Source organism: Lathyrus oleraceus, chromosome 7 (assembly GCF_024323335.1).
Source record: "Lathyrus oleraceus cultivar Zhongwan6 chromosome 7, CAAS_Psat_ZW6_1.0, whole genome shotgun sequence".
Taxonomy (NCBI): Eukaryota; Viridiplantae; Streptophyta; class Magnoliopsida; order Fabales; family Fabaceae; genus Lathyrus; species Lathyrus oleraceus.
In genome coordinates this window covers 97056701-97128789 of record NC_066585.1, presented here as the reverse complement: position 1 = coordinate 97128789, position 72089 = coordinate 97056701, and the positions used below count along the sequence as shown (strand labels likewise).

Below are 72089 nucleotides of genomic sequence, written 5' to 3'. Positions count from 1 at the left end.
AGAACGCTTGAAATCTCCTTGAGCAGTGTGCTTACTGTTGGGATTAGACATTCATTAATGAGCTGTAATCATTTTTCCCCCAAACGTGCTATTTGGTTTTTGTGCTAACGCTGGTATGTGTGTCGTTTTGCATGTGTTTTTACCCTTAGTATATAAACACTTTCTCTCACTTTTCACACTTATCACTCTCACTCACTCTTAAACCCTAAACCCTCTCTCGAAGTTTTCTCTGCAACCTTCTCAGTTCTTCATCTTCTTCATCAATCTTCGTCATGAATCCTCAAGAGCAAGCAGTTTTTAACTTCTCCCAACAAATGGAAGCTGCTTCTAACCCCCAAACCTCAAACACTCAAACACCCATGGTTGTAGACGTTACCACAACCCCAGTTTACAAAGAACCTCACATTTTGGAACGTGAACAACACATTCATCTTTCAACTCCCTTTGAAGGTTTGGATGTACTGTGTGAATCGCTTGTGGATTTTGAGAATTTGAAAAGAAATGGCGTTGATTTAACTGAAGATCTTCGCAAGCAAGGTTGGGAAACCTACTTCAACAGATTGTATGGTCCAATCTATCCTCTTCTGGTGAAAGAATTCTGGAGATGTGCAGATGCTGATGATGAGTTCATCGTTTCTTTTGTTCTGGGAGTGAAGATCATTATCACAGAAGCGTCTATTGCTTCTTTGCTGAATATGGAAAAAGCTGGAGGTAAAAGGATTTACAACATTCCTCCAAGGTCCAAGCGCATCACAGAAGTCATTAACCCACAATCTTCAAAGCAAATGTTGAAGGAAACCCATCTAAGAACAAGGAGCTTCATCAGAACCTCCGAGTTTGGCTGAAGATTATTCTGGGAACAATCCATCATCGTCCAGCCTCCAACTCTTCAGATTATATAAATGCTGATCAGAAATGCATCCTCTACTGTATTCAGAAGGGTATTCCAATCAACCTCCCTGTTCTCCTCTTCAGATATCTGAGGGATTCAGTCAGAGAAACAGGAATAATATGAAGCCCAGATCCTACATTCCTCTGGGTAGATTGCTCTCTGACATCTTCATTGAGCATGGGCTGGTAGATGCTCTGGAGAAGACCAGATGTATGGATGATCTGGCAATTGACGTTGGAAAGCCTCTGAATGCCAAAAATCTGAGGAGTATGGGAATCATCAAAGACATCAGAGTCAAGCCCACTATGAATGTGACCTGGGAAGCTCTGAAGGATCAGAGGAAGATGCCTCATGGCCTTGAAAGGTTCTTCAAGAATGAACCCAGAGATGCCATTGCTATCTACCTTCAGGATCGTCTGGATGAAGGCATTGATATCTCTGATTTCCGCCTTGAAGACTGTCTGGACTCTGTAGAAGATCTGGTCAGATACAAAAGAGGCCTTTCTGAGAAGAAGATAGCTGAGGAAGCAAGGAAGGCAAAGAAAGCCAGACTTGGAGAAACCTCTGGCACCAAAGCTTCAGCACCTCTGAATGTCTCTTCTGGTAAGTCCCTTCCTCCTGTCTCTTCTGAATCTGTAATGGCTTCCTCCACCCTCTCTCCTCTCAACCAATTTTTACAACCTCAGAAATACCACCTTCAATCACCAGAACCTCTCAACCTCCACCTGTTCTAAAAATTGCTCGAAATTTCACAACAACCTCTGACCCTAATCAATTATACCACCACAGCTCCTCCTCATCCTCTGAATATGAATCACCCCCTTACCTTTCCCCTTCTTCTGACCAAGAGTTCTCTGATCATGAGTCCTCTGATCAAGAACACTCTGACCCAAACTCCCCAACAATAGCTGAAATTTATGCTAAAAATTTCGCCCCACAAACTCAAACACAACTGAAGTAACCTCTCCCCTCCGAACTTCTCTTCCACAACAAACAACCACCATCTCCTCTGAAAATCAAACCTCACTTCCACCACAAACAACCACCACACCCTCTGAAACCCAACCACCTGTGATTCAACCATCTGAACCTTATATCACTCCACCACTTATTCCCGCTGTACCTGGACCAGACTCTGACCCTTTAGACCTAAATCCATTATATGCTTCTTCTCCTAGTCTTCAACCAGACGCAGATTCTGAACTTCAAGCAGAATCTGAACCTCAACCATCTGAACCTAACAAACTGAACCTCAACCTCTAAATCTCAGCCCTCAAAACTCTCCACCTCATTCACCTGAACCTGAACCTAAAATTATCATACCTACCCTTGAGGAGGCCATTATACAGGTTGCAGAATCCTCAGTCCAGAAGATCAAGTCTCTGGCTAAAAATTCTGAAGTCAGTGATGATCCTAAATCTGTTAGGACACACTGGAACAGAGTTATTAGTTGGATGACCTCTGAGTCTTATAGGCTGAAGAGTATCTCTGAACAAGTCAGAAATGGCTACATCAGAGACTCTGAGGAAAGACTCCAAGAGAGACTGGCTAGAGAAGCTGAGGCCAGAAGGTTAGAGGAAGAGAGACTGGCTAGAGAAGCTGAGGCCAAGAGATTAGAAGAAGAAAGATTGGCTAGGGAAGCTGAAGAAGAAGCTAAGAGATTGGAAGAAGAACGCCTGGCAAAGGAAGCAGAACTTCTGAGAATTCAGGAAGCTGAAGCCAAGGCTAAGGCAGATGCAGAAGCCCAAGCTGCTGCTGAAGCTGAAGCTCAGCAGGCTCTGATTCAGGGGGAGTCTTCCTCTGCGATCCCTCTGATTCTTAACACTCTGAAGGAGATCAAGCAAGATCAGAAAGAGATCAAGCAAGATCAGAGTGAGCTCCGGCAAGGATGGACAAGCAAGACGCTCTGAATGAAAACCTCCAGAATATGTTTGCTATGCTACTACAGAGACTTCCTCCTCCTCCAAACCCTTAGGCACTTAGGATTTCTTTTGTTTGCCTAGTGTTTTTGCTTCTGTCTTTTCTTTTTTTTAGCTCTGATATTTCTGTTGAATCTGATGTTTTGACTGCTGCTTGCCTTTGTGCTTTTGTTTAATGAAGTGTTTTTCTCTCTATTATTCTTTTTATGTTTTATGCCTTTTTGATTATGCCAAAAAGGGGGAGAAATTATTAAATAGCTCTGATGAAAACTATGTCTAAAACCTTAAGCATTCTGCAACAATTATAGAATTAGTTCTGATATAAATAGCTTTGATTAAATAATAGCTCTGATTAAATAATTCTAACATTAAATTAAGAAATTGCAGAAAGTTTTCAGAAATCTTATTGCTTGGAAAGCTCTGGTAAGAACTTCTGAACTCCCTAGTACTAACTCAGGGGGAGCTTTTGTTTATCTGATCTAATATTTTTCATGTTTCATCTGATAATTTTATTTGTTTTGTCATCATCAAAAAGGGGGAGATTGTAAGAACAAAAAGTGTTCTACAACAGACTCCATGATTTTGATGATAACAAAGGATGAAACCAAAAGTGGTACCCTAACGAAAAGTTTCTAAGTGTGCAGGGTTCTAAAGAAAGAAGAAACAAATCTGATGATGTCATCAGATGCAAAACAAGATCAGATGCAAAATCTCAAGTATCAGAAGCATCTAAAGAGGAATCTCATTCAAGAAGCTCTGACTCTGGACAAAACTGCAAGTATCAGAAGCATCTGAACATGAAGTAAAGTCTAGAAGCTCTGACTCTGAACAAATGCCTTCTGTAAATTCTGAAGTTATCAGCGCCATCTGAACATTCAAGAAATAACATCAGAAGCAAGTTTCTCCAGATACACAAAGACTCTAATCAGAATTGTTAATCATGATGAAGTAACGTTTAAGCCAAGTTAAAGTTCTGCAAATGGATTTCCTCAATTAGAAAGAGACGTTAATCTCCACTTCCAAGAGAGAAGATACTAATTGTGGTAAGTAGTCACTTCTAAGTGAAAAAGTCTACTGCAGAAGCTATTAATGGAATGGCGTAACTACATCTCAATATCCAACAGATTCAACGCCACTTCAACTCTACTTCAACTCCTATAAATAGAGAAGAAATCTCATTCAGTAAAAAACAACGACACGAAGAAATCACTAGCCAAAACTATACTGAAATCATATCACGCTCAAGAAAAACATCTTTGTTCTTCAAAGATTTTCACTAAGCTTTTGCTTATCAAGTGAAAAATTGTTCTTAAGTTTGTAATATTTGCTTTCTTAGAAGCACTCTAGATTACACATCTTGTATCTTATTTTTATTTGATTTCCTCAAGTGACTCTTTGTAGTCTGTAGACTTGAGAGGACTAAGAGATTTTCTTCTCTCTTAGGGGTTGTTTGTAATCTTTCAAGATTAGTGGATTAAGTCCTTGTTGAAGGCGAAATCACCTTGGCCGGGTGGACTGGAGTAGCTTTGTGTTATAAGCGAACCAGTATAAAATCATTGTGTGATTTCATTTTGCAAAAGCGCTTATTTTTCAAACAATTCAAACCCCCCCTTTCTTGTTTTTCTCACCTTCAATTCCTAGGTGAGTAATTAGACTTTTGATCATATGCATCTAAACATGCACTCAAAACCTGTTTGACCTTTTAAACACGGCCAACTAAGAGATAAATATATCTTCTGCGACCAATGCAGTCTTTGGCACCAATGTTTTAAAAATTGAGAGTTTAAGTAAAATCAGACATAATTTGAAAAAACAAAACACGAAGATCGTAGCACGAATCATAAGATCGAATAATAGAGAAAAATATTTATATAAATATATACAAATACATCAACCAAAACTCTAAATCGAAACATTAATCTAATCATAAATTAATAAAATGATAATGAATTAAAGACTTAATTTATTTGATATATATGTTTGTTATAATGTGTGCTTAAATACCTAAGGCACAAATGTTATTAATATTTTTATTATTATTAACCAATAGTCACAAAATTGATGCGTTTTAAAATTGTATGTAATATTGGGTTTGGTGAGTGATAAGTGTACAATTCTGAATACAAATCAATTACTTTTTCCCGCTTTTATCTTTCTAAGTCTTACGTATCTTCTTCCTTTCTTTCCCGATTGTTACTCCTATTTCTCATTCTATGTCTATGTTAGCTTATGTTCATCTTTTCCTTTTTTCTATTATTACAATTATTTACATCTTCTTCTTTTTTTCATTTTAAAACCACGGTTTAAAAAAAGGCTAAGGTTCAAAAACATAAAATTGTGATTTTCCAAACAAAACAAAAAAACACTTGACCGAGTTAATCGAATCTTGGACCGATTTAGCCCAACGAGTTCATACGGTGTCACCCAGTATGGTTCCGTAGATATTAGAGCATAGAAGAAGGGTTTTAAAATATAAGATCGTCTGATCCTACGTCCTGACTCACAATTTCACATACATTATTTGACGTTGCTCTCCTCATTCAAATTGACAAAATAATTTGTCCTCTTACAGAGAAATGCATTTGACTCCTCATCATCTCCAAACCTCAAAAACTTCCTTATCTTCAATTTCGGTGGATTGAAATTCCTTCTCTTAGAGATACCACATATGAATTCTCAATTACACAAAAATTTGATACACAATAAAAGGTAATAAGATAGATTAAGGAGGTTGCGATCACATATAAAAGGGATGTGATCATTACTCATTCAAATATCGAAAAAGGAAAGAGAGGAAGAAGCAACAAGAGAATTTGGTTTTGATAAAGGTGAAAATACAAGAAAGCGGAGAGTGCAACACAAAATTCTACTAAAAATGAGGTTATGCATTAAAAATTAGATCAACAACCTTCAAGGGATAACCATAAATTACCCTTGGTGTAGACCTAAGAGGACATCTTGGCACCTCATAGATCTTAAAACATAATACAAATATAACATGAATTAAAAATAAGATGAAAGGGCATATATATTGTATAGATTAATCTATGAATAACGCCACAATCGTATCAAATATAGAAAATAAATACTAATGTACAAACCTAACCCCTAATAAAAGAAAACTAAGATACATATGACAGTGGTAGATAGATAAAAGGTAAAGATTCATATGATAATCCTAAGTTGGTTTCGTGGCGAGATCGTCACTTTATAACAATTGCTTCTTCTTGTCACTCACAGAGATTTTTATTGAAGTATAAACTAACACATACTATGTAAAAATTAATATCTCAAATGAACTACCAATCTCCTTTGTTTATATATTTTCTTAATATGGTTTCATTTGTTAGGCGAGCTATAAATTCGTCCAACGAATTCTGTTTTGGCTTGCTTAGCTCCAAATCTTCTCAACCACATATGTTTTTGTGCCTTGAATTCTCTAACCGATCTATAATTTGGCCCAACGAACTTTCCCAGCTCTTGACCCATTTAGTTCTATCTCTGATTCGTTAATCGGGCTCAAATTCGCACATCAAATTCTACTTGTTTTTCAACCTTTATGTTTCATTTTCTTGGATCGAGCCATAATTCTTCCAAATTTGGTCTGACTTTGACTTTTAGACCTTGTATTGCTCAATAGTTGTTTTTTTTATATTTTCATTTCATCCTAAAAGGTATAAAATAGGATCAATTCATACTATCAAGATACTTATTAATTTACCATAAATTTGGGGTTTCTATTGTTACTTCTTATTTAAATAAGCTAATAAATGTGTGAATTTGATAGTAATAAACGAATGAAAATCTCCGATCATACTACCTCCATTGAGACATGAAAGGGAAAGATTCTCACCGTCAGGATGCTCCTCTTCAACCCACATAGAATAAACCTCCATCAAAATGCCCCTACTTCTTGTCTCTTAAGCTCGTCTCTTATTGATCTAAGAGGTTGCATCCTCTGTTTAGTATAGGAGTTTTAGGCGGTGGCGTGTTGTTTATTCCTTCATTTGAAGGTTCTAAGATTAGAGGGGGGTTGAGGATTATCTGGGATGTCATGGTTTGATCGATTTGGAATTCTCTTAATGAAATAGTTTTTTTCTAGATCATCGGTGACACCAAAAAACGGGGAAGACATATATCATTTTAGTTTGGAAATGATATCTTATTAGGTCTATGGAAAACTCATGTGCCTTCTCGACCTGACTTTAAAACCCTATCATATTTCCGAGTTAATAGCGATATGAGTGGTCCCCTTTCCCGATAATTAAGATTGTTGTTGTTGTTTGTATTTTATTGGACTTATTATTGTGTTTTTATTAATTTTTATTCCAGATTAGTACTACTTGTACGTTTTATCAAGTTGTACTTTGACCGGTAATACCTTCCGATTAATATATATTCTATTTACCTTTTTAGAAAAACAAGATACAAAGTAAGTTTAACCCAACGAACAGGTGAACTCTAATAAAAATAAAATAAAAATTCATCAACCTCCATCACAGTACCAAACATACTACCAATACATCGTAAAGAATTCATACCACCACAAGCAAAAGCAAAAGGCTAATCACTAGTGAGGTTTAAAAAGACAGAATTCATAGAACTTTTAGCCATATGATTAGTCTCAGGTTTTTGGTGAGACATATATATGTTAGACAACAAATTATAGATTACATTATAACGACATTTGCCTTTAAAAAAAATATATTATGACATTTTTTAGCGGATATATGTTTAGCCTAATACGTCTCACATCACATAAAATATACTAGACCGTGATCGAAAATTCAAGTTCTAGCTTTTAATAAAACACTACTCTTTGGTTTCTCGCCTTAAAAGAGCTCATCCAATTAATTATTATCTGATACAACATGAAACTACTTATTACAAAGTTACAAATTAAATACAAAATATCCACAGATATCGAACTATCTGAGATAAAAATGAAACTATTGATTACATAGTTATAAATCAAATACAAAACATTCACAAATTACATATATCTGAAGAAAAAAATATATAATATTAAGAAAACAATTGAATCAAATAAGATGATCCAACAATTTTTTTTAATCAGAGAAACACAGTAGAGAGAGATGTAGGAAGTGAGATGAATCTCATAATTCCTTGACTATGATTTCCCCGATTAAAAAAATTCAATGGATCAAAGATGATATTGATACCCTAAATCGTTGGAACAAGATGAATATTTTTGATAGAAGGTGGAGATGCATGTATTAATGTACAATTCTTTCATAAGAGAAATTTTGTAATTGATGTAGTTACATTTTCTTTATTTGATGATGCAATTGCAACTATATAACAGCACGTGGTTTTAAGATTAGAGGAATATGTTGGTGATATTTGGAAGTGGATTCTCTAATGAGAGTGCGCGTTGAGCCTTAGAGTGTCATTCAATAAATTTTAATTTTTTTATAAATCAGACAGTCCAGATAATACAATTTATTCGCCAATGAACTTTAAAAAAAAATAATTTAACAAAGGCGATGTTACAACAACCTAGAATTTCTTCGCTACGTACAAAGTGAAATTGAATTACAACAAAAACACATCCCAAACAAATGAAACTAGATCACATGAGATTGAAAAGGAACAACATTATAAGAAAGGAAAAACAAAGTGAGAAATATAAGAAAGAAGACATATAGTTCTATCGTCGACACTCCACAACTGCGCTAACATCTTAGCTCAATCAACCCCAAACCAAGCATTATTTACGTTATTTCCGATAATCTTACGCGTATCTTAAACCTTCCTTCATTTATTTATCGGCCGTTTGCCATCATGATGGTGGGTAGCCTTCTACGGTTCGACCTACGGTGGTGTACTAGAGAGAGGGATGGTCATTGGAACATACAACTACATATACGTTTTTTTAATTTTTATGATTAAAACGGCTATACGACATAAACCGGAACTCTAAATTTATCAAACGGTGTAATACTTCTACAAAAGATGTCAGATGTAATTCTTCATGTAAGGCTCATGGCGTTTTTCTATTTTTGGGCAAGATCAGGGTCTCGTTTCTTCAACTCATTCGTACAAGCATGCATGATTTTAAATTGTGGGTCGGTTGCGGATGTAGTTGTGGTTCTTATGGTAATCGTGATGCAAATTGCAGTTGAGGTAATGTAAATTTATTATTTATAAACATAAAATATTGTACTTTATTAATAATAATAATAATAATAATAATAATAATAATAATAATAATAATAAAAATAAAATAATAAAACTATTCATATTTATCTATGCAGAAAAGAATTTTTTAATGGTATGAGGCATACCCTTTTTAACTAAATAGACTTATAAAAAAGTCTAAGCCTTTTCTATTAAAAATAATATGGTATGTCCTAGGCGTGTATAGGCTAAGTTGTATGTTCCTGTTAGTTGTTCTGACCTACTCCCACCCCTACATATTTTGACTGGTTGTGGCAAATCTCTCCTCCCTGACATCCTAAATCTTATATATCGAGTTGTGCATTTGGATCTAATAGATAGAGTGAAGCAGCGATTGATTCTCTAAAGATGGTAGATTCTTTAAATTAGGTGGCTTCTCTTTTAAAGTGGCTTGTGGGCTCACTAATGTACTCATTGGACATGTAATGTGAGCAACAACAATAGCTCAGGGACTATGATCAACCTCAAAAGTCTAGATGAACAAAAAGTTCTTGTAGACTCTCTTTGTATTAATAATTTAAATTAGTTCATATGTGAGTATTTAGATTTGGTTCAAAAATAATTTCATTATATGTAAGTTTCAATTTTTATTACTTTTCCAGGTTTTATTTCTCTATTGTTACTTTGATTATGCTTTATTTAATAATCTTTATTTCTCTCCTGTTACTTTGATTATGCTTTATTTAATAATTTGCTTTTTATTTACTACTTTTAATATGTCAACGTAAATTTGTTGAGTATCAAATGTGAGGATCGTCATACCAATGTGACACCGTAAAATGCATGCACAATAATTTTATAACAAGAAAAAAATGTAGGTCTCAAAATTATGTTTTAAAGTTGAAATTTACTACGAAATTAGAAATATCACGATACGGTTTCAATTTGAAACAGTGAAAACATTATGTGACTAAAGAAAAATCAGATTTTAATTTTTAAATACAGCAAAAGTACTTTTTAAATTAGTTAAGAAACCTCTCATTTTCAAAAAGGGATTTTAAACTAGTAAGTTTTATCACGTGAAAGCAGATGTTTATGGGTTTAAAATTTGATAACAAACACGCGAAAGTGGACGATACCTTTAAATTATTTTTTCTACTAAAAATATTTTTCTCATCAAAATAAAGTGTTGCAATTTATACGAGTTACAACGGTAGATGGAAACCACTTTTTGGTCTCTCATTATTAAAATTGAATTAAATTGCATATTTTTAATTACGTGCAAACAAACTTATTATGTCGCCTTAGATAAACAAAGTAATAATAGATAGAGATACTTGGTGATTGGAATTTGTGGGATTCTACAATCTTTTATGCTAAACCGATAAAATTGGGCACTTCAGGCCTAACAATAAACAAATCTTCCTCTAAGGTCCACAAAACGGTGTTTCACACACACTTGGGGCAGTATGAATTATTGGCTATGTCTTCTGGGCTTTGTAACTCGCCTTCGACATTTCGGACCATTATGAACCTTATTTTTTAGTCGTATATGTGTTGTTTCTTGATCTTCTTTTATTATGACATCCTAATGCGGATGCAGACACTAGCTCAACCACGATATTGTTTCCGCATCACATGATGTGGTTTTCAATTTAAAATTATTAGTTATTTAGACTCCTATAATTAGGGGGAGAATAGTCATGGTCGAAGTAGACTTTGTCAGGCCTAAGCTTTGTCTATCCAAAAAACAAAGTCTAAGTCGAGCTTGTAGTTCGTCATAAACTTATATTTAGACCTTATTCTAGCCTTTTTGAAGTCCGGTTAGTCTACTTAAAAGTATATTTTATTTAGATATATGTAAATAAATAATTCAAATCATGTTTAAACAGACTAACTGAAGGTGAGAAAAACAAGAAAGGGGGGTTTGAATTATTTTGGAAAATAAGCTCTTTTTCAGAATAAGACCACACAAGGAATTTATACTGGTTCGCTTATAACACAAAGCTACTCCAGTCCACCCGACCAAGGTGATTTCGCCTTCAACAAGGACTTAATCCACTATTCTTGAAAGATAGTTTACAACCAACGTCTAAGAGAAGGATCTCTTAGTCCTCTCAAGTATACAGACTGCGCAGAGTCACTTGAGGAAATAAAACAATAGATAAAAGGACAATATAATCTAGAGTGCTTCTAGGATAAGCAAAATATTACAACAGTAAGATCAAAAGAATGTTTCACGTTCTAAGCAAAAGCTTCGTGAAAGATTGAGAGAGAGAGAGAGTAAAACGTTTATGTGCGTTGGTGTATCTCTCAATGTTGTTTGTTGTCCTTTATATAGGGGTGAAAGAACCGTTTGAAATTGATGGCATATGATTTGTCTTGAATAGGAATTAATGCCATAACTTCTGTTGTTTCTTGCCAAAACAACTTTGTCTCCCTGAATAACTTCTTTCCAATAATAGTTTCTTTTCCATTTGAGATTGAAGTTGTCGTTACTCTTTCTGAATTAGGAAACCCATTATCAGAGTCTACGTGACTCTGGGAATCTTGGAATCTTGCTATGTTGATTCGGAGCTTCTGATGATGTCTTCAGATGACGCTGAGAGCTTCTGGACTTGATATACCGTTGTTCAGAGTCAGAACTTCTAGAGCGTACTTCTTGTTCAGATGCCTCTGATGTTTTGCTGTTTTTGCTCAGAGTTAGAACTTCTTGAGCGTGTTTCTACTTCAGATGCTTCTGATCTTCTGGTAATTTGTATCTGATATGCTTCTGTATCTGATGACGTAATCAGATTCCTTTCTTTTTGTTTAGAGTCCTGCACACTTAGAAACTTTTCGTTAGGGTGCCATTTTTGGTTTCATCCTTTTGTTATCATCAAAATCTTGGAATCTGTTGTAGAATAATTTTTGTTCTTACAATCTCCCCCTTTTTGATGATGACAAAACAAACTCAAATAGCAGATGAAACATAAAAGATATCATATCAGATAGAAGTGAGCTCCCCCTGAGATAGGTTAGGGAGTTCAGAAGTTCTTACCAGAGCTTCCAAGCAATGAAGTTTCGATACCTTCTGCAATTTCTTAAGTCCAGTGTTAGATGAATTTATTTTTAAGACATAGTATGTTGTAGAGTGCTTAAGGTATTAGGCAATATTTCATCAGAGCTATATTTGATTTCAAGAAAAACATTAGATTCAGATAAGAGAGCAACAGAGACAATGGCAAGAAAAACAAGTAGACATCAGAAACAAGGAAAACAAAGCAACAAACAAAAGATCCTAAGTGCCTAAGGGTTGGGAGGAGGAGGCATTCTCTGAAGCAGTTGAGCCAGCATGTTCTGAATGTTGTCGTTGACGGTGTCCTGTTTGTCCATTCTGGTTCTGAGTTCCTTCTGGTCTTTCTAAAGTTCTTCAAGTGTCTTGAGAACCATAGGAATGACAGAGGAGGACTCCCCCTGAGTCAAGGCATTCTGTTCTTCAGCAGCTCTGGCTTCAGCTTCTGCAGCTGCCTTTGCTTCAGCTTCAGCAGCAGCAGCGTCTGCTAGAGCTTTGGCCTCAACTTCCTTGACCCTTTGGATTTCTGCTTGTCGAGCTCTTTCTTCTTCTTGCCTTCTGGCTTCTTCTTCAGCTTCTCTGGCAAGTCTCTCATGTAGTCTTGCCTCAGCATCTCTGATGAAGTCGTTTCTGACTTGCTCAGAGATGTGCTTCAGTTTGAAAGCCTCAGAAGTCATCCAACCAATGACTCTGTTCCAGTGTGTCCTTACAGAGTCAGGATCATCACTGATGCCAGAGTTAATGGTCAGAGACTTGAACTTTTGTACTGAAGCCCCTGCGAACAGCATTATGGCTTCCTCTAGGGTAGGTAGGGAATGTTCAGGTTCAGATGTTTGAGGTGGAGAGTTTGGAGGGCTTAAGTTTAATGTTTGAGGTTCAGGTTCAGGTTCAGCTTCAGATTCAGATTCAGATTCAGATTCAGATGCAGGTTTAGGTTCAGGTTCAGGTTCGGGTTCAGCGGAAGGGTTTTGAGGAATAGTGTCAGAGGTATGAAGGTCAGAGGATTGAACCACAGAAAGAGTGATGGTTGGTTGTGGTGAGGTTACTTCAGGTGGAGGTTGGGTTGGTTGTTGAGAGTTTTGGTTTAGAGAATAAAGGTGGGCTAGAGTGGGAGAAGCGGGGTCAGAAGGTTCTGGGTCAGAGGAGAGGATAAGGTAGGGAGGTGATTCTGGGGCTGAAGATGAAGAGGTGGTTTGATTGAGTTCTTCAGCTTCGGATAGAGGTAGGGATGTATGGGCAAGATTAAATTTAGGTAGAGGTTGTGAGATTCTGGTTGTAGAAGGTGGGGTTTCAGAGGAGGTGTAGATAGGTGTTGGGAGAAGAGTAGAGGAAGCCAAAAGAGGTTCAGAGGGAATAGAGGGGGCAGACTTACCAGAAGTTTCTTGCAGAGGCGCTGGAGGTCTTGATTCAGAAGATTCTCCTAGCCTTGCTTTCTTTGCTTTTGAAGACTTCTTTTCAGATGGACCTCTTTTGAACTTGACGAAGTCTGATTCTGAATCTAGCATATCGTCTAGTCTGAAGTCTGAGATGTCTACTCCTTCATCCTTCAGACGTTGGAGATAGTGGAGGATTGCCTCTCTGGGTTCATTCTTGTAGAACCTTGCGAGACCATGTGGCAACTTCCTCTGATCTTTTAAAGCGTCCCAAGAAGTGTCCAGCGTCGGTTTGACTTGAATCTTCTTCAGAATCCCCATGCTCTTCAGATTTCTAGAGTTCAAAGGCCTTCCAGTGTCTATTGCCAAATCTTCCATGAGTTTATTTTTCTCCAGATGATCTACAAGCCCATTTTCTATAAGAACATCAGAGAGAAGTCTTCCCAAAGGGATGTAGGTTCTGGGTTTCATGTTGTTCCTGGTCTCCCGTACGGAGTCTCTGAGATATTTGAAGAGTAGTGCTGGGAGGAAGAGTTTCAAACCCTTGTGAATGCAATACAGAATACACTTCTGATCTGTATTGATGTAGTTTGAGGAGTTTGATGCTGGGAGGTGATGAATGGTTCCCAGAATGATCTTGAGCCATACCCGGAGGTTCTGATGAAGTTCTTTGTTCTTTGATGGGTTACCTTCTGTGTTGAGTTTGAAGATAGTGGGGTTGATTTCCTGAGCAATGTACCTTGACCTGGGGTTGATGTCGTAGATCTTTCTTTCTCCAGTTTTCTCCATGTTCAGTAATGAAGCAATTGATTTTTCAGTAATCACTATCTTGACTCCTAATACATAGAAGACTATGAAGTGGTCGTCAGCGTCAGCAAATCTCCAGAATTCTTTGATGAGGTTTGGGTAAACAGGGCCATAGAGCCGTTGAAAGTAGTTTTCCCAACCTTGATGACGAAGTTCTTCAGTAAGATCCACTCCATTCCTCTTCATGTTGTTGAAGTCCACCAGAGATTCACACAAAACTTCTAGTTTATCAAAAGGAGTTGCAAGATTGATGTGAGGCTCACGATCAAGAACATTAGGCTCCTTGTACACTGGTGTTATGGTTACCCCTGTAACTGTTGGAGTAGGAATGCTAGTGTTTTGGGCTGCGTTGCTGGATTCCATTTGTTGAGAGTAGTTGAATACTGATTGTTGTTGAGGATCCATTGATGATGAAGAACAAGATGAAGATGAACTGCTTGCAGAAATGCTTCAGAGAACTGGTTTGAGAAAGTGAGTGAGAGTGAAGTGTGTGTGAAGTGTGAGAAGAGTGTTTAAATACCCTAAACAAAACGCATGCAAAACGACACACAAATCAGCGTTAGTACAAAAACCAAGATAGCACGCTTAGAGGGAGAAATGATTATGGCTCATTAATGAATGTCTAATCCCAACAGTAAGCACACTGCTCGAGGAGATCTCAAACGTCTGCCCTTTGAATTTCTTCTGGACAGCTGTATAGAAGTTCCAAGGTTAGACGCTAAGTGCTCCACGTGTTTGATGTATCTGATCTTCAGGAATACCAAAGGATTGGTTCTTGGAGATTTCTAACTCAGATATCTTCTTAACTTGGTAGAAGTATCAGAGTCAGAGGCAGAAGCTCATTTGTTTATGTCAGAGTCTCATTTTACATCTTCAGAGGCACAATTTATTCATGGCAAATTTGAATGTTCAGATTTTCTAAGATAAAAAGAAATCTATCTTCAGCTAAAGGCTTAGTAAATATATCTGCCCATTGATGATCTGTATCAATGAACTTCAATGTTACTATCCCTTTCTGAACATAATCTCTGATAAAATGATGTTTTATTTCAATGTGCTTAGCTCTGGAGTGTAGAATGGGATTCTTACTTAAACAAATGGCAGCAGTATTATCACAGAAGATAGGAATGTTACTCTCGAAGATTTGCAGATCTTCTAACTGATTCTTCATCTAGAGCATCTGAGTTGTGCACAGTGATGCTGAGATGTATTCTGCTTCTGCAGTTGATAGAGCGATAGTTGACTATCTTTTGCTAGCCCAGGATATCAGATTATTTCCTAGGAGCTGGCAGTTTCCAGACGTGCTTTTTCGTTCCAATCTATCTCCTGCATAATTTGCATCACAGTAACCCGAAAGTCTATACTCTGATGTTTTCTCATACATCAGGCTCAGGTTAGGGGTTCCTTTCAGATATTTGAGAATTCTCTTAACTGCTGTTAAGTGAGTTTCTCTAGGATCTGATTGGAATCTGGCACAGAGACAGACACTAAAGAGAATATCAGGTCGAGTAGCAGTCATATAGAGAAGGGAGCCTATCATACCACGATAGAGCTTCTGACAAACCTTTTTATTGACTTCTTCCTTTTCAAGAATACACGTTGGATGCATGGGAGTCTTTGCAGAGTTGCATTCAGCCATGTCAAATTTCTTCAGAACGTCTTTTATATATTTGCTTTGATGAACGTACGTGACTTCTGAAGTTTGGTTAATTTGAATTCCTAAAAATAACTTTAGTTCTTGCATTAAGCTCATTTCAAATTCTGCCTGCATTAACTCAGAAAATTCTTGACAAACAGAGGCGTTAGCAGAACCAAAAATAATATCATCAACGTATATCTGGCATATCATGAGATCATTGTCAAGGTTCTTACAGAAGAGTGTGGAGTCAACTTTCCCTCTGATAAAATTGTGTTCCAGAAGAAAATTACTTAACCGTTCATACCAAGCTCTGGGAGCTTGTTTAAGTCCATATAAAGATTTTTTAAGTTTAAAAACATGTTCTGGGAAATTTGGATTTTCAAAACCTGGAGGTTGGTTGACATACACTTCTTCTGATATATAACCATTAAGGAATGCGCTCTTGACATCCATTTGATATAATTTAATAGAATGGTTAATAGCAAAAGATACAAGAAGACGAATAGATTCTAACCTTGCGACTGGAGCAAAGGTTTCATTGTAGTCAATACCTTCTTGTTGACTGTAACCTTGAGCTACCAGTCGAGCTTTGTTTCTGACGACTTCTCCTTTCTCATTCAGCTTGTTTCTGAATACCCATCTGGTTCGAATGACGTGAGTGCCTCTGGGCTTGGGAACAAGATCCCAGACATCATTCTTTGTGAATTGATCTAGTTCTTCTTGCATGGCTGAAACCCAGTCGTTATCTTGAAGTGCTTCATCACAGAACGTAGGCTCGATCAGAGACACTAGTCCCAGAGGAGTATCTTCAGAGGTCCTGAAGGTAGATCTGGTTCTGACAGGTTCGTCCTTGTTACGCAGAATCAGTTCTTCAGATACGTTGATACGACTTTTAGCTTTCTTGGGGATTACTGTGGAAATAATTTCCTCAGAGTTCTGAGTGGCAGTTGCTTCTGGAGCTTTATCAGATCCTGCAAGAGTGATTTCTAAATCTGCAAAAGTTTCAACTAGCTTTGACTTTTCAGGGTCAAGTTTATCATCAAATCTGACATGAATTGATTCTTCCACAATTTTGGTTTCTGTGTTGTATACTCTGTAGCCTTTAGAGCGTTCTGAGTATCCTAACATAATACCTTTCTGTGCTTTGGAATCAAACTTGTTCAGATGTTCTTTAGTGTTTAAAATAAAGCAAAAGCATCCAAATGGATGGAAATATGAAATGTTTGGTTTCCTTCCTTTACACAGTTCATAGGGAGTCTTTTCCAGAATAGGTCTTATAGAGATTCTATTCTGAATGTAACACGCTGTATTTACAGCTTCGGCCCAAAAGTGCTTAGCCACATTAGTTTCGTTGATCATAGTTCTGGCCATCTCTTGGAGTGTCCTATTCTTCCTCTCTACAACTTCATTTTGTTGTGGAGTTCTAGGGCAGGAGAAATCATGGGATATTCCATTAGAGTCAAATAATTCCTCAAAGGATTTATTTTCGAATTCCCCACCATGATCACTTCTGACTCTAATGATTTTAGAGTCAAATTCTTTTTGCACTTTGGAGCAGAAACTAGTGAATACAGAGTGAGACTCACTCTTGTGTTTGAGGAATTTCACCCATGTCCAGCGACTGAAATTATCAACAATGACTAGTCCATACTTCTTTCCATTGACTGATGTTGTTTTCACATGACCAAATAAATCAATGTGAAGAAGTTCCAGAGGCTTAGAGGTGGTAACAATAGTTTTCTTTTTGAAGGAAGTTTTTGAAAATTTTCCTTTCTGACATGCTTCACATAGAGCATCTGAAGAAAACTTCAGTTTAGGTAGGCCTCTGACTAACTCGAGTTTATTTAGCTGAGATAGTTTTCTCATGCTAATGTGGCCCAAGCGTCTATGCCATACCCATTGCTCTTCGTGAACAGACATCAGACATTTTACATTTTGTTCTTTTAAATCAGAAAGATTAATTTTATAAATATTGTTTTTCCTCTTGCCTGTGAATAGGACAGAACCATTGTTTTGATTTATGGCTTTACATGTTTTTTGATTAAAGATTACATCATAACCGTTATCACTTAATTGACTTATGGATAACAAATTATGCATAATCCTTCTACGTAAAGGAAATCAAATATAGAGGGAAGAGTACCATTACCAATAGTTCCGGAGCCTCTCATCCTTCCTTTCTGATCTCCTCTGAAACCTACGAATCCAGCGTCTTTAAGTTCCAGGCTTTGGAACATAGACTTTCTTCCCGTCATGTGTCGCGAGCATCCAGAGTCCAGGTACCATGACTGGTGTTTGAACTTTGCTGCATAGGATATCTGCAACATAAACAATCTTATCTTTTGGTACCCAGAGTCTCTTGGGTCCTTTCTGATTAGTTTTCCCAGAGTTTCTTATAACTTTGGGTTTTCTAGCATTTTCAAATTTTTGTTCTTGTGTGTGTGTGTAGTGATATGAAAATGGAGATTTGAGTTGGTCACTAGTAGAAGTTTTATCTTCCTTAGGATCATACCCAATTCCCTTTTTATTGTTTTGACTGACTCCATAAATCATGGATGCCATAACACTCCTTCCTATCCCATTTTTTAGAAATTCTTGAAAGGCTTCTTCGTATTTATAAATTATCGTATTTGAAGTCTGTGGAGCTTGAGACAACGCTTCTTCCAGTTCTAAACGATGTTTAATTGCTCCATCTCTTTGTAATGTTAAAGATCTGATTTCATCTTCTCGTTTTAGAATTGTCATCTCAAGTTTGCCACATTCTTCAAATTTTGCTTCAAGACAGCCTTTTATTGCTTTAAACTTTTGTTTTAATTTCTGATATGAGCTAAGAGTTTCTGACAAGCATGATTCTAGATCAGATCGAGAGAGTTCAGAAAATACCTCTTCAGATTCTTCATCTGAACTGTTCCTGGATGTGGTAGCCATGAATGCCACGTTGGCCTGTTCATCAGAGTCAGATTCTGATGAGTCAGATTCGCTATCATCCCAGGTAGCCATTAATCCTTTCTTTGTCCTGAAGGTATTTTTCTTGAAACTTTCTTTTCTGGAACTGTCTTTCTTTAGCTTGGGGCATTCATTCCTGTAGTGACTTGTTTCTTTACATTCATAACAAGTAAGATCTTTGTTAGTTTTACCTTTTGAGGTTGATTCTGATCGATCCCCTCTGGGTCTTGGTCTTCTGAAGTTGTTGTTCCTCTTTTTCCAGAGTTGTTTAACTCTTCTGGTCAGGAGGGACAATTCTTCTTCCTCATCAGAATCTTCTTGTTCAGAGTCATCTGCATCTTCTGTCTCGGCCTGGAATGCTTTGGTTCTGTCAGATTTGCGTCTTTCAGATCTGGACTTTAATGCTACAGACTTGTTCTTCTTCTGAGGTTCGTCTTCCTCTAGTTATATCTCATGGCTTCTGAGAGAACTGACAAGCTCTTCAAGACTGATACTGTTCAGATCCTTAGACAGCTTCACAACAGTGACCATGGGTCTCCACTTCTTTGGCAAGCTTCTGACTATCTTTTTGACGTGGTCTGCAGTTGTGTACCCTTTGTCTAGAACTTTGAGACCTGCAATAAGAGTTTGGAATCTAGAGAACATTACCTCTATGGCTTCGTCATCTTCCATTTTGAAGGCTTCATATTTCTGGATAAGCGCCAGAGCCTTTGTCTCTTTGACTTGAGAGTTTCCTTCATGAGTCATCCTTAGAGAGTCAAGTATGTCTTTCGCTGTATCTCTGTTGGTGATCTTTTCATACTCGTTGTAGGATATAGCATTGAGAAGTATGGTTCTGGCCTTGTGATGATTTTTGAAAACTCGCTTCTGATCATCTGACATCATACTTCTGGGAACTTCAACTCCATCCTCTGTGACAGGAGGTTTGTATCCATCTGTGACAATGTCCCAGAGATCAGCATCATAACCTAGAAAGAAGCTCTCAATCCTATCTTTCCAGTAGTCGAATTTTTCTCCATCAAAGACAGGAGGCTTAGCATTGTAACTGTCTCATTCATTTGTGTGGGTCATGGTTTTTCTCGTTCTGGATCTCTCTACACTGTTAAGTGTTTGATTAGAAAATCAATAACAGAGCCGAAGCCCTGATACCAATTGAAGGTGAGAAAAACAAGAAAGGGGGGTTTGAATTGTTTTGGAAAATAAGCTCTTTTTCAGAATAAGACCACACAAGGAATTTATACTGGTTCGCTTATAACACAAAGTTACTCCAGTCCACCCGACCAAGGTGATTTCGCCTTCAACAAGGACTTAATCCACTATTCTTGAAAGATAGTTTACAACCAACGTCTAAGAGAAGGATCTCTTAGTCCTCTCAAGTATACAGACTGCGCAGAGTCACTTGAGGAAATAAAACAATAGATAAAAGGACAATGTAATCTAGAGTGCTTCTAGGATAAGCAAAATATTACAACAGTAAGATCAAAAGAATGTTTCACGTTCTAAGCAAAAGCTTCGTGAAATATTGAGAGAGAGAGAGTAAAACGTTTATGTGCGTTGGTGTATCTCTCAATGCTGTTTGTTGTCCTTTATATAGGGGTGAAAGGACCGTTTGAAATTGATGGCAGATGATTTGTCTTGAATAGGAATTAATGCCATAACTTCTGTTGTTTCTTGCCAAAACAACTTTGTCTCCCTGAATAACTTCTTTCCAATAATAGTTTCTTTTCCATTTGAGATTGAAGTTGCCGTTACTATTTCTGAATTAGGAAACCCATTATCAGAGTCTACGTGACTCTGGGAATCTTGGAATCTTGCTATGTTGATTTGGAGCTTCTAATGATGTCTTCAGATGATGCTGAGAGCTTCTGGACTTGATATACCGTTGTTCAGAGTCAGAACTTCTAGAGCATACTTCTTGTTCAGATGCCTCTGATGTTTTGCTGTTTTTGCTCAGAGTTAGAACTTCTTGAGCATGTTTCTACTTCAGATGCTTCTGATCTTCTGGTAATTTGTATCTGATATGCTTCTGTATCTGATGACGTAATCAGATTCCTTTCTTTTTGTTTAGAGTCCTGCACACTTAGAAACTTTTCGTTAGGGTGCCATTTTTGGTTTCATCCTTTTGTTATCATCAAAATCTTGGAATCTGTTGTAGAACAATTTTTGTTCTTACACTAACAAATTAAAAGACGGATGAAACTAAAAGTGTGTTTGCATTGACTTATCTAAACTTAACTATTAACCTTAGTTTTCAAAGATATTTGTTTAAGAGAACTTATGAGAACAACTTATGACAATGTTCTTAAAGTATTTTCATCTTTTTTTCATGAGTTCTATAAAATAACTAAGTTTATTTTTGTATTTTAATTCTAAGTATGTACAAAATACAATATAATAATAATAATAATAGTAATAGTAATTATTATTATTATTATTATTATTATTATTATTATTATAATTTAAAAAAACTATTCCTATTTATCTAGGCGGAAAAGGTTTTTTGTAATGGTCTGAGGCATGTCCTTTTTAACTAAATAGACTTATAAAAAAGTGTAAGCTTTTTATATTAAAAATAATATGGTATGGCCTAGGCATGTGTAGGTTAGGTTGTACGTACTTGTTAGTTGTTCTAGCATACTCCCACCACTACATATTTTGACTGGTCGTCGCAAACCTCTTCTCCCCCGCATCCTAAACTTATATTTCAGGTTGTGCATTTGGATCTAATAAGTAAAGTGAAGCAACTGTTGGTTCTCTAGAGGTGGTTAATTCTCTAAATTAGCTGGCTTCTCTTTTAAATTGGTTTTTGGGCTCACTAATGTACTCATTGGACCTGGAATATGAGCAACAACAACTTGTAGCTCAGGGACTATAATTAACCTCAAAAGTCTAGGTGAACAAAAAGTTCTTGTAGAATCTCTTTGTATTAATAATTTAAATTGATTCCTATGTGCGTATTTAGATTTGTATCATAAATAATTTCATTATATACAAGTTTCAATTTTTATTATTTTTTCAGGTTTTATTTCTCTATTGTTACTTTGATTATGCTTTATTTAATAATCTTTTTTTTATTTACTACTTTTAATATGTCAGCGTAATATGAAGACCTTGAAGACTTTCAAGGATGGTTTGTTCCAAGGAGGTGGAACTAATGTTCTATGTGATGTTAGAACATGTTGTTCAACAAGTATGCAGCTACTGGTTGAAGAGCAGATGTTTTTAGGTGTCAAACAAAGGGATACTTGTTTGGAACCTACTCCTGACCTGGGAGAGGAGACATCTGTGTGTGCTAAGTTGACAAGGGTAGGGTCAACTGTGTGTGTGCTCAAGAAGGTCACTTTTAGAAATCTGTTCTCTAGAAGTGGAGCTGGTTGAGATGTGACATTGTGCAATTGCCTGCTATTTGCCTTATTCCTATAACTTGATCAGGGTTAGATAGTTGTTCCCTGAAGTACTATGTTGTGCTGGAAGACAAGTCCCCTGGATGATAGAAGTCAATAATGGGGTAACCTGACTGCTATTCCATTTAAGAGGATTGAGACCATGAATCTTGTTATTCAAACACCTCGCTCAGAAGTGGCAGTTCCTTCAAGGAGTGAGAATATGAAGATTCAGAGGTTGGTTGAGGTAGTATGCTCTGGCAATGCATATCTACTATTGACTGGTGTTATTTTTCACTAGTACTTATGGTCAGCTGAAGTCTGATTGGTGTGATTGGAGTATGTATAGGTATAACTCATAGAGTTAAGTGCCACTGGTAGGGATGGTGTATGTCATGTTGAGACATGTCTGTACAATGCATGGATATTGGTGTGAAGTTTCCATGATTGTTAATTTGAGGGGGAGTTTTGGTTAACCTCCTCACATTTGGTCAGCCTAGGGTCGGGTTGGCTGTTGACCTGTGTCACATGGGTTCTGGTGGTTGTGTGACACATTTGCAAGGAAGAATTCATCTCTCTCATTCCTAAGGGTGAATTTAATCTGAGAAGATTTTCAAAACTGTTGAAGTGCTTGCAAGCAGAAGATGTTGACACTAGAAGAGTATTTTCAAAGTAGTCTTATGGTGGAAGTATCTGAAAGGAATATTGGGAAAGGATTTAAGATCAATGTCAACTTGTGCCAAGTACAAGTATTTAATTAATTATCCTTGGAGCTCAAGATAACTGATGTTCTTAAAGATGTTGGAACATCTCTTCTTCAAGACCCTGTGCAGAATCACAGGAAGGATAGTACATTGGTTTATGATCTATCTCTTTGGTGGCAGCAAAAGCATATGATCTCTGAAAAGGTTTCCTGGAAAGAAACATGTTCAGCCTTGGTGTGTACAAGAAGAAGAAGACATCATAGTCTTGATGGTGGTTACTTGGATCAGTTTATCTCTGATCTAAGTAAGGAAGTGCATTGGCTAATGCACACTATGAAGTTAAGAACAAGTGGCAGCATTCTTAACATCATGGAAACAGCCTTGCTTTAGGAAGTGGAATCCTTGGTATAGCTGAAGGGTTAGTTTCTAACTGGTCCTTCTGAAGACTCATGCATCAGAGTGTTTGATGTCTTTGGAGAAGAAGCAGGGATTCATCAAGGTGTGAGCTTGGATGACTTAACTGCAAACCTGCAGGATGGAGGTTGTTTACTCAAACTTGGTTTCACAATCAAGTCTATGAGAACATTGAACTCTTGTTCTGTGAAGGGAGGAAGTTCTTTCAAGTGGCAGAAGAAGGAGCTGAATTCAACAGCTAGATGTCAAAACATAATGTTGTGAAATTTGGTTCAACATCAGATTCTTAGTTGGTGAAGTGGCACATCAACTTGAGATAGAAAGGTCTACAGGGTTGTAGATTGGATACTTCAAAAAGGTCGTTCTCGTTGCAGTTCTTTGGAGTTGCTGGATAGAAAGGATGTTACATGTTCACGTCTTAGAAAATCTAAGTTTTGTTCAACATGTAGCTTGAAGTTCAAGTCTCACTTGGAATGTCAGAATATCTTTGGGAGAGGTCTGATAAACGTGGAGAGGTCAAAGAATGGCATTTGACTTTTTCATATGAGGATTCATGAAGGAGGTAATCAACCAGTGGCATTTGGTCTATCTCAGAAGTGAGTTCGAAGAATCAAGATAATCCACATATGGCAGCTGATTATTCTTGAGGAAAGTCTGAGACAAATTACTTTTGAGCAGAAAAGTAGTAAGTTGAAGACAAAAGGAGGTGTTTTCTATTCATCTCTTGGAGCTTGTGGTAGGAGTTCTGAGCTATCTATGGAAGATTATCTCTCGTAATGGGATGAGAATGTATATGTCCCAATTTATGTCTGGGTTCTTTTGGATCAAGCTGGTGACTCAGTGATATCTGAAGATTATCAGACGGTGTTCCTTGTTATGTTGTGAAGGATTTCCTAACGAATGTTAGAACATTTTGTGAAGTGGTTTTCTGTTCCGGTTAGAAGAGAGATTGACACAGAGTGTGGATGTGTTCATCCAAGAGGGTTGAACAGAGGGTGTGCTCTTGAAGACATGAAGATGAGTCTTATGTTTTCCATTCATCAAGTGGTCTGGGTTCTCTTTGAATCAAGAAGTATGTGAAGGTCCAACTTTGGGGTGTTGGATATGTTCATGTGTGATCTCCAAGTTTCAAGAGGAGAGTTGGGTGTTCATGACAGCGGGAGTTCTGTCTTTGTGCTGCAAGTAATCATCAAGCTTGTGGTCTATGTGTTCTCAGATAACAAGGTATGGCACCTGATATACCTGCTGTGAAGACAGTGTGTGGCTACTTGATCAAAGCTGTGAAGCAAGATCAAGTGGGTAGTGTCTTGATCAAAGCTGTAAAGCAAGATCAAGAGGGGGTATTCTTGATTGAAACTGTGAAGTAAAATCAAGATTGTGTATCTGCCATTTGTGTGTAATTCTGTTTATGTGGATCTGTAATTTGAAGTGTTGCTTTGGCAACATTTTTGACAAAAAGGGGGAGTAACAGGTGATACCCCAGGACAACAGATTGTTTTGTTAAAACAGATACTCAAGACAGATTCAAGACAGATTCAAGATCCTCTACTGTGCAGCTGATGGTCCACTCCTATGAGTGTGAGTGTGTGTATGTATGCTGCAATTAGAAGTTTTTATTTAACTTCTGTAGGTGTGCTGCGACTCTGAGTGTATTAGCTAGGTTAATTTCCTGCTAGATGTGTGTTTTCCGCTGCTATGGACTCTGTTGTGAAGCCAAAGTGTTTTAGCCAAAAATTTGCCAAAGGGGGAGTTTGTAGATGTTTGATTGGCTGCATTGTATGGTAAAACACTAGCTGGATTCTAATGTCATGACATGCTGTGGAGATGTTTGTTTGACTGCATTGTATGTTAGAATACCTAGCTGTACTCTGATGTCTTGGCTGATGTCATGACATTCTGAGTAGTGTACTGCAGGATTAGCTAATACAGGATTCATTGAATGTCAAACTGGATGTTATGACATTCATCCCTGTCAGCAGATACTGAGGAATAGAACAGGTGGTGTTCTACTATAACTCAGTATTTATTATCAGTCTGCTTATCAAGGAAATAACAGACCTGGCATAAGGCCTACTGTCTAAATGTCAAACTGGATGTTATGACATTCATCATTGACAGCATATACTGAACAATAAGCAGATTGATTGTCTGCTACATTTCAGTATGCAACTCAGTCTGCTTATCAAGAGGATAAAGACCTGATGTAAGGCTCTATGTGTGAATGTCAAATTGGATGTTTTGACATTTATTAATGTACGCTGATACTGAAGTATGGACAGATTGGTTCTGTACAGTACAGCAAATTGTACAGTCTGTTTTCAGGAAAAACAGACTTAGCATATGGTTAATGATTTGGAAGTCAAACTGAATGTTGTGACATTCATTCCGGACAGCATATACTATATTGTAGGTTGTTTAGTTTTTCTGTTTCAGTATTTTTCTCAGGCTAAAATCCAGGAAACCAACAACCAAGCTACAATTAAGGAACCTAACAAATAGCCTATTTGTTAGCACACTAATATGTGGAAATTAGTTTGAATCCTATGTGGCATTATTTGTGGAGGTCTTGAGATATTTTAGGAACTAAATATGGAGATATTTTAGGAACTAAATATGGAGATATTTTAGGAACTAAAAGATTGAAGACCTTGTTTGTAGCAGAAAGTTTCTGCTGATGTTGTAACAGCAAAGGAGAAGTTTGCTGCGATTTCTGAAGGTCCAAATCCAGTTGGGTGATTAGGTTATAAATAGCATATTGTAACCTAGTTTTTGTAAGCCTCATAGAATGAAAATTTAGGGGTGTGTGTGAGGTAAACCTCACAATCTGTGGGAAGGTTACCATGTGTTTCTCAGTGGTAAAAGCTGAGAGTATTTGTAACTCAAAGCCTGTAGGCAAGAGTGATTATGTTCTTGAACGAAGCTGTGAAGCAAGTTCAAGTTGTTTAGCATTACATTGTAATTGTAGTGATAGGAATGGAAACTGGAGGTTTCTATCTAGGAGTTCCTAGGTATAGATTGCATTGGGTAGGGATTAAGTGAAGAGTTGTAAATGGGGGAGTTTAACTCTGAATTAATACTGCTGATAGTGGATCTTCTTCCTGGCTTGGTATGCCCCCAGACGTAGGTGATGTTGCACCGAACTGGGTTAACAATTACCTGTGTTTTTTACCTTCTGTACGTTATAATTCTGTCTGTTATAAAATAAGGTAAACCTGTAATGCTGTAACAGGTGATGTTCAAATCAATGTTGAGACATCATGCTGATAACTGTGCAGGCTCAACAGAAGTAAGTGCTATGTTTGATCTCTGCTGTGTCTTTGTACCAGATGGACAAAACTGGGTGTTCTTCCATTCTATGGTGATATAGTAGCAGATGTCGTGACATCTGTGAATGTGTGCATATCAGTACTAGGTTTTAATTTGTATAATTGTCTTGTAGTATTAGTAACAATGTTAGATCAGATGTCATTACTTGGAGTAGAACATCTAAACTCTGACTACACCAGAATTTCAATAGTATTCAAAGAAATCATAGTATAGAAATTAAACATTACAAAGAATTAGGAGATTTTGATCTTCAATGGGTGATGCCCTTGAATCTCGTCGTCTTCGAATCCTCCGTAGTAGCTATCTTTCCCGGTGCAATGTTTCTTTTCGTACGTCAAAAAGTGTTCTCTCCTTTCCCTTCCAAGCCTTTTAATAGCTTCAGATGAATCTCCTCCAAGAAAAAGGTCCAAACTACCCTTAATGAGCAGAATAGGTTCACAAAGCAAAAGTTTAGGTTTCCAAGCCGCGCCCAACAACACGGGCCGTGTGTGTACACACGGGTGCCCGTGTGTGCTCTCCAAAATGGGCATCTTCAAATCAAGCTACAGAGGCAACAACACGGGCCGTGTTCCTCCACACGGGTGCCCGTGTTAATGCACTGTTTTAAACAACACGGTCGTGTGTCACCACACGGGTGCCCGTGTTGATCTCTGTTTTTCTTCTCCCATTTTACTTTGCCTGACCAACAACACGGGCAGTGTTGTAGCACACGGGTGCCCGTGTTGACCTGCTGTCTCTTCATATTTTTGCCTTTCTGAGTATCCATAAATTCACTATTAATGCTTTTAAACCTGTGCAATGGCCTGTAACAATAACACTACCAAACGAAGCGTAAAAGAGATCTTTTTGACATAAACTTGTAATCAAATGCAATGCGATACCAAACCAACAAAACATGATAAATGACTCTGAAGCAACTATAAACAAACATAAATCTTACCAAAGTGATGAAAATATGTCGGATTAACGGTGGGAATTCAATGGAAATGGTGACCGATCACAACCCCAAACTTGTCTCATTGCTTGTCCTCAAGTGATGTATTGAGTCCAAACAAAGGTCACCCACGAATTAATTTTCCACAATGCAACCTAGTCTTTCACAATTTGTGTTATTCCTTTCCAATCGAGTTTCAGGTCTCTCCGACTCAGGCAGTTTGCCACATTTCCACATCAGAAGCCTCGTCACCCGCAAGCTTTTCACACACTCACAATATCTCTCATGGTTAGGGGTGTACACTCACAGCACAGTATGCAATACCAAACTCTTAAATTTGAATACATTCTAATGTCACGACAACAGCAGATTCCACACACTTTACGAGGTCTTTTTGGGTTGTAACGGGGCTTGGGTACGGTAGGATAAACAAAAAAATGGATAACAAAGGGTTTAGAACTCGGCAGTCATGTTGTGTGATTTTTCTTTCTCTTTTTCTCGTGCATCACGTATACTCTGAGGGTTAATTTCACTCTTTTAACTCTTTTTCTACTCAAATTTTTTCGAGCATTTTATAGGTGTTAGAGTCTTAAGTCTCGGCAAGTGCATTTTTTTCTTTTTTTTTCTTTTTTTTTCTTTTTTTTTTCTTTTTGGACATACACAATTCTTTTCTTTTTGTATGATCTCTTATTATGCACTTGCCCTATCTTTCTAGATTACTACCCCAAACTTAGCTTTATGCACATCTTGCAACTCACAACAATCATGCCGAGTGATGGAAGGAATGAATGATTAGTGGTTAACATGGGTTTATGATGAACAAAAGGCTATGGCTCAACGGGGTTCACGAAGGGAAACATACAGATAGGGATGGCTAGAAAGGCCCTGGCTAAACAAACAACTTGCCTCAGTGTGTGTTGTCATGCTGTGACGTGTCAAAAGGACATACGCAAAATCAGAGTGATAGAGGCATACCTGGCTGAACTCTCATGCTGATATTCAGTGTTTGGCTTTTTGTGATCTCACCATGTTGGTTAGCTTTGCAAGCTTTGAAGCCTCCTCGTGTTATGTGGTTTCTTTTCTGACTCGGTTCTTCCATACCGCTCTCTTGGTCCGGTGTCACCAAATTGTGTCTGACTTTATTTTCTCATGGTTGCATTAACTTCCGGGGTGCCTTATCAACATAAGTTCGAGGGGTGTCTTTCATCCACTACCATTGATCCCGGGATTCGTCCAACCATTTCTCATCACTCTGTACACACAAGTAAACCACAAAAAAAAACGAAAGCAAAAAACGATGAAGGAAAACATGAACAAAATGAAAACGAAATAAAACATGAAAGGAAAAACCCCCCACACCTGAACTAAACATTGACCTCAATGTTTAAATCCAGATACAAAGGGGACTCACAGCGACTACTGTTGTTTTACTGCACTTGTGTGGTTTCCTTCCATTTTGAGGTGTTTGTGACTTTGCCCTTCTAGTTCTCCTCCTCCCCTACAACAAAATTTTAGCACACACAAAGAAAAAGAAAAACGAACTAAATTAGAAATCAAACGCGTGGGTTGCCTTTCACGAAGCGCTTCGTTTAAAGTCGCATGGCTCGACGGTTCATTTCCCTTATCATGGGGGGTATTTCAGGTTCAAAACCTTGTTGCACCTCTTGTCTACAACTCGGACGTTGTCTCTTTTATCAGTGTGGACTCCTTTGTGCCACGATTCCTTTTTAACCTTTCTTTCGGTGTTAGGAATCTTTCTGTTTCGGGTGCCTACTGGCAGTGGTGAGACTTTGATAGTATTAAATGTCCTGATTAAACCTACTTGATACTGAGATTCTGCATCTTCCTCCATCTTGTTGTCTTCAATAGCCTTCAATGTTATTTCCTTGTTGTGAACTTTCAAGGTTAACGTGCACTCATCCATATCGAGCTTGCATCGACTCGTCTTCATGAAAGGTCGACCCAGAATGATAGGTGTCTCATTGTCTTCAGGTATGTCTAGGATTACAAAATCGACTAGGAAATCTCCCAATCTGCCTTCTTTGGGACTTGTTGTTGTTGTTGCTGATATTGGTTTTGATATTGACCTTGTACCTGTTGTTGCACATTCCCGTTCTGATCCTTCCATGCAAAGTTGGGATGATTCTTCCACCCCGGGTTGTATGTGTTGGAGTAGGGATTGTTTTACTTTTAAAACTTGATATCTTCTATCTGTTGTGGTGTTGCAAAATAATGAACAGTATTGTGTGGTCCATTACAAATGTCACACATATCGTTTGGTGCCTGTTGTACTTGAGCCACCTTTTGAGCACCTATGTTTAGTGCCTTCAACCTTTTCTCTACCTCTGCAGCAACTGCTTCTTCAATTTTCACTTGTTTGTTTGTTTCAAGCTTCAAATCAATAATTGCGGATTTGCTTGACACTCTATCATACAGCTCCAGATGCTCATTTGAGGTAATTGCTTCAATTATCTTCTTCATACCCGTGGCTGTTGTAAAGTTAGCTGAGCCACCAATTGCTGAATCAAGGATTTGTCTTGTTTGAATTCGGAGACCATTAACAAACATTTTCATCTGTTCAGTTTCATCCATGTTGTGAGTAGGACAAGCCACTAGGATTCTCTTGAATTGTTTGTAGGCATCTCCTAGTGACTCACCCTCCTTCTGCTTGAAGTTTAGGATCTCATATCTTTTCCGCAATGACACAGATGCGGGAAAATACTCCTGCAAGAATGTTGTTTCCATTTGCTCCCATGTAGTGATACTACCAGCAGGTAAGGAATAGAACCACTCTTCGGCTTCATTTGCTAAAGTGAATGGGAACATATGAAGCCTTATTGCTTCTTCGTTATGTCCAGGCATTTTCAGCGTTGTGCTCAAAGTTAAAAACCTTTGGAGATGCTTGTTGGCATCTTCATTCACTCTTCCAGAAAAGGACCGCCTTTCGAGTTGATTAATTATGCTGGGATGCAGCTGAAATTGGTCTACATTTACCGGTTGGTTTACAATTGTCAGACGACCACCCGGAGTGTTGTTTCCACCATAGTCACCGAGAAGTCTCTCTGGTGGTGGTGGTTCTGCAGCCATGGCCTCAGGAACTGTTTCCGCGTCTGAATCTGAATTCTCTGAGTGCACTGAAACAATTTCCTCCTCTGCTTTCTCTGCTAATTCAAGTTTTTCTCGCTTAGCTTGTCTCAGTCTAGCGCGAAGAGTTCTTTCTGGATCTGCGTCAAAAGAAAAATTCGCTGAGGCCTTACCTCGCATAAACAAGTTAGACAAATATTAGAATTGAATAACAAGGTCGTCACAGATAAAATTTTGGTTAACGAGCAACAAAATTTCAATAGAATAAAAATTAAAATAGGTATTTTGGCAATCCCCGGCAACGGCGCCAGTGGCCATTAGAAATTCCAATCAAACACCTCACTGAAATCGTCCCATCCTCCCATATCCAAATCTTCAATCAATTTTAACCTAAACCACGCGTATAACCCAAATAGAATCTAAACATTCATGAACCCTAGGTCTTGAGATGAGAATGAACAACGATCTGAAGGAATTTAAGCTCCTCGTGTGAGGGATTCAATTCTTCACCCTAATCACTACATGACTGCAAATAAAATCCAGATGAAACAAGGATTAAAGCCTACAAACGGAACGAAGGAGTGTCCCATTTTTTTTTAAATCGAAGGTGATGATATTGAACAAGAAGACCAGAGATTCTTCAAGTATGAAATTCTTGGATCCTCAATCTTGCCTTCTTCTTCTTCTTCTTACAAATGAAACCAGAGCGCGAATTGAAAATGGAGAGGGAATATAGCTCAAGCAAGTTAAAGCTTCGATGTGAACCTTCAATGGCTTCTTAGGAGGAGCTTTGGGTGAGAGGGAGTTTTGAGAGGAGTTTTGTGAGTGAGTGAGTGAGTGAGTGGTGTGTGTGTGTGTGTGTGTGTGTGTGTGTGTGTGTATGGCTTCTTAGGAGGAGCTTTGGGTGAGAGGGAGTTTTGAGAGGAGTTTTGTGAGTGAGTGAGTGAGTGAGTGAGTGAGTGAGTGTGTGTGTGTGTGTGTGTGTGCGCGCGTGTGCATGCGTGCGTGCGTGCGTGCGTGCGTGCGTGCGTGCGTGTGCGTGCGCGCGTGTGTGTGTGTGTGTGTGTGCGTGTGTTATGTGTGTGTGTGTGTGTGTGTGTGTGTGTGTGAGAGAGAGAGAGAGAGAGAGAGAGAGAGAGAGAGAGAATTCGAGATTGATGTTGAGAGGATTCAGAGAGAGAGAGAGAGAGAGAGAGGGGGGGAGGGAGAGAGAGAGAGAGAGAGAGAGAGAGAGAGAAGAGAGAATTTGAGATTGATGTTGAGAGGATTCTGAGAGTGAAAGCAAAAAGATCCCCTAACTGAATTGTGATGAGAGTATTTATGGATTCTAAATTATGTTCAAACTCAAATGAAATTAGGATCAAATGCAACTGAAACTAGAAAGTTAGTTATGGAATTTGTTGAGTTAGTTATTGAAATGAAATTAGTTAGTTGGAGTGAAATGAGATGAAATTGTAAATGTGAAATGACATTAATTGTGGAATGCAAAAGTCAGTTGGTTGTGAACTTAATGAGTTAGGAAATTATAGTGAAAGTAGTTAGTGGAATTTTGTTTTGACTCTATGTGGATCCCAATAAAGTTCAGCTGGAAATGTTAGTAAGTGAATGATATGTTAGTTAGTTGAGGTGGCGTTGGTTGGTTAGTTCAGTTAACATGGCTAGTGATAGGTTAGCTCAATTGGTGATTGGTTAACTGAATGGTGAGTTTTTGTTAATATGTTGTGAATGAGATTATGTGTTTGAAAAACTCTGAAGTTGGCTTGTTATTATGCTTTGTTGATATACTCTACTACCATCTGCTGATGGTTTTGATTGGATTGATGCTTGTTGCAGAATGGTCTGTGGAATGATGCAGAATTTTTGTTGTTAGCTCTTCTATGTGTGTCTAGCTGCACTAGTTCTAAGGTATGATTCTGATTGGTAGCCTGCTAGGATGTTTTGACTAGTGTTGTCATTATGAATGCCCATGGCTTCTTGTGATTGTCATGAATGGTACACATTCTATGGTTGGTTTGTATTGATATTGTGATTAGAACTTGACATGTTATGCTCATGTTGATGCAGGAAGGTCCATGGAGTACTATGAATGTATTGTGGTTCAGTTCTAGCTTGGCCTTGCAGCATACTTCATTTGGTTATTCTAACTTGCAATATGACTGCAAATTATAGTCTTGTGAAGTGATGGTCTTGCATTCTGCATGCATGATCAAGTTGAATCTTATGCATTGCAGATTTGTGCTAATATGCAGCTTGTGATTCAGTTCATGCTTTAGGTTTGTATCGTATTCATGGCTTGTATTCTGCGTCATGGAATCATTGTCTTGGTATGAATGTATTGTAATGGTTTAGTTATGACCTCATGGTTGCATGTTTCTAACCTGGTTTTGCAGCAGGACACTTCATGTCCTCAGCTTGGTTCAGTTTGTGTGCAGCATGGCATATTGTGCAGTGTAGCATTATTAAACATTTGTGCATTTTTCATGGTGTTTATGCATTTCTGACTTTGAGTCTGCATAATAATGTAGCTTGTTTTGACTTTGGTTTGCATGGCTTGCTTTCTGTTGTGGCTTATATGCAAGTTGCATTGCTTTGGCTTGGACATGGTGGTGGTGGCTTCATGTACAAGGTTGCGAAGATGAAAAACATCAAGTTTGAAATTTGTCATATCCATTACAAAAGGCAAAGATTAAGTAGGAATTTGGGATATTGAAAATAGGTTTTAGGCTTGTGGTTAGGGAAATTAGAGTTTTGGAAAATTGGGTTGACTTTTGTCAAAGTTGACCAAAAAGTCAAATGTTGATCAAAGTCAACATTTGGTCAAAGTTCCCAAATTTTGTACTTTTTCTCATGGAATGGGCAATATAATGGATTGTAATTGTCATTTGAATGAATTTGAATGGGTTTTGAATCGGTTTTGAATTGGGTTTTGTACATGTATATGCTTGAATTTGAATTGAAATGAAATAAATGAATATGACTTGTAATGGATTGGAATATGACTTAACATGAATTGAATTAACTATGATCATAACTTGAAGTGAACTAAGTGATGAACTTGAACATGAATTAGCTATGGACATGACTTGAACAAAATCCACCTAAAGATTCATAAATGAACTATGAAAGAATAACAGATGATCTTAATCAAATTAGGCTTTAGCAAGTACCACAATGGACAATGACATGATCTAATCAAAGCCCTATGGACAAGACAACAAGCAATGTTAATGGCATGAAGTGGACTTGAATAATATTTATCAAATGAAACCAAGCAACGTATGGAATAGGCACTTGAAATGACCATATGGAATGTCATGGAATGGAAGTAAATGAAAGTGGTGGAACCCAAGACTTGAGCTAGGGCCAATGTTCTTAAGCACAAGTGAATAGAACCAAGTCAAGGCAACAACATGAATGAGAAGTTGAGTGAAGGACATAATGCATATAACTAGGGTTAGGGGGTTAACCAATGCAAACGAGTCCATATTAGGGTTTAGATGACATAAGGCATGCCACAATGAAGTCTCTTGAATCCAAGATCAAGACATTAGGGTTTCCCTTGTCACTAGATAAAAATTCAAGTCCCAAAGCACACTAGGGCCAAACCATCCCCAATTAGGATTTTGAATGAGGCATACCCTTCAATCAAAGCCTTTGCATGGATCATGATGCTTCATAAACAAATCTCAAGTGTATGGATCCCAATTTAGGGTTTAGATATCCAAATAGAAAGCCCAAGGAGCACCTATGAGGCCCCATAACCAAGTCATCAAGGAATTAGGGTTTGAGACCCCTGAGGAGTGCCATGATGAAGTCTTGTTGAATACATGCTTCAATAGACCATGCAACTAGGGTTTTACATCCCTTATGCTCAGTAGTCAATGCCATGCCTTTGAAGGCTTGATCCACACACAAACACTAGCTTGTAAGACAAGAGTTTTGAATCTATAATGATCAACCTATTGGATAAATGATGCATATGAATGAGGCATGAATGCACACAGATGATTTCTAAGTCAAGGATTGAATGAGAAGATAAGGCAAATTTTAGGGTATGACTGGCACGTGTGAATTGAGTTCTTCTCATAAATCTTTCAAACTCAAAAGTATTTAAGAACTGGTTTAGAATTTTGTTTAAAATTATTAATAGAAGATTGAAGGGTGGCGATACAAATTCTATCAACTTTTGAGATAATCTTTCAATGTTATAGAGAAGGGTAAAAAGCACTTGACAACTTATTGAGTCCCTTCCTCACAAAAAGCCAATTAGTGTTAAGTGGGTGTTTAGCGTCAAATTTAATCATAATGGTAGCACAGCCAAGCATAAAGTCAAAGAAAATTATTTAAGACACCCTAAAGATTGTTACCACACCCTCGTAAAAAATTTATAAAAAATACTCTTAAATTTTAGAGATACATTTTCGGACGTACTACAAACACACAATTCATTCGTTTTTGAGTCACGCTCAATTCTATAACTAAATTTATTTCGAAAATGTATTTCCGAACCTACTAAATCAAAAAAAAATGCAGAAAGTTTAACTTGAATTAATGGCAACAGGATATTAGATCATCAAGCTGCTCAACGTGCTCTTGATTTTATGTTAGGATGGTAATGGCCTTGCAACTATAATACTACATTTGTTCATAATTGTCTCCAAAATCATGGATCTCAACATAATTGCAACCGAATGTTTATGTTATGCTTCAAGCTTCTTAATGGATTTATTTGTAGATTTATGTAACCAATGACAATAGGAGAGTAGCAGGGGAGATAGTATGGTTTTCGAAAACATTTCAAAAATGTATTTTTAAAATAAATGTAATTATAAAATTGGGGCATCATTCAAAAACAAATGAATTGTGTGTGCATGAAAGATACACCTCAAGATACATTTTCAGAATCAGAAAGGCGTTTTTAAATTTTCATCGGATGTTTTTCCACCACTTACGGTGGAATTAGCGATTCCAAAGCCAAATGGGTATCTAGTTCTTTATATTTGGGGTTAATTCACATGGATGTCAAATTAGCCTTCTAAAATGGTCACTTGCAAAAGAGGTATATGCCCTGCAACATCCTGGTTTGTGACTCAAACATGTGAATAGAGAATTGAGTATACAAGCTAAAAAAATGTTTTATACAGCCTAAAGCAAGCACCTTGTGCTTGGAATAGGAGAATCGATCACTTCTTATAACAAGAAGCTTTTGTCAAATGTTCAAATGAATTTGATGTATAAATGAAAGGTACAACATCACAACTTTCATTATCATTTGTCTATATGTTGCTGATCTTCTCATTACTAGAGATGACACAAATAGCATTAAGAAACTCAAGGGGACATCCAAGAGTTTAAGATATGTGATCTAGACAAGCTCAATTATTTCCTTGGTTTAATTTCTCTACACTGTCAAAAGGTATTGTATTGCATCAAAAGAAGTACATTTATAATGCGCTTACAGATTTCACATTAAGAATTATAATGCAACTGAGATTTCACTATCTATTTGGCATCAATTATGCAGTAGGAGCAGTTAGTAGATTCATAAGCAATTCAAAGACATCTCACCTAATAGTAGCAAAGAGAATTCTAAGGTATCTAAAGGTACTAAGAAGTGTGGCTTATTGTTGCCTACAAGCAAGGACAGGCATATAGAATTAGAAGGATCCTCTGATTTAGATTGGTGTGGTGATAAAATTGACAGAAGGAACACATGAGGCTATCAGTTTAGTTTTAAAAATTCACCAATTTCAAGGTCATTTAAGAAACAAAGCATGATTACATTGTCCAATTGAGCAGTTGCAAATTCCATTATGTGTATGTTGCTTTTGCAGTAATACACAACGTTAAACCGAAGCTACAATTTATAGCTTGTGTAAGACTATGTCAATATGTTTATTGAGATGCAAGGAATGTCCTCCGCCACCAAAGAGAAAAACCATCCATGCAGCCAAAAATATAATGACTCATGACATAGTATTTAACTTTCATGAAATGGGAAATCCACAACCACAAGGTTGATCATCTTCACCAGAAGAGCAATCTCTGATGACTGCTGCCAAAAAATATATTCAAATAGAAACTGTTTTAATGACCAATCTCATACCCAACACACCTCCTGTTCAAGGTAACGAACAACTCATTATTTAAGACAATCCAAAAATCTATGTCACTAAAAGTCATTGAATCAATCCTGGGCTTAAACAACCCATGGATCAAACAATTTGAAAAGAAAACAGCATTGTCATCCTTTGGTGTGTACTCCTTCTAGGAACACAGCCCATAAACATTATCCTCCAAAGAAGGTTGATTTCACTCATAATATAATCAATAGAAAAGGCCGATGTGACAAATCTACTCAAATACTTCCAGGTATTCTACAGACGCTGAATTCACAAAAGATACAGTAAAAAATCTACACATGAATTGAAACCCGAAACTGAGACCGATGTGCAAAGTAATCTTACAATCTAAAAAGACATCCAAACACTAATGATTGCCCGAACTGCTGTTGGTAGTTGACTCAAGATCATTCTTGCAGTTCTCTCTCAAGTCTTTTAGTTTTTCAAAGCTTGATTCCTAAAAGCAGCAGAATAAAATTACACAAAAGCATTAAGGAACAAAATGAAAACAACAAACCAGGGTGCAGTGAAGCCAAAGTTCACAACAACATAACAGAAGCCAAAAATATTAAGAAATGGCATTCACAGAAGCTGGGATCCATATGCCAAGATATGGTTCCATTCCATGAATAAGCAAAAGTATCAGGATTAAGGTATATTAAGGTTTTCTATGGGTCTGTTGTCGTGGCTCCAATTGAGGTTACATCAACCATAATTGACGACAACTTTTAGCAATATCAAGAGTATAAACCCTTGAAAACAATATTCAAGGCTTATTTTAGAAATTAAAATAGGAATGGAAATCAACATTAGAATAGATATTGAAACTTGAAATGTTAAGCACAGGTGATAGCACAGAAACTCACAAGTTGCCTGCTTTCATGACCCAGTATGTTTTCCATATAAACAAACAGAGATTTCCACTGATGCATAAGGGTTGATTCTAAATCGGATGGATCAGTGGCGCCTTGTTGCTCATTTATGATAGTACGAGTATCATTTATTCCAGAAACTTTTTGAACAACCAATCTTGCTTCCTTCTGACTCTTCCTTAGAGCTAGCAAAATGTTTAACATAAAATCGTTAAAAAGAGACCCGAATCGATAGACGAAAAATACTCCATTATGATAATTGAATATAATTGTGCAAGTGCCTATGAAATTTCAATAACATCTTACCGGTTAGTCTTCCCTTGACATCCTGGTAATGAAGATCCGACCAGATATAAGCAGCTAGTGATCAGCATAAATTAACAACCATTTAATAACAACAACATAAGACAAGAAAGAAAGAAAAAAACACAAGCAAAAGATGCAACATATTAAAAACACAAGAACAGGCATAGAAGTTTTAATGTAAAAATACCTTTGGAGCAAAAGGAACAAGTACAATTTTTCAGAAGTTCAACACTAGCATCACCACCAACATGTGCATCTGAATTCTCACCAGCGTGACTTTTAAGTCCCGAGCACCGTTCCAATCCTGGAAACTTAGAACCAGACACAGTTGATGGCTCCACCGCAATACCTGCACATTTGGGCAATCCCAAATTGTCCAAAGCACAATTCTCCCTATCATCATCACGTTCAAAAGCACGATCTAGAAAATCGTAATTGAGCGATCCTCCTTGACTTTTCTGACTAAAGCCAACAAAACTATCATTGGAATCATCAGTTCCGGCACTGGGTAAGCTCGGTTCTTGAGACGAATTATTGCCGGAAAGGGGTAACTCGACACAGAGATTTTTCCCCTTATCATCTCTGTTAATGTTGAGGCATTTCTTTTTGAGTAAATTCTCGACTCCGACGTCGCCGGAAATCGACGAAAGCTGCCTCTTCAAAGGGCGATTGGTCATGTCTGTGAGAGCGGAGCGGGTTTTGATAACCGTGTCGCTGAAATTGTCTTCGCTTTCCATGGATTGGATCTTAAGAGAGATGAAAATTGAAAATTGAAAATTGAAAATTGAAACCCTAACCGTGGGAATCGCGTGAAAGTGTTGGGAATAATGCTGGGAATTGGCGAAAGGGTGAAAATGAGGATGGAAAAGAATTGAGGGAAGAGTCGGTGAGAGTGAGGGTCATGGAGAAGCTGCCATGGCGGAATCGAAAAAGAGGAGATTTGTTCGCGGGAGGGTAAATGGAGCCCCGCCTCACGGTGGTTTTTCAACTTTGAAATTGAATTACAGTTTTGAAAAATGCGGCGGGGAATTATGAATTCGAGACCGAACCGGGAGCCCAATAGATCTAGCCCACCTCTACTCAAAAACCACCTAAATCTTTTTATTATGTGAAATTTTTCACTACACCAAATTTCTTATAGCATCTTTATATCTTTAATGCATATATGGATTTTATGTTACGGATATTAACCGACTAGTTTTACTTGTTATTCTTTTGTTGCCTAAATTTTTGTGGAAGTTGTTTCATGAAACTATATATAAAAAAAAAAGTGTGTTACTTATTATTAAATAATATTAATCTTATAATTGGGACTATATATAAATTGATTGACTCAGATATAGATTACTAATTAAAATTACCATTGGAGTAATGTTTAAATGCAATGTGCCAATTGATCTTACATAAAATAGTTCAATTTTTCATTGAAAATGCTATTAGAAAAACCCTTGAGTTGTAAAAGGTATTCTTTATAAGCAAAAATACATTAAATAGAGTATAAGGGATACCTAACCCTAATATAAAAAGAAAGGAAACAACGCCTCAAACATATTATCGGATATAATCAATGAGTGGATTTCCAAGCCAGTCTTTCTTATCGCAAATAAATGACTCTCTTAAATCTAGCATATATCCATTCTCATGAGTGGAATTTGGCCAAATAAACTAAGTCATTGACATCTTTGTGCCTCCACCTCCCTTAAAAAGAATGTCATATTTAGATAGGCAGATGGCCCTAACAGTAGCAAACCAAAATAAAAGTATGGAACTTTTAGTGATATTGTCATTCATCTTCCTGTGAAAATTAATTCAACCAAGACCTATCTAATCCAACACCTTAAGTCAAACTAATTCAGTATTTAGACATTGTAGAAACAAATGGAGGTGAGATTCGTTATCACCAAGACACAAGGGGCATACCATGTTATGAGGGTCGAAAATGATACCACGCTTCAGAAGCTCATCTTTCATTTGAAGACTGTCGAGGAAAATCCTCCAAAAGAACACTTGAATGTTAGAGGGAATATTAGACTTCCATAAGCTTCTTAGGATCGATGAAAAATCGGGGAAATTTGAGGGATGTTGCATGAGAAAGATTGCAGACGAATGAATGTCGATTTGATAGAGAAGTTGGTCGAATTGTGCCATCAAACAAATGAATCGAGAACAAAGGAAGAAGGTTTGACCATAGATAAAATGTAATGGAGATTCTCTCACTCCAAAGTTGTAGTAATTGGAAGTGGATTCTAATATAAAGGAATGATCCAACTTCAAATGTCGTTGTTCCAAACACCATAGTTGCTAATTTTGATTATGTTAACCTGCAAACAGCCAAACATAGAGGGAAATTACAGCGATAAAGGTTTCGTGCCTAGCCAATTGTTCCTCCATAAATCAATGCTAGATCATCTCCTAATTTACAGGACACGTTATTACTAAACCAAATGGAACCTTAACCCCCCATCCCCACCCCCACCCCTCGCGCAAAGCCCAATGTCTCTCCACCAAATAGACCACTAGCAAGTATTAACCTACCATGAGAAGTCTGAGATTAAACCATTAATATCACCGTATTTGGACACTAGAAGAGAATGCTAAATTGTATTTGCATCCTGATTCTAAACAATTTTCCAAGCCCACTTACAAAACTAAGCCTTGTTCAAAATCTCAATGTCTTTCACCCCCAAGCCACCCTCTTTCTTCGTCTTGCAAATAGTTTCCTACGAAACTAAATTAACTCGCTTTTTATGTTCTTTTCCTTTCCACAAGATTGCATGTTGGATATTAATGATGTCTTGGATTATAATTTGGGGGGATTTATAGAATGATAGATGAAATAACAGTATAGCGTTTAAAACAGAATTAATATGTCTGACACGCCTTCCCAAGGATAAGAATTTGTCTTTCCATGTGTTAGATGGGATTTTCGACATGGTCAAATATCAGCATAATGAGAGGACTTAGAAAAGTTGGAAGTTTAAAAAGGTTATTTCAATACAAGATTTCTAGTTGTTGAAGTTGAAGTCTCAGATATAGGATAAAGATTGGGACTTAGTATTTTTTCTAAAAAGGGATTTCGTCCAATATTTCGATGATGATTTGGTTCAAGATTTTGGCTTCATTTATCAGCAAGACACGTCGACTAGCAGTGGTTAGCGCGAAGAAATATTTTCAAAACAAGTAACTGCTTTCCAGTCTTATCCAAAGAGACACGTGGAGACCCTTCAGAGGCGAAAGGAATGTAAGAATTATGTGTCAAGTGCTGAAAAAGAGAATGTTACAAGCAGTTATTCTATATTTAGTATAAATAGGAGTTCTGGTGTTAGGATTCAGGGGATTGTGTTGAATTCACTATAAAAACTCACAAACTCAAAGTATCCATCGTAGCTAGAAACGAGTTTAACTGAGCGAAATGTATGATTTCTAAAACACCATTTAATTTAAATGCAAAGTTTTTTACTTTAATTTATTTTCTTTGCAATCCTACTTTCATTCCTTTGTTAATTTCTTGTCACTTTACATTATCTTTTTACAAACTTCTTACCATTTTATCATTGTCTAAATTCTTTATGTTTCCAAACAATCTACCTTTTTTCATTACTTTACTCAAAGATTTCAACCACATCGAAATCCTCTACTTTTATACACCAAATTTATAGAAATGTTTAGTATGTCCTAGGATTATCTAGTCAATTCTGCAAGTAACCTTTTATAAGAGATTGGCGTTTGTTTACTAAATTTTAGAGTAAACAAATTGGGACACTCAGTGGGACTTGTGCCAAAATGTTTTCTCTATTATAGATATGCATAATTAGTCACCAAATACCTTAACTTAATTTATTGTTCTGTTTTAGTCCCTTAACTAAAAAACATTACAAGTTAGTCTCTTAACTTCATTTTTGTTACTCAATTTGGTCCCTTTCGTCAACTTTTGACAAAAAAAAGTCAAGTTTTGGTGACGTGGCATGACAACAAGGTCATTGGTACAAATCTGAGTCACCATATGTAGTTAAAAATTGATACACTGTTTAAACTGCATGGATTTTGTTTTCGGGGAACCCCCGCAGTTTAAATAGTGTATCATTTTGTAACTACATACATTGACTCATATTTGTACCAATGGCATTGTTGTCACATCACGTCAACAGAACTTAACATTTTTTTCCATAAATTGATGGAAAGGACCAAATAGGATAACAAAAGTGAAGTTAAGGGACTAACTTGTACCATTTTTTAGTTAAGGGACTAAAGCGTGACATTAAATTAAGTTAAGGGACTAAACTTGTAGCTTATGGTTTTCTTTTATAAAGTGTTATGCGTACATGAAATATTTTGAGTATTGCATGCATTTAAGAAGTGGAAAATCTTTACGGAAAATGACGCGTCCTTCTAAGGATAGTTCTAATTTTTAGAACAATCCTCAAAATATAGTAAAATAATCAGTCAAATTGACGGTTGAAGAGGCAATTATTTCAACGCCTTTTAGAATAATCACGCATGTGGTATCATCAATGCCAGTTGCATTGATACCATCGCATGGGATAATACCCCTACCGCAGCCAGGGAATTACCCTTTTAACCATGCAGTTGCAAGTCCTGTTTTTGGTTTTTCGATGCCAATGAATAATAGGGAGTACCCTTATGGCATGCCAACGTCGATGATGGTTGGCTTTCACACTAACATGTCAACATATAATGACAGTGCAATGGCCACTGGGTCGTCATATAATCCCCATAATGCCTCTGCTTTGACCATAAACAATATGGTTCAACCAGGGGAGATATGTTTTATCCCTCAAATGACGCCATCATTAAATATGACATTTATGATGGCTATGAGGCATCAGATTGATGAAAGAAAACTTGAAATTATTAATACATTAACCCAACAAATGGGTACAATATTCAATCCTTTGATTACAAATACTAACCAAACATATGAGTTATTGGCCAATCAAATGGGTCAAATAGCTGACTTTTTTGGCATGCCTCAAGTTCAGGCTCGACCAACCTCTTAAATATCAAATGTTACGCAAATCGAAATGCCTAAAAATAGGATGGCCCGGGTAAACTTAGGCCAACATCCTGGTTTTCAACCACCAGAACCTACCCTAAATATGGAGGACAAAGAATACATAGGTCAGCATAATCCTAGGCCTGTAATGGTCTAGAGAAATCAGAATGATGACCAATTGCTGTGAAATGTCCAACAAAATAATTTTGGGGGCATAACAACATAGCTAATGTGGTCGAATAAATTTTGTCCCAAAATGGCCTTAATATGGGTCTCCATAGACCCAATTTCATATCCCCTTTGTTAGAATATGTTCGACAAACAGAACTCCTTAGGGGCTAGAAAGTTCCCAAGTTCACCAAGTTCGTTGGTGACACTAGTGAGTCTATGATCGACCATGTCCCTGGGTATCAGACTGAGGCTGGCGATATAGAAAACATGAGAATTTGAAATTGAAGTATTTTCCAAATTCTCTAACCAAAATGCTTTTCACTTGGTTTACCACACTCCCTCCATACTTCGTACAAACTTGGAATCAATTCGAGAGAATGTTCCATGAACAATTCTACATGGGCCAGTGAAAAATAAGCCTTAAAGAGTTGGCTGGTGTTAACCGAAAAGTTCCTGAATCAATTGATAATTATTTGAACAGGTTTAGACTCATTAAGGCCAGGTGCTTTACACAAGTCTCTGAACATGAGTTAGTCGAAATGGTTGCATGAGGCCTAGATTATTCCATCAGGAAGAAATTAGACATTAAATACCTTATGGATGTGGCTCAATTATCATATAGGGTTTGCCAGGTCGACCGCTTGAAATCTGAAAAAGTCAGAACAAATAAGTACCATAAAAAATAAAAGGTTGCATATGTAGAGAAATGTGAGTATCTCTCAGACTTAGGTGACGAGTATGTCAAAGAGAGTGGGGTCAATATGGAAGAACTTAATCCAGGACCTTTGTATATGTGTAAATTTCTGAAACCATCAAATGGGAAGCATCATGTCGAACCTAACAAGAATGATAAATTCGTCACAAAAATATACACTTTTGATATAACTAAATGTGATGAAATATTTGATGTATTAGTTACCGATGGGAAAATTATAGTGCCTCCAGTCCTGAAAACTCCCACATTAGAACAAAGAAAAAAGAGAGGGTTTTGTAAGTACCACAATTTTTTAGGTCATAAAACTTCTCAATGTGTGCTTTTTAGGGATTTGTTGCAGAAAGCATTGAAAGAAGGAAGGTTGCAGTTTAGCGAGAAGCCAAAAGCTTCAATGCAAGTGGACGTTAATCCACTATAGACTGAATAAGAACATTATGTTGAGCCTGTCGAGATTCTCATGGTTGAAGCTACTTATGGCTTCGACGTGGATGTCAAAAAAGCTAAATAGATTCCTGCAGTTGCTGATGAGGAAATGAAACTAGTGTACCCTCGGGCTGAAGAGGGACTGATTGATTTCTTGGAGAGATGTAAGATAAGCGACTCGCAAACTATGTTATGCCCTAAGTGTAGCGCTATTTTCGATGATGAGGCAGTGAAGAAGCTTGAAGACACTAGAATTCATGATCCCATGAAGAGCAGGGGATGAGGTTCGATTGATAGGTTCACTTACGATAAATGAGGTGTTCCATGCAAAAACGAAGAACATCGGAGATAGTTTTGACAACCTCACCAAAGGCCTTACCGTCCTCCTGCTAATGTACCCAAAGGAAAGTGGGTAAAAAAACCTCTCAACCAGAGGGGAGAAAATTAACCAAAATGGAAAGTGGTCGATCCAAAAATAGGATTACCAAACCAGAAAAATCCTAATGTGTCAAAGGGTCAACCACATGTCCCTCAGAACTACAAGGGAAAAAACCCTATGACACATACGTAATGGAGGCCTCATTAGAGGAAGAAGAAGGTTGAGCGCATATCCCCTAGGTCGAAGCATGAAGCCTCTGGGCCAAAGCGTGAAGTTTTTGGCGCAAACACTCAGAAGAAACCTTTCACAAGGAGATTGAGTGAAGAGGATAAAAAGATTGTTGACCACAAATTGTCCCTAAGAATTGCACATCTAGGAAAATATGGTGCTAAGGAAAGGGCAAAATCTTCTGAGTATACTCCTTAACCTGACGACGGAATGATAGAGGATAACTTTGACTCAGAGTCTGAAGATGATCTTCTGATAAACTATGGCATAGTCTTTATGTTGTCGGGGGAATATGATCGTGTGTCCGAAGCATTGGAGACGAAGGAGGAGTATGTATAAGATGAGGCGGAAAACCAGAAGCGGCTATGTCATTATGCCATGAATAATGGCTTTGTCGAGGAACAACAAGCCATCTTTGAAAAACCAGATGCTGGAATGATGTACTATCTGAAACCTTTGTTCATAAGAGCAAAGGTAGATAACATGGTTGTAAACCTGATGCCACATTCCTTATTTAAGAAAATAGGGAATTCAGATGCAGATCTTTGACCTCATAACATGGTCATGTCAAACTATTAAGGCAAGACCAATCATATCATGCATTTGGACACTTATGTTAGGTATTGGACTTGGACCGGTGGGAGGAAAGATGGTTGTTACTCTTCTTTTAGGATTGAGATAGCCATTTTTAATCAAAATTGGCTAGATAAATAGAGCAAAATCAATTTCTCCACTTTGATCAAGAATCACTCTTACCATTACCCTATTCTTCTCTATTGTGACAAAAGGTAGGTTACACTCGGTTAGGACATTCATATTTCTAAAGTTTTGGACTCTGGATGATAGATGCAGACAATTGATAGTTGATAACTTGAATATTGGTGTAGTTTGTTTCCCTATGTTTGTTTTATCTACTAAGTTGAGATCTCTTAAAATTCTTCCACCGCAGGTAACACTCAGTTTTTTTCTCTCTATATTGTGTATTTATTTATACTTAAATCTTCTTCAAAATTACATTGCGTTTTTAGTCACTGTATCTAGTTATTTTTGAGTTGATCTTTAGTTGAAGTTGATTTTACTGTTATGATTTGTAGATGTACAGAAAATCACAGCATACTCGTGAGTCTGATTTGAAATACTACCAGCATAGATATTTCATTGAGTTGAAAGATGATTACTATAAGCTCGAAATTTATGACTCAATATTTAGGTGTTCGTTCTGTTCCAACATAGGGATTAATATAACCCCTACTATAGAGGATAACCCCTTCTATGTTAAAACCCATACTAACAAGATAACCCCTTCTATGTTATAACCCCTACAAACAAGAGAACCCCTTCTATGTTATAACCCATATAAACAAGATAACCCTATTATATTTATAACATTTGTCATATGTCTATTTGTTCTATTTCCTAAGAAAGTTAAAAATGATATAATGTTTGATTAATGATGCAACTTACAATGTTGATCTTGAATTAGAGGAAAAAAAGGCTCAACATTTGTTAGATAAGGCATTACATATGCATAACCAATTTTAGAGAAATAAGATAAGGAATAATTGGTTTAAGGATGGAGATAGGAATACAAAAAAAATTGACAGCACAATCAATTTAAGGTATGCTAGTAACATGATCACTAGACCGAGGCTCAATATTTTTTTAACAAGGGAATTGAATTAGATACTTGTTGCATATGCAACACCATTACTCCCTCATGTTTGCCATGATTTGGCAAAGGGTTAGCCATGAAGTCAGTATGCATAGAGAACAATATACACAAGGTCAGACATGCAAGGATCATGTTAGCACATATACACCCAGGTCATGAAAAAACCTACCAGAATCAACATCAACAAATGCACGATCATTATTACATAACCCAACATTCAGGCGTCTGTTGCACAAGGCTCAAAGGTTGTACCAACATGCTGGAGCATCACGCCCATCATGTGTCCTTTCTGCAGCTTCATACAACTTTAGCAAGCTAGACCAGCCTTGAATACTTGGATATTTCTCTAAGTTGTTGTTTTGCTAAAATATAGTAAATCTATAGGGTTAATCTAATAGGAACAACAAATGGCCAGAGTTTAGGCAGGGTACTATAGTACTCATCCTCATACTCACTGTTTAAAAAAATCTTCGTATCCGAGCCCATACCCTCATGGGCATCAATATTTATAGGGTAATGCTAACTTGTTCCCTAGGGGCACAAGTTAAGAACTAAAGAAAGTATATTGTATTGGAAATTGTGTATTCATTTTAATAAAAATATAAAATTAGTTTTTTAATTGTTTTTCCCAAAATAAATTTTCTATAATTGATTTCTTAACTTGTGCCCCTAGGGCACAAGTTAAGATTACCCATATTTATATTTGTACTTGTATCCTATAGATACCTAAGTACTTATACTTATACTAATCTACACGCATTTCTAATAAAAATATATATCATTTATAATTTATCATGATATTTTAAATTTTTAACAACATTAAAAAAATTCAAGAAAGATATTGTTGGGTTAAGAAATAAAGAAATATATATTAAAATGCATACAAATTTAATAGTGATACATTTAATAAAATTGATAAATTAACATGTATACATAATAATAAAAATAAAAATATATGAATATATATTTTGTAGGTATGAGGCGGGGTGAATACTAAGGGATTCGTATCCGCGTTCATTCCCACTTATTTTCATGTATAATTGTCGGAGGTCAGGCCTATATTTACTTTGCGGGGTTTTACCCAATCCATTATAAATAATTTTTACGGATGTCCCTTGAAATTGTTTCAATTGCCATCTCTATCTAAAATAGTAATATTACATACTCCTTACTATAAAATTAGACAAACACTCGTTCTTTTGCTCAGGAATATTGTTATATAAGTTATTATATAAAATAAATGAAGTATTAAATTAATTAAAGATATAGTTTAATATTTAAATAATAAAATTTAAATTAAACAATAAAAATAGTGAAAGATTTTTTTTGTTGAATACATATATACATTTACATGTGATAGAAATTGAATAATTATGACCATTATGATTTGATTTTGAATATGGATATCCAAATTATTTGGAATGAAATTTACAAATTTAAAATAAAACTAATTTTGTGTCCGTGTTTATTTTATATATTATTGCTAAAATTTGTATTATGTACTCAGGGATGGATCCAAACATTATATATTGGTGTGGCTAAACATAAAATAAATTATGAATTAAATTATATTGAAAATAAGAAATAATATTGTTTAAAACAATACATTTATAATGAAAATTGTCTACCAAATACGAGGAATTATCAAATACAAAAGCGATATAGAAATTTGAGAGGTGGTGACAATGTTTCAAAAATTGTACGGGATTAACCAGTCAAATCGTGAATCCAAAGGATCATCAGTCTGATTTGATTGCTGGATCAGATAAACTATTAAACTAGCGAGAGCCGACTAGAACCGACCAAAATCGATAAAAATTGATTTGATGACCGGTCCAATTTTAAAACACACTAAGAGGATATACAAATGACATATATATATATATATATATATATATATATATATATATATATATATATATATATATATATATATATATATATATATGGAAAAAGAAAAAAAATCGGGGTGACTATAGCCTCAGTGTGTCTTAACATGGACCCGCCAATGCATGTAATTTTATCAATGATAAATAGGAATGAAAATATGTAGGATTTTGGTAGTGTACTATAGTATTCATCCTCATATCCGTTATTTGAAAAAATCTTCGTGCCCAAGCCCATACCTGTAACACCTGAGGTCGGAGAGGATAAAGAGTGGTTACATGTTACACCCGACGATGAAGTGGTTGTCGGTGCACGAGGCGTGACAATGAGACACTCCTAGTAGCTTCTAGGAAAAAACCGAATTCACATTGGATTGAGAGGGATCCTGAGACTATGCAGAGATGAGACTGCATGATCGAAGAAAAGCTTATAATGATTAATTGGTACTACTTATATTAACAAGATGCATCTTCTTTTCGGTAGCCCAACAGATAAGAACTCAGCGTGCTTGACTTGGAGTAGCATTTGGATGGGTGACCTTCTGGGAAGTTTCTCGGAACTCATGTGATTGAGGACAAAACATGTTGAAAAGACTAGTGTTGGCTTGTGGGGTCAGTCAGTAATCCTGAAATCAGTTTGAGGTGTTACAAATGGTATCAGAGTCATACCTCTCCCAACACGATGTGGTTCGGGGACGAACCAAGCGGAAGTTGGTGGGCATGTAACACCCGAGGTCGGAGAGGACAGAGAGTGGTTACATGTTACACCCGAGGGCGAGAGAGTGGTTGTCGGTGCATGATGCATGACAATGAGACACTCCTAGTAGCTTCTAGGGAAAAACCAAATTCACATCGAAATGAGAGGGATCCCGAGGTTGTGCAGATGTTACACCCGAGGGTGAGGGAGTGGTTGTCGGTGCACGATGCATGACAATGAGACACTCCCTAGCAGTTTCTTGGGAAAAACCGAATTCACATCGAAATGAGAGGGATCTTGAGGTTGTGAAGAGATGAGACTGCATGGTCGAAGGAAGACTTATAATGATTAATTGATACTATCTATACTAACAAGATGCATCTTGCAGCTATGAGGCGGAGTGGATACCAATGTTTCGATATTCACATTTATACCCGTTTATTTTTGTGGGTAATTATCTGAAATCATACTCATACTTATTTTTACCCTTTTCATTGTGGACAAATTTGCGGGTGTCAATTCATGATGGATCCAATTGACATCCTTAATAATAAAATATGTCTCTTTTTAAAAAAAAAAATTATTAATAACAAAATTTTATCTATTGTTTTTTATACTAATAAATTCTAAATATTTGTTCATTATTTTTTTATATATCAACCATAAATATGTGTTCATTTTTTATATATATTTACATATGAAAAAGAGTTATCCCATGCTGTTTTGTATGTCAATAACACTTATTTTCTGTGTTTTGTTTATATTTCAAAATAAATATTTAATTATAAAACATAAACATTAAATAAAATAAAGTAATAGATGAAACATAATTAGTTAATTAACTAATCATTCTCTTCATCATTAAATATTTATTTTGAAGAGAATGATTAGTTAATTAATTAAAATAAAATAATGGATGAAACATAATTAATTAAAATATTTAATTTTATTTTACATTATGTTTCATCCATTATTTTATTTAATGTTTATTTTTATAAAATTAAAATATTCTTTTATACAATACTCTTTTTTATTAAACAATTCTTTTTATAAAATAAAAAATATATATTTTATTTAATTTTATTATAATGAATTTTAAATAAACATAAATATTTTAACTATCTACGTTCATATTTAATATGTCGAATGGATATTATCTATATTTTATATTTAATGTTATAATATAAAATTACGATTGTACTCTTAAGAAATTAAAATGCAAATATTAAATAATATTCTTAACTTATATATTTTAAAACAATGATAAAATAAAATTAAATATATATTTAGTTAATTTAAAATTTTAAAATAGGTATAAAAGTTCTAAGTGAAAATAATTAAGACAAATATATAGAGATGAAAAAAATTAATCTATTGTAATTATACATTATATTAAAACTAAGTGAAAAAAAAATTCAACTAAGGTTTAGTAATTTATTAATCTACTGTAATTATACACGGTATATTAAATATATGATGAAACAAATTAACATGAAAGGTCTGTGGTGCAGTAGTAATGTGCTTGACTCCTAATCAAAAGGTTGTGTTTTCATTTCTTGTTTTTTGCAAAATTAAATTTTCTTTTCACAAGCAACACACACAGGCGCCAGATGCATGGGCGCCTCCTCTTGGAGGGTCATGCAGGCGCCACAAGCATTGGCGCCTCTTGATGAGGTCCAATGCATGTGCGCCAATGCATGGACGCCTCCTCTTGGAGGGTCATGCAGGCGCCACAAGCATTGGCGCCTCTTGATGAGGTCCAATGCATGTGCGTCAATGCATCTGGTGTCTCCTCTAACTTTTTGGGGGTGCGCATCCTCTCCCAAAGTTGGTTATTTTGGAAAAAAATTTGAAAAGATGATTATTTTCGTATTTTTTTTTGAAAAACCTGGTTATTTTAAAAAAAAAATCCAGATATTTCTCTTTAAATTTTATTCATTATTAAAAAAGAATTATTTTTTCTATGAATACCAATGAAATATATATGTTTTATGTGATATTTTTGTTAGAGGATTTTTCAGAGCAATGAACATTGTGTGATTTTTTAGAGCAACACCTTTGTGAGAGACACACCACATATTCATATAAAATCTTTCTTATTCACCACATATTCACCTAAAATCTTTCTTATTCACCACACTGACGATGTTGACACGTCGAACCAAAGATTCGTGATACCATTTGTTTGAGGAGTTTTTCACTAGGAAACATTGAAAAACTTGAGACTTTTTCACTAGAACAACACTTTTGTGAGAGATACATCATATTCACCTAAAATATTAAGGTGATAGGTGAATGCGTTCTTTAACTTATAAATGCTTAACTCTCCATTTTTCCAACCAATATGAAATTATTATCCACATTCGATGCATTCTCAACGGTTATATATTATATTTTGATTGACAAAATATAAATGATTTTGAGCTATCTTATATAAGAGAGAACTTTTTATATTTGTCCATAACAAATATTCTGCATGCTTTTATATATTAATGTGATAAATATTTATTATGCATATTTTTTTTATTTGTGATTAATATTGATCTTGTGTTTTTATGCCTAAATGAGAAATATATATTTTCTATAATTATTATTGAAAAATACTTGTCTCTCATTTTTTATAATAATTATTGATATATATTTGACATATATTTTATTTAGATAGACAAAACGCTTTATTAGTGTGAAGAGGGATTTCTATAAAATGTTTATTTTTAATAAATATTTATTTTTTGTTCAATCTTTAATGATAATATTTATTTATTTTTTAAAAATTATTTATTTATAAATATCAATTGTCATCGTTTATTTATATTTGTGCATTAATATAAAAAGTTATTTATATTTATAAATCAATTTTATTAAAAAATAAATATTTGTCCAAGTTAATTTAGCATTAAAGAATATTTGTCTCATATTCTTTTATATTTATCAATAACAAATATTTGTATCGTATTTTTTGATATATCAATAATAAATATTTATTTGAAATATTTATGTATAATTAACAAATATATGTTCTATCTTTATTATAGATAATATTGTCATATATTTGTCATGTTTTTTATAATAGTCGTCAATAAATATTTGGTATCTTTTTTATTTTGACTAACAAAATGCAACTGGGTGAAGCATACTTGTGTGTAATGAGACAAATATTTACCCTTTACTTTTTATAAAAGTGGAAAAACATGTCTTATGTCTTTTTTATCGATTAATAACAAATATTGTTTATCGTGTTCGTCGTAATGATATAAGAATTTAATTGAAATATATTGATAGTGTAGAAGAATTTTACATTATCAGATAATTATAACCGTTGGATATTGTGATAAGTTTGATTTTTAGTTTTAAAGTCTATAAAATAATACAAATGAGTGATGGTGATGAATGGACAGTGTAACTTTTTTTACACCGAGAGTGCATATTAATTAATCCTATAATATAATACGATTAAATATATAAAAATATATATTATATTTAATAAAAAATTATAATTGATATATTATAACTATTTTTATTTTTATTTAAAAAATATTTTAAAATATTAAATTTAACTAATTGTTTTATGATTATATAAATATATGTTTCGTATCTAGAATGATACTCTTTATGATTATATAAATATATGTCCCGTATATAATTAATGTATTATAACAGTTTTATTCTTTATGTCAAATATTTTTAAAATAATTAGTTAAAATAATTTTTTAGTAATAAATATTTGTTTGATATAGAATTTTTTTATTAAACTATAAATGGTATGTCAAGATGTAGTGTAACAAAATTATAATGGGTGTATTTTAATTGTTCAATTTTTTAGCTCAAAGATATTAAAAAATCACTAAATTCAAATAAATTTAATTGTTACAAACTTATAATTATTGTGTAGTATTCCGAACACAAACCTATTTTACAACAGTTACTCCTTTAAAAAATGTTTACTTTAATGTGTATTGGTAACGAATAAAGAAAGATTTTAATGATAAATATTTATATTGTCTATGTTTATAATAAGAGATTAATTAATATGTACCATTAATGTGCATTATTTTATAGATTTTAAAAATAAAAATTAAATTTGTCCTAATATTCAACGATTATAATTTACTTTTACATTAATAATGTATATCAATTAAATTATTATAATAAATAATTAATTTTATATTTATTCTTATTTTTATTTAAAAGATATAAAAATTAAGTTTAATAATTGATAAGCGACAAACAGTTGCGTCACATATGGATTGCATGCAACAACAATATTATTAATTACTTCTTTTTAAAACAATAATTTGAATAAATTTAAGTGTGAAAGAATTGTAATTGATATATCATAAATAAATTTGTGTAAAATTATATAAAAGAAAAATCAAATTATTATTCAGGATTGATATTTTTTGTGAAGTTTTTTTATAATAAATTATAATTATTGAGATTTTTTCATGTAAGTTTTTAATAATAAATTATAATTAGTGTAACATAATTATTTTCATTATTATTTAGAAGATATAAAACAATAGAAGACATTAAAATATAAAAATTATAATTAATATATTATAATAATTTATTTGTGTTTAATATCTAAAAAATAATACTTTTAATGACATATATTTGAGAGAGAGAAAAAATGATGAAGAAAATTCATTCATTACCTCTAAGTAAATGTGAAGGGAGAAATGAAAAATACAAACCCACTTATCATACAAAGAAAAATAATTTAGAAGTGTTAGACATATATGCCATCAAATATAAATATGTGTTATGCGTTTGCGACTTATATAAAAGGGTGAAACAGTAATTTCGGTGGTAATCAATTATCTGAGATTAATATTATAATTAGCCATAAATAAAGATAAATCATATATCAGGAATGATAATTATGAATTCCAGATATGGATATAACACTAATACAAAAATAGAAGTCGTTAGTAACTTACTATAACAGAATTCATAATCTTCCTAACGGTAACGTAATCATCACGATTCTTAATTAATTTCCTTCAAATCCACGTTATCAACACATTAATTATCTTATCATCACCATCAAAACTAGTAGTAATCCATAATTTCAAAACTTGATCAATTCAAAACTTTATACCTAATTCATCAAATGTAAAATTAATTATATATTGAATGCTTCTCTGTAAACAAAAACATTTCAAGTGCTTCTTTCAACCTTTCTTTCTAATTTCATTTCACATCAACCAACAAAATGCAAACTCCAAAATCAAAATCAAAATCCAAAGACGAATCAAATTCCGAAGCAGAACGACGAATCGAGAGATTATCCCTACACCTAAACCCAATTCCTTGTTTTGCGAAAGAAGAAACATGGAATTGTGTAGAGATGGAAAATTGCAGTCGTGGGAAGAAGTTGAGCGTGGATGCGAATTCTCTGACGGATTACATGAGAGGGAAGCATAGAGATGTCCAAGAGAAGGTTTTTTATTACTTTAACGGTAGTCCTCATCTTCAAACCCCGATTGAGATCTCGAAAGATGATCACAGAACGTTATGTATGAATCAGCTTTTGGGGCTTGTTAGGGAAGCTGGGATTAGACCCTTGAATTATGTGGTTAATGATCCTGCTAAGTATTTTGCTATTTTGGAAGCTGTGGGGAGTGTTGATATGTCGCTTGGAATCAAAATGGGTGTCCAATATAGGTACTTTTCTGGGTTTCTTTCATTTGGATAGTGTAAAAATTGTTTCTTTTTGTTTTTTGTTTTGTTTTAATCTATGTGCCGGTGTCGGTTACGGACACTGACACACCTTTTCTATAGGTGTCGTGTCGGTGCTAATGAATGGTTTAATTATGCAGTCTTTGGGGTGGTTCTGTTATCAATCTTGGAACGCAGAAACATAAGGATAAGTACTATGATGGTATTGATAGCTTGGAATATGCTGGTTGTTTTGCTATGACTGAGCTTCACCATGGTACTTAGCTTTCTTGTTTAATTATTGTTTGAATTGATTTATTTGAGTTTATCTGTTGGCATAAAGACTTGTGAGAATGTTAGTTTATTTCCTTTCAGCTTACTTTAATGAACTCTTTCAGATAAAACAGTTTATAGGGTTAGCCCATATGAAAAAAAAAATGACTTTCTCTTATCTTATTTTGTTATATGTATAATTTACACATAAGCACTAGTATGAGTCAAATAGAGTCAAAGTTATTAACTGTTGTGAACTTTGTCTTATTCTGTTGAGCAACTTCAATAGGGTTGTGTTCTTAAAGGGTTATCGAGGGTTCTTATTAGGTTGATTGTTTGTGTGTTTACCTGATGTTAGAGTGAAGAAAACAACTATGTAACCCTAGGGGTTGGCGTGTTTGTGAAGGCTTGAGCCCTAAGAATGTGCTCCTATCAAGGTCTCAGTTTTGAATTCCGCTAGAGGCTAACAATTTCTGTGTTGGGCTAAATCAGCTTTGCTCTGGCTTTAAATGGGGCCTGTCAAGTGGATGGTGGTATTGATCCACGTGGATAAATTGGTCGCAGGGTCGGATACAGAACTTAAAAAAAAACACCTATGTGAAGCGAAAAGTGGGCGGATTCATTAAAAATATAAATGTCTTGGGTAGCGTGTGGCATCCATCGAGTTCTTAAGAGTTGCTAAATCATTGTGGAGTTTGGTGGAGTTTTTAGTAGTGATGTTGTATAGTATAATCCATCTAATTGAGAGATAAGAACTTAAAGTGGCTTCTGAGATGCTCTTAGTATCATTTTTGAAAATTTTGGTGCTCTGCTATTGATGAATTTTTTATTTGTTTTCATTTCAATTGGGTTTCTACTCATACATATTACGGCTTAGCACTTACCCAAGGGGTACACATTTCTAAACTACTGACTACTCTTTTTTGTGCATAAAAAGGTTCAAATGTCCAGGGCCTTCAAACTCTTGCCACCTTTGATCCAATCACTGATGAATTCGTAATTGATACTCCAAATGATGGTGCCATCAAATGGTGGATTGGCAATGCTGCCGTGCATGGCAAATTTGCCACTGTTTTTGCTAGGCTGATGTTACCTAATTATGACATAAAAGGAATTTCTGATATGGGTGTTCATGCTTTCATTGTTCCAATAAGGGATATGAAGACTCATCAAACACTTCCTGGGATTGAGATACATGATTGCGGTCATAAAGTTGGTCTTAATGGTGTTGATAATGGAGCTCTAAGATTCCGCTCAGTGAGAATTCCTCGAGACAACCTTCTAAACCGTTTTGGAGATGTCTCCCGTGATGGGCAGTACACAAGTACCCTTCCTTCGGTCAATAAGCGGTTTGGTGCAACTCTTGGGGAACTTGTTGGTGGTAGGGTAGGCCTTGCATATTCTTCCGTAAGTGTCCTCAAAGTTGCTGCCACAATTGCCATCAGATATTCTCTACTTCGTCAGCAATTTGGACCTCGAAACCAACCCGAAGTAGCTATTCTTGATTACCAGTCTCATCAGCATAAGCTTATGCCAATGCTGGCTTCAACCTATGCATTTCATTTTGCCACTACAAACCTAGTGGAGAAATACTCTGAAATGAAGAAGACTAACGATGAAGAATTAGTTGCAGATGTACATGCTCTCTCGGCAGGTCTGAAGGCTTATGTAACATCGTATACTGCAAAGTCACTCAGCACCTGTAGGGAAGCCTGTGGAGGCCATGGTTATGCCGCTGTCAATCGATTTGGTTCATTGAGGAATGATCACGACATTTTTCAGACATTTGAAGGAGACAACACCGTTCTTCTTCAACAGGTTATTGCCTAAACCCAAATTATATCAATTCTCAAATAGATTTTTATAACCAGGCTGTCCGTTGTGTGTGTTTGGTTCTTGTATTCTTTTTATTTCGACTAAGGTAAGTAATAGGTTTGGATTTTTCTTACGAATGAAGGTTGCAGGCGATCTTTTGAAACAATACCAGAAAAAGTTTAAAGGAGGGACTTTAGCAGTGACATGGAATTACTTGAGAGATTCCATGAGCTCTTATCTATCACAGCCAAATCCAGTTACTGCTAGGTGGGAAAGTGAAGACCATCTACGAAATCCAAAATTTCAATTGGATGCTTTCAGAGTGAGTTTTATTTTGATTCCATGACTTCAGGTTAAAAATATTATGCGCTGACACACAGATAAATCAACTACTAATTTTTTATTTTCAACTTTGAAGTACCGAACATCTAGATTACTTCATAGCGTTGCTGTACGACTTCAAAAGCATTCAAAATCTCTTGGAGACTTTGGTGCGTGGAATAGATGTTTAAATCATCTATTAACACTTGCAGAATCACATATTGAGTCAGAAATTCTTGCTAAATTCATTGAAGCTGTGCAGAGGTGCTTCGTAGTTCCTTTGTCTAACATGCATCTACTTTTTTATTTTCACAATTCTAATATGGCTTAAATCTGCACCAGCTGTCCTGACCCAAGTGCTCAAGCTGCTCTGAAGCTTGCATGTGACCTTTATGCGCTGGATCGAATATGGAATGACATTGGAACCTACCGCAATGTTGACTATGTTGCTCCCAACAAAGCCAAGGTACGATATACACCAGATACCTATGTATCTAGATATACACCAGATACGATAATTATTTCAATAAACTTGAAAAGAAAATGTTTGCTTATAATAGTGATCAGAGTAGTAATATTTTTGAAAATTAATCAATGCAGTGGCGAATACAAAAATTAATGAACAGTTTCTTAGTTTTCCTTACCGATCATAAAAACTCTTAATTATCAAAGAGCTAGTAATAAGTTCTATGGGGGACCATTCTATAAAAGCAGGAATAACTATAGTAAAAACCTAGGTAGGTAATGGGCCAGTGAGGGACTATTATGATGGCTTTCATAAAGAGATACACACTATGTATGAACTAAACTTTTATGCAAAGGACTTCTATTATTTAGCCATCTACCAACAAAAGCAGGGATATAAGAAATAAAGAAAACACTTTTTTTCAAACTTCCTTTTTAACATTATAATGTTAAATAGTGATATTTTCTTTTTCATTTCTCAGGCAATCCACAAACTGTCAGAATATCTAAGTTTCCAAGTGAGGAATATTGCAAAGGAACTTGTTGATGCATTTGATCTTCCTGATGATGTATTACGGGCACCTATTGCCAAGCAATCAGGAGCTTACTCTCAGTACACACAGGATGTTGGATTTGAATAAAATAAGGGCCGCAAAGAAGATAAATATACTTGCAGAATGAATATGAAAAACCGTTTTAGCTCATTGTTGAAATTGGAGTGTAATAGTGGCTGCACTGACCAAAGACAACCACACACAGAGCTTATAGGTGTAATAAGTAAAACACTAAAAGTTTCAAGATATGCACCATGTTTATTTTTTCCATTTTACGTCACCTTCTGATAATGGAAGTTGTGAACGTCCAGATATTTCCTGATAGTATCAATAACTAACATATATTTCAAACAATCTTTATCATACAAGTTTCCTTTTCAAACAAGTCAAGCACCAAGTGTGTTCACAGTTTTTTTCTTTAAGGTGTTTTCATATACATTTTAAATCCAGAACTACAATCATACAATGGCATAATGGCATAAAACCTGTGGTTGAGAATTAAAATTTTTCACCCCTGATAGTTCTGCAATTATAATAAGCAGTTCGAGCCACTTCACTTTTCTGCCTGATATCCTCATACATCTTCAATGATGCTTCAGAATATTTGGTCAGCCGATCAAGAACCTTGGTTAAACTTGCATGTATGCAACACAAATCCGCAGATTCACCTCCACTGTCTTCATTTGTTTTGATCTCACTTTCTGGGGTGCTTGCATTAGCTGAATTTTGCTTCTTAAGAAGTTCATCGTGTTGCTGCTCCATCAGATTGTGAAGATCTGATAAAAAGTTTCTTATTGCATCACTAAGTTCCTCAGAGGGTAAAGCATTGATCCCAGCACACCAATCCCGACAGAGAACAAATATAGGCGGAGCCAAAGCTCTGCGAGGGGAGAACGGTCTTCTGTTCCTGGAACGCTCCCTCGGTTGAAGTATACAATGTTGCAACCATCCATTGAGAGCTTCCACGTATGAGGTGTGGCTGTTAATCCAGTTTGCAAAACTCAGACCAAAGAACTCGATTTCTTCTAGCAGACGAGTCATTATTTCTCTGCGTGCATCTCCTTGCAAGGTTCCTGTTGTGTTCCTTGAATGATATGCCAAGGAGATGGTGATGTATTGTGCATGATGACATTCAAGCATAGCCTTCCACATCTTGACCAATCTGCATCATCGATAAATCAGTAGTTGATATAGCATTAAGGCTCAATTGACATATAGATAGTAAATCTAGCTTCAAGGTGACATAAATATAAAATCTACAGAACTCTCTGCATACCCTTCTGTTAATTCCAGAAGTTGTGGATACAACTCCTCATCCCTCATTTTTTCGATTCTTTTAGATATTGAATCGACCGAATAAATAGCCACTCTTATCCGCGAATGCAAATCCTTCACAACTGCCCTGGTCTTGTCAATCACATGAGTGCCTTGGTCTTTTGCAAATTGATGCCTGAGCTGGTGACATTTCCGATCATAGACCTTCCTGATGGATTCACTAGCCTATAGATAACACAATAGGGAGTCACAAAAAGACTTGAAAACATGAAAAATGAAGCTGGAGAATCAATACATTTACAAGCAAATCTACACACTGATAATCAACAGGCTTATAGTAATACCTTTACTTCATCGTAGAGTTTTCGCTCCCACGCATACAGTCTATCAAGGGTGGATGAATGGCTTCCAGCAATCATGCAGAATTCTTCAACAAAATCACTTCCACTATCATCAATATCTTCCCTTGATTTTGAAGCCAAAGGGTTCCTGGATGAGGATGATTGAAAAGATGTTGTCCTTTTCCAACTTATGATTTTTTGTGCAGGTTCTATATATAAAAGGGTGACAAAGTTAGTCCATATTCATACTTAGGATCAAAGCAATAGCAGGCATATGAAACAGTTAAAATCTTAGCAAGAAATGGCAAAACAAATAGTGTCTGTATTCAAAATTAGGTCACAACTTACCTTGGAAAACAGGTGAAGTCTTTCTGCGGCAACAAATGGGCTGGATGGACGTGATCAAAGCGATTGTAGATGACTTCCCTATTAGAAGACTGAAGTAGATTAGTAACAGATTGCATTTTATATAAAAATGCATACAATGTTGAGAATGAATTTTATAACAAGTAATTACCTTTTGCCTCAGAAAATCCAACTTTGATTTTGTTTGCCTCTAACAGCCTTGAAACATCTCTACCAGATTCCGAAGCTCGAATGAACCTATGCTCTATATCCTTTATGCTGGAGAGAAAATCTTTGGCTCTATGAGTGATGAACTCGGAAGGATCCTCTCTTTCTGTGCACACATTGTTCTCATCCATCTGCTTCTTCTCCTTCTTTGAACATGACCTTCCAACACCACCCTTGTCAACCACATCAAGATTTATGTCACCATCAGCGCTACCTGGCGCTGTTACCACCTCTAACTGTCTCACATTTCCATCAACCAATTGTTTGCAACCTTCAACTCCCCTTGAAACAACTGAATGATCATCTGAACCAGGTTGAAACCACTGATCCCTGCAATCTCTAAACTCACTACCATGCACAACAAACCTAAAGCTCTCACTATCCTCACCAGGATCAAAGAAATCCCAAGATGCACCTAACTCAGGTGGAGGAGGAGGCGGAGGTGGTGGAGGCATAGGAGAAACCACATTGGATTCATCATCCAAGTACTTGTTACCAAAAGCATCAACTGTAACAATAACAGAACCACTACCACTTGATCTCATGTAACTAAGAGAAGGAGCAGGTGTTGAAAAAGGACTTTCATTATGCAAAGGTGAATCTGAAACCTCAACCTCAGCAACATTCAACGGCGACGAAGGAGAAGGGTAACTAGTTTGAGAAGGGGTTTTATCAGAAATCGACAAAGAAGACTCAACAAGTACCTCAGCTTCAGCATATCTTCTCAAAGCTATACCAACATTTCTAAGAGATTGAATGTAAGAAACATGTGAAGCAGCTAAATCATATCTAGAATCAATAGCCACCTTGATGAACCGTTTTCTTTCTTTACACATACATAAAGCTTCATTCTTTTCAGCTCTTGAGTTAGTAGCACCCATTTTCTAAATCACAGTACTTGACCAATCATTCATAGAAAAGACTCAATTTTTAATAACCCCTTAAGATAAAAATGTGAACTTTATGATTCAGAGAGAGGAAAACAAAATAAAAACGGAGACCCAAGTTGCATGGGGAAGCAGGGAGTTTGAAAGTGAAAGAGGTTGGTAGGAAAGGGACATGAGCCTTGTTAGAGACAGGTAGGAAGTAGGAATGGGGAGCAATGAAGGGTAGGTAAGAGTAATAAAATCGAAGGGATCAAGAGAAACCTGAAACTGTAGCAGTGTAGTGAGCAATGAGCATTAAGAAAGGACAGGGATGGAAAAAAGTGTAGGGAGGAAAGAAACAAAGAAATGTGAACGGCTAGGAGTAATAAAAAAAAGTGTAACAGTTATTGCTTACTGAGTGAACCTCGTTTTGTGTGTGTGACTTCTTAGTTTTTGTCATTTTTCATTCATTTCATTCCACTGACCATAAAGCGCTCCACTTATTACGAGTACTGTTTAGGAAGAATCAAAGTCATTTGAACTTGACACCACTTCCCTCACACCTAAAGTAAATCACTTTGCATTAGAAATTTGTAGATTACTACTCTTTCTTTGTACTTTGTGTTTTTAAGTTTTCAGACGTGCTAGGTTCACAGTGAATTTTCATACACCGTATCCATTTCAAATTGTTTTGACTGTGACACAAAAATCAAAGCAAGAAAAAAGTTACTATTAAAAAAACAAATGCATGTCTATCAGTATAAATATTTATCTTTAAGTTTTTTCTACACTTTTAAAAATGATGATTAATTATTGTTTCAATGTCATAAAAAATAATATGATGAGATTTGATGGATTTGAATTTCGATGCGATTGAGTGAGTTTCTGATAAAATAGAATGAGGTGAATGTATAAGATTAACAATTAAACGTCTAAGTCAATGAATGAGTGAGAAAATAGTTTGTGATTGTGGATGATAAAATATTTAAAATGAAATTACGTGTATTGGTATTTATATAGTGTGAGTGATTAGAGTCGTTCCGTGTGATTTGTTGTTTAACGCCAGAGTCGTCCAATTATGTTTGGCGGTGGTGAGTTCCTAAACTGAACCTCATCGTGATTGATCTTTGTTGCTCTTGGAGATGTAGTTGACCTAAAATAATTGCCCCAAAATCTGTCATTGTGTAAGAATATAGTGTTTTTAAGATCATGGTCCTCCTGACATATTTCTATCTTTCAGAGGTGGAAAAGCTTAGAGAGTGGGGGCATGTAACATTGGGAATATGCACATTAAATGTGAGTATCGTCACATGTGGCCCTAGACTCCTATAGTGGGGGAGACATTGTGCTTTAGGGTGCTCAATGGCACTTGGACACTTACGTGATTTCGAGGTGAATCTTGTTTGTTGATTTTTCGTCTGCCTCTTTTCTTGATGGTTGATTCGCATCCCTCGTTGTGTTATATAAAGGTTGTTTCTCTTCTCAAATTATGTTTCACCTTTTGCACAAACTGTCTTTTTCTTTACCAACTCCAATTATCCTTCCCTGAACTTTGATGACAATTTGTTCTGTCTTATCTTTTCAAATTTCACAACTCATTTGGTTCCTTACGCTTTGAGTGACTTTCGTTGCAATTTTAGTTCCGCTTCTTCAATCTTCTTCATGTACCACTTCTCGAAATTTTTACTATCTTATCATACTTTTCCACCATATTTATGAAGTTATAACCTTTTTCATTCTATGTACAAAAGTACCATCTTTTCAAACAAATTTATTTTGGTATAAAGAAACCGCCCATTGCATTGGAGGTTGCTATGAAAAAATTAGAGGAATTGTCCATTGCTTTCGTGGGAGAGTTAAAAAGTTAGAGGACCCACCCAATGTATTGGAGGGCCCTTTTAAACATAATTTTTTACATATATATTTTTTAATAACTGAATTTATTTGTATTTATAGTAAATTTAATATTAATTATTTTAAAATAATTATAATTGATTATAACTAAATTTTTAGATAATATTTTTTTAATAATTAAATAAATATTTAATTAATAAATAAAGTAATAATATATTAAATGAAATATTAATTAAAGCAATATTTATTTATTTATTTAAAGAAAATGAAACTACATTAAACAAATAACTAACGTTGATTTTAACCCGGTTGTTGCAAGCAGCACCTTGTTCCACAATTAGGAGCTTGTCTAAATCGCATAGACCTTCTATGATCCATGAAGTCAACGACCATGTCATCAGTTAGCTCCATCGCCACCGTACTGCCATAACTTAATGTGGTTCCCTCGTAATTTCAGTTTGGTTGGGTAGTATTTGACATTGAGTTATGGATTAAGGGGACACAACCTTGTTGGTCTTTGAATGAATTTGGGGTGAATGTTTGTAACGGGAAAAAAGGATTTATGGTTAGGGTGTTTGGAAGTTATTGTGTTCTTGAGGGGTAGGTCATGTGAATGAGTGTTAGTTATAGTGGGTGGTGGATGAGGTTTGTTGTTGGGTGTATGATGTTGAGGGGTAAATTGTGGTTTTTCTTGTTGGGTGTTGGGTTAAATGACGAGTATTGTTGTTGGTAGTGTTGTCTTGGGGTATAAGGTGGTTGTGTTGGATTGAAAGGTTGTTGGGTGTTAAAGATTGGTTGTTAGGTGTTTGTGGTGTAAAGTGATTGAGTTGGGATGTAAGTGCTTGTGGATGGTCTGGTATTTTGGAACTTTGAAGTTGAGGAATGGTTATGATGGTCAAATAGTAATGTATTATGTGATAGATACAAATTAGACACAAATTTATACCAAGCCAAGTATTCATTACTCAGATTATATTTTATGGGCATGATATAGCCTTGTAAGACAATATTATGGTCGTTTCCATTGATGGCGCTTTTGTCTATAAAGGTATTTCGATTTCTAAATTTCCATTGGTTTGATAATGTACTTGTGTGATACTCCTTCATGGACCTGGTGTGATACGATTTTCTTGTTCGTGTTCTTGTTCTTGTTTGATTGAGTTGATTTTGAAAAAGATTTTGTTTTTAGAAACCCAATTCAAACCCCCATTTCTTGCCACCTTCAAGCTAAACACTTTTTCATTATGTTTGCGAGGAGTTTCGAGACCATCTGTAGCACCTCAAATTTGCCCTCCTCATTCATGCATTCATTTTTAGGTCATTTAACATTTCATATTGCATTTCATCATGCCAATCAGAATTGGCTCCAAGAGTTTGTCTTCCAAGAAGCTTGTATTCATCTGGGTATCACGGCAGTCAAAGGTTTCATTTTCAGAGGTTTTCTTTAAAGGATCAAGCTTAATGAGCTCAATACAGTTCAAAATTCAACTGTGAAGTCAAAAGTCAATTGTTGGTCAACTGAAGGTCAAATGGCCAGGGAATGACTTGAGTCACTTCCAACATGTTCAAATGGGGTTTATTCATCATTCAAAACATTAGTCTTGAAGGAGCAAAAGTTTGCTCATGAGCTGTCATGCTCGCTAGGCGAGCAGAATGGTTCGCCTAACGAGTCCCAAGAAAGGCCACCAGAGTCACCTGCGCCCAGAAGAACTTCCTGAGCTGTCTTGCTCACTAGGCGAGCAAATTCTTCGCTAGGCGAAGCCCACGCGTTTTAAAAATAAAAAGAATATAACAGAAAAATCATGGGCTTGAATTGCCTTCATTCTGAGCCCACCAAGCCACAAAAATCAGAGTATAAACTCTAAAATTTCATTGGAACAAAACCCTAACTAACAAATTGGTGCAGCTTCCATACACTGAAAAACACGTTTCACTCTGACTCACACACTTTTCACTTCCATCTCACACAAACCCTAACGTTGCTTTGCAAACCCAACCGTGCATTTCAATTTCAATCGATCTCTCCAAACAGGTTTGCCCTATTTCCATTACTTTATGCTTTCAATTTGAAATTTCTGAATGTATGAGGTATTATGGGTGAATTTGGAAGAGTGGGTATCGTTAGGTTTTGCATGTGGGTTTAGATGTGCATGAATGGGTAGAACAATACCTAGAATGTTTGATCACTCAGTTTCTGAAATGGGTACCATAGGATTTAGGGGTTTCGGAAATCGCATTGTTATCAAAGAAGAACCCAGAACCCGCAAGCACTCGCTAGCACCTCGCTAGGCGAGCCTGCAGCGAAGCCTCGCTAAGCGAAGCAGTAGCTGTTAGACGGTGTGGCTAGTGATCGAGAGGGGGGGGGGGGGGTAAATAGATCGCCTCTTTTAAAATAAACGGATTTAAATTTTTATCAGAGTTATTGAAACTTAGCGGAAAATTTCAGTCCCGAATCGACTTCCGTCTATTCTGAACCGCTACTAGAAAACCGGACACGCGAGTTTATTGCTGGATTTGGATTAGAATGACAGAAAATATTAACACTAGAATCTTATCAAGTTGAATGCACTTATCACTAAATCCTAATTCCAATGAATAAAACTCAGCTAACAGTTTTGTCAAACAGTTGGTGTGTATGTAATCAATGATGAACAACAGTGGACTTTAGTTAAAGAAGTTTTCTTGCCACTACTGTATCGCAAAAAGTACAGCCACAACACACTAACTGAAATTGCGAAACTGTTGAAAAGGTAAAGAGAAATAAGGAAAGAATACGATACGCAGAGATTTGGTAAGGAAGTTCCCCACGTCGCCCTCGCGTGTGGGTACGTCTCCCTCTCAATTTCAAATGAAATTGAGAACTGTGATTATTAATAATGCCGAATTCGTTGATACAAGGTTATAATACAAAGACATAATTCTAAATCCCAAGAACTTCTTCTTGTATGAAACATCCACTTGATCTGAGCACGATCAAGAATTTCCTGCAAGAAATTGCAAACAATTCACCGGTTCCACGACCTGTTTGCGAAATCCCCCGATTTCCAAACGCAACGCTGCGGCTGAATCTGTTATACAAACGTGACTAACAAACCCGCAAGAACACTCCAGTTCTTGAAGGACAAACCAAATGGGTTTTCCTCGAAACCCCCTTCAATCTTCAACTCAGCTAGATCCTCGATCGTTCCACTGAACACCTCAGCTAGATCCTTGATCGTTACCACTGAACGTTATCTCGTTGATCTTTTAATCCGAAGAACAAGAATGATTATGTGTTGATGTTCTTGAAGAAAAGAGATTGAGAAGATGGAGAAGATGAAGTCTCTTTCAGGTTTCTAACTGCTCAAAACAATTGCTGCTACACACTCCTTTGATTGGTGTTTCAACTGTTTTTCCCTCTCAGAATTCTCATCTTTCACTGCTGTCACAAATACTACTTATATATGAAAAACATAAGTTGTTAGTAGATAAAACAGACTTATGTATTGATACATGAAGTTATGCATCGATACATACTGTAAGGTTGATGAATTTTAGAGAATTTATGTAAGCATGGATCGATACAAAATGCGTATGTATTGATACATAGATCATTTCAACTAACATGGGTCGATGCAAGGCTCGTATGGATCGATCCATAGAGCATTTTGCCTGTCCATGTATCGATACATGACTCGTATGGATCAATACATACTGAACAAAAGTGTTTTGTGGTTTTCAACATATTTTATGGATCGATGCATAGGAGTATGTATTGATACATACTGACACAAAATAGTTTTTATGAGTTCTTTTTAAGAGATGTGTTAATGTGGATCTTTATGTACAGTCATGAAACAATAGTATGGGATAAAAACACAAATGAATCATGTAAAATAATGCACAACCAACACTTGGATGATGATCACACAATTTGCTATCATTCAAAATTTATTCAAAGTAAAGAATTTGCTCACAAACTCCCCCTTTTTGATGATGGCAAATTTTTGGCAAGATGTGTGATACTCCCCCTGAGTTTGTGCATATCTGTCAACATATCTGCATTTCTCCCCCTTTGTCAATATCAAAAAGAAGAGGAAACAGGTTTATCAAGACAACATGTTGTAGCAGGACATGGAAAAAAATGATAAAGAAGCTAACCATCACAAAGAAGGAAGCTTAAAGGTAAAGAATCACTCACAAAGAATGACAAATAGGGGCAATAGCATCAGAAGTAAACAGAAAGTGATAAGCATTTAAGTAGTAGAACGCGTTTAAGAATTACAGAAGCTAAACCATATATTGTGCAACAATTCAAAAAAAACTTAAGCCACATGAAATGAAATGCAGTGAAATGAAATGATGATGGTTTAATGTGGATTGTAGCCACCACAGGACTCCTCATCATCTCTATCAGGATCTCTGAAGCTTGGTGGAGGCGGAGGAGGAGGCATTGTGTCTGGATTTTGGCCCATGAAGGAGTAGTGCCTAAACCGGTTCTGAACTTCAACACTTCTAAATCTGTCCATAATACCAGGATTGGCACGACAGTCGTCCATAAAGCTAGACATTTCATTGTAGAAGACTTGGTGCCACTTAACTAAGTCTTGGTGCCAAGAGTGTTGGTTATGGTACATCCGTGTATGCTCATCATGCCACTCACGGTGCTCCTTATGCCACTCATTTTGTTGTACATGCCAAGATCGTGCCTCGTCATGACGTTCCTTGTTGGCAAGCTCCATTTGTTGAAGCATTTAAGTGAGGTGCGCAGTAGGTGTTGAAGATGAAGCACCGTCGGAGAATGGAGGAACCGTAGGTTCAGGTACATAGTTGGTTGGAGACCACCTTTGTGGCACCCAATCACCCCAACCAGCATTGTCCTCAGCTGGAGGCACATCTGCTTCTTGCGCATCATGCATTTCTTCATCAGGTTGGTCTTCAACAACATGGATTCGTTCAGAAGGCACATCAAAATTATAGATCCTTGTTTTGGATTTCCTTTCATAGAAATAGAAACATTTACGGTCCTTGTCCCACCGATATCCCATATGAGATAAAGTGGAAGAGTCAAACTCTTGAGCAGCAGATAGAGATATGAGAGGAACTAGAGGGATTGCAACTTTCCAAAACTTACGAATTTTCATTATTTGAGAAGCATAACCAAGAGCGACATTCTTGGAGCTGTTACGCACGAAAAATAGACGCTTCACAAAGTAATTAGCCCAATTCAAAGGAACCTTATTTTGCAGAATATACAGGAGATGTATGCTTGCCCTGTCTAACCGAGAATGTCCACTGTTTGCTGGACGCAGAATGTGCGAGATAATCCAATGAAGAATACGCGGAGTTTTCTTAATCATGCCAGACGTGACGTGTTCATCTTCACTCAACGGTCTGTCCAGTTTCAAGATAGATGGAGTAAACTCCTTCATGTTAAATTCAGTATCAAAATGCAGGTCATGCCAGGACTTGAAATTAAGCGACGGAGGCGGAATTTGAAACACTGTTTCCCAATCAGCAGCTTCAAAAGTATATGTTCTGACACCGATAGAACACTTAAACAAATATCCTCTACCAGGTTGTAGGCCAGCATAAAATGCACGGATAAAATCCTCATGATAATCATCCTTTGTAGATAAAAATGACCCAAGTCTTTGTGCATGTAGAAGTTCAACCACATCATTGAGATGCAGATGAATAGCATCATGTTTATCAAAGATATGGGGTTTCATAACTAACCTGGTCTTGAAGGAATCCTCAAACTCAGTAGTAATTGCAGGATGAAGCAAGTCTAAGGCATTTGGAGGAATGTCTGGTATCTGCTGAGAAGTACCAACCGGTTCCTTTCCTTTTCCTTTTCCCTTTGCTCTAGCTAGAATGGTTCGTGGAGGCATGATGATGAGAGGTTGAGGGAAAATGGAATGAATTTAGGGTTTTGGAGAGAGTGATGATGAGGGAAATTAGGGTTAGCCGCTGGTTTTGGGAGGTACGGGGACTGCTGATATGAAGTCTTGAGATAGGATGTGATTAGAGTGGCTGATGTGTCGATCCATGAGAGAGAAAAAATGCATTTAATCCAAGTAGCAGTCAGCATATGTCGATACATATGGCCATGGATCGATCCATATCATGCATTTTTGTTTTTAAAAGGTCTATGTATCGATACATACGACGGATGGATCGATACATCCTGAACCAGTTTTGACAAATTTGAAATGCAGAAGATATGAATCGATGCATACATGTTTGGATCGATACATGCTGATGCCAAACCAGATTTTAATGAATTTTTATGCAGTATGTATATGAATTATGAAGTATGTCGTGATAATTATGCCCAAGTATGATTCACAAATCAGATTTTTAATGTGCAAGCAATATATGCAAACAAATTTACATCAACGAGAGTAAGAACTTTTGTTCTAACATACACAATTACTTAGTTGTAAAAGAATTATAGAAAGGAGTGATATTACCTCTGCTGACGTAATCTTGTGATGTATAAATGACATCTAAAACAAAACTCATCAACCAAGGTGAGGCATAATATAAATAAGAACCAACATGCTTAAGACATCAATTGAGAAAGATCTAAGATCCCTAATTCACGACGAATGTTGAAGAACGGTTCCGTTGCCAAAGGTTTAGTGAATATATCAGCAAGCTGATTTTTGGAGTCAACATGCTCAAATACAACGTCTTCTTTTTCAACATGGTCGCGAAGAAAGTGATGTCTAATCTCTATGTGTTTAGTGCATGAGTGTAAAACAGGGTTTTTAGTAAGGTTTATGGCACTAGTGTTGTCACATTTTATTGGAATACATTTGAGTTGAATGTTAAAGTCTTGTAGTTGTTACTTTAGCCACAAAATCTGAGCGCAACAACTACCGGCTGCAACGTATTCAGCCTCTGCAGTTGACAAAGCCACAGATACCTGCTTTTTGCTATGCCAACTTACCAAGGAGTTTGAAAACAGGTGACATGTACCACTCGTGCTTTTCCTATCTGATTTGCAGCCAGCAAAATCAGAATCGGAGTAACCTACTAAGCTACAATCACTTCCTTTGGAATACCAAAGCCCATATTTAGGTGTACCATGAAGATATCTAAATATGCGCTTAACAACTTTAAGATGTGATTCCTTAGGATTTGATTGATATCGTGCACACATACAAACACTAAACATGATGTCAAGTCTAGAAGCAGAAAGATACAGAAGAGATCCAATCATACCTCTGAATTTTTTGACATCGACGCACTTACCATGCTCATCCTTATCTAGATTTCCGTTGGTAGGCATAGGAGTGTCAATTGGTTTTGAGTCATTCATTCCAAAGCGCTTGAGTAGTTCTCTGCAGTATTTTGTTTGACATACTGCTGTACCCTCATCAAGTTGCTTTATCTGCAGTCCTAGGAAGTAATTCAGCTCCCCTATGAGACTCATTTCAAATTCACCTTGCATAACCTTAGAAAATTCTTCGACCAAGTGTATGTTAGTTGAACCAAAAATTATATCGTCTACATAAACTTGAACTAAAAGGATGTGCTTTCCCTTGTGTTTAATAAAGAGAGTATTATCCATTTTACCTCTTGAGTATCCATGATCAATTAGAAATTTGCTAAGCCTTTCATACCAAACCCGAGGGGCTTGTTTAAGACCATACAAGGCTCGTTTTAATTTGTAAACATAATCTGGATTTTCAGCATTCTCAAAACCAGGAGGTTGTGAGACATATACCTCTTCATTTATGACACCATTTAGGAAAGCACTCTTTACATCCATTTGGTAAAGCTTAAAATTGTTAGAACACGCATAGGCAAGCAAGAGACGTATAGCTTCAAGGCGAGCAACGGGAGCATAAGTTTCCTCATAGTCTATGCCCTCCTCTTGGTTATACCCTTGTGCTACTAAACGTGCCTTGTTCCTAGTTATCACTCCGTTTTCATCAAGCTTATTTCTAAAAACCCATTTAGTACCTATGATATGATGATCTCGCGGACGAGGGACAAATTCCCAAACGTCATTTCTTTTAAATTGATTAAGCTCTTCTTGCATGGCCATTAGCCAAAATTCATCAATCAAGGCCTCTTTGGCATTTTTAGGTTCTACTTGGGAAACAAAAGCGAAGTGAGAACAAAAATTACTTATCTTGGAACAAGTCATTACTCCCTTTGAAATATCTCCCAAGATGTTGTCGATAGGATGGTCTTTTGAAGATTTCCAAGCTGGTGGAAGGTCATTCACTTCATCTGTCCTTTCTTCCTCATCTTCTTCATGACTAGTATCTTCCTCCTTCTCATGGGCAGCTGTTCTGGACTGGTCAGTTTCCGCAACAGCTTCCTTGAGTATGTCTTCTGTAGATACACCTGCGTCATCAAAAGAAATACCTTTTCCGACACTTTTCGGATAAGACTCATCAAAAGAAACATGGACAGATTCTTCAACAGTAAGTAAACGCTTATTATACACTCTATATGCTTTACATGATAGTGAGTATCCAAGAAAGATACCTTCATCCGCTTTTGCATCAAACTTCCCAATATTTTCCTTACCATTATTCAAAACAAAACATTTACAACCGAACACGTGAAGATGTGACAAGTTTGGCTTTCTTCCTTTTAAAAGCTCATAAGGGGTTTTGTTTAAAATAGGACGGATTAGGATCCTGTTTAAAACATAACAGGTTGTGCTAACAGCATCAGCCCAAAAGTATTTTGGTAATCCACCCTCATTTAGCATTGTTCTTGCCAACTCCTCTAAAACACGATTTTTACGCTCCACAACGCCATTTTGTTGTGGAGTTCGAGGAGCTGAAAAGTTATGCTCAATACCATACTTGTCACAGTACTTATCAAAGTGATAGTTTTGAAATTCACCACCATGATCGATACGGATTGTAACTATTTTGGAATTCATTTTGTTTTGGGACAGATTTGCAAAATTCTTAAAAGCAGAAAAAGTTTCATCTTTGCTATGAAGGAATATAGTCCAAGTAAATCTAGAATAGT

The 72089-nt window shown here is 36.1% G+C and overlaps 3 protein-coding genes across 4 annotated transcripts; 1 reads left to right on the top strand and 2 right to left on the bottom strand.

The window, feature by feature from the left end:
- Positions 1–36907: 36907 nt before the first annotated feature.
- LOC127105865 (uncharacterized) lies at positions 36908–39009 on the bottom strand. 2 transcript variants are annotated; one of them, XM_051043079.1, is made up of 5 exons: positions 38106–39009; positions 37919–37972; positions 37607–37797; positions 37086–37197; positions 36908–37004 (listed from the first exon to the last, which is right to left on the bottom strand). In XM_051043079.1, the coding sequence occupies exons 1-4, from the start codon at positions 38653–38655 to the stop codon at positions 37108–37110; spliced, it is 885 nt and encodes a 294-aa protein (XP_050899036.1). In that variant the 5' UTR covers positions 38656–39009; the 3' UTR covers positions 36908–37004; positions 37086–37107. The 2 variants fall into 2 exon arrangements, with proteins under 2 accessions (XP_050899036.1, XP_050899035.1); XM_051043078.1 differs by having other exon boundaries at positions 36908–37197.
- Positions 39010–54144: 15135 nt separating this feature from the next.
- Positions 54145–58546, top strand: LOC127108386 (acyl-coenzyme A oxidase 2, peroxisomal). The gene is made up of 7 exons (XM_051045849.1): positions 54145–54770; positions 54926–55041; positions 55975–56855; positions 56995–57174; positions 57271–57437; positions 57516–57639; positions 58121–58546. The coding sequence occupies exons 1-7, from the start codon at positions 54319–54321 to the stop codon at positions 58277–58279; spliced, it is 2079 nt and encodes a 692-aa protein (XP_050901806.1). The 5' UTR covers positions 54145–54318; the 3' UTR covers positions 58280–58546.
- LOC127108385 (protein ALTERED PHOSPHATE STARVATION RESPONSE 1) lies at positions 58535–61686 on the bottom strand. The gene is made up of 5 exons (XM_051045848.1): positions 60326–61686; positions 60157–60234; positions 59812–60017; positions 59469–59692; positions 58535–59354 (listed from the first exon to the last, which is right to left on the bottom strand). The coding sequence occupies exons 1-5, from the start codon at positions 61260–61262 to the stop codon at positions 58691–58693; spliced, it is 2109 nt and encodes a 702-aa protein (XP_050901805.1). The 5' UTR covers positions 61263–61686; the 3' UTR covers positions 58535–58690.
- Positions 61687–72089: the final 10403 nt, after the last annotated feature.

What these genes read in the sequence shown, in the direction of transcription:
- LOC127108385 (XM_051045848.1), bottom strand. Translation starts at nt 61,262, where the DNA reads ATGGGTGCTACTAACTCAAGAGCTGAAAAGAATGAAGCTTTATGTATG. An exon ending in TGGATTTTCTGAGGCAAAAG is followed by an intron (nt 60,235 to 60,325) that starts GTAATTACTTGT and finishes GTCTTCTAATAG; the next exon opens with GGAAGTCATCTACAATCGCT. An exon ending in GACTTCACCTGTTTTCCAAG is followed by an intron (nt 60,018 to 60,156) that starts GTAAGTTGTGAC and finishes TTTTATATATAG; the next exon opens with AACCTGCACAAAAAATCATA.
- LOC127108386 (XM_051045849.1), top strand. Translation starts at nt 54,319, where the DNA reads ATGCAAACTCCAAAATCAAAATCAAAATCCAAAGACGAATCAAATTCC. An exon ending in ACACCGTTCTTCTTCAACAG is followed by an intron (nt 56,856 to 56,994) that starts GTTATTGCCTAA and finishes TTACGAATGAAG; the next exon opens with GTTGCAGGCGATCTTTTGAA. An exon ending in TTGCTCCCAACAAAGCCAAG is followed by an intron (nt 57,640 to 58,120) that starts GTACGATATACA and finishes TTCATTTCTCAG; the next exon opens with GCAATCCACAAACTGTCAGA.
- LOC127105865 (XM_051043078.1), bottom strand. Translation starts at nt 38,655, where the DNA reads ATGGAAAGCGAAGACAATTTCAGCGACACGGTTATCAAAACCCGCTCC. An exon ending in TTGTTCCTTTTGCTCCAAAG is followed by an intron (nt 37,973 to 38,105) that starts GTATTTTTACAT and finishes GCTGATCACTAG; the next exon opens with CTGCTTATATCTGGTCGGAT. An exon ending in GTCATGAAAGCAGGCAACTT is followed by an intron (nt 37,198 to 37,606) that starts GTGAGTTTCTGT and finishes TGCTGCTTTTAG; the next exon opens with GAATCAAGCTTTGAAAAACT.